We start from the raw sequence: 62,269 nt of genomic DNA, 5'->3' as shown, positions 1-62,269 counted from the left end.
TATGTATATTGTTTAAATTCGAAACATAGTGCTGGAATCACTAGAATTTTATTAGATAACTATGGTGAAATGAAAGAAATGATTATCAAAAAATAATATGAAAATAACTCCTACAAGAAAATCAATATTTGTGAACAATCATGGGTAGAATGTTGAGTGTTAGATATCACTCACACCACCCTTTGGCAGGTCGCAGGCCCTGTGATTGGCCAGACTCCCATGTTCTTCTCAGCCTGTGTTGATATGATACCATGAGGTAGTACTTTACGAAAATGGCGCTATATTAAGTATCAATAAAAAAAATTGATTGAATTAAAAGAACTCATCAAATGACCCTCATGTTTAAAACCGGATTGATGACTGTTGTTGTTTTAATACTGACCTCTAGCGATGGCTAACCTTATGCAATCAAGTGTTTTTTGTTTTATGTTTAGAAACTTGTATTTTCCTAATTATATCCGAGATGACCTGCAGGCGGTGGTGTCAAAGGTGAATATATACGTATATATTTATACATATATGTACATATAAAAAAATAATATATATATACATATATATATATATATATATATATATATATATATATATATATATATACATGTATATATATATATATATATATATATATATATATATATATATATATATATATATATATATATATATATATATATATATATATATATATATATATATATATATATATATATATATATATATATATATATATATATATAAATATATTTATATATATATATATATATATATATAAATATATATAAATAAATATATATATATATATATATATATATATATATATATATATATATATATATATATATATATATATATATATATATATATATATATATATATATATATATATATATATATATATATATATATATATATATATATATATGGTAATATTAGTGGGTGTATAATAATTGAATAAACAATATGTTGCTTTGTAATTAAAGAAACGACAATAAAAGATTATTCTTAATTAATCTTTTATAAATTACATTTACTATGACAGTTCAACAATATTTTTCTATCTATCTGATTCTCTTGTTTTTCCCAGTGCGACGCATGGCGACATCTTGTGGTAGATTTGCGCGATCTGCTTTATCGACTGTCACAATATTGAAAGTCGGTACTATTTGTAGGTACTTAATTAAATCTATGGGTACCTAGGTATTTTATTACATATATATATATATATATATATATATATATATATATATATATATATATACATCATATAAAATTGCATCAGCCCTCCGCTACAGGTACAAGTCCAGGGTAATATTGAATAAATATTAAAGTGGTAAAATGATAAAATACTGTTGGAATACATACGACCCACTCACCAATACTTTTGGGACAGTATGTCCCAATTATTATTTTACAGTAATCAATAAATAATATAATCATTTATTCAAATATTTGTTTTTCCTCTCAAACTAAATTACCAATTAATATTTTGTGCTGTAAATATTACATGAATTATCAAAATAAATAAAAAATCATATCGAAAGGGTTTTGCTTTTTGTCAACACATGTATCAAATGAAGACAATTTTGCGGCTATTTGGATAATGAATATCTCGGTAACGGAAAGAGATCGAGCAAAATCTGTGATTGTGTATGATAGAGGCCAGTTATAAGAATGCTTTGAGCAGTGTTAAGCCAAACAGCCCCAACTTGAGTTACGGCTAGTTGCCTTTACACATTAGTACAGTAAAAACGCGTTTTTATTATTTAGTTGTTTATTTTTCAATGCACACATGACAAGCTACAATATACAATACAGTCACTATACAATACACAGGGTGGCGCAAAAATATCATAAGATGCAATGATTTATGCAAATGATGTCGTACGTCAATTATATTTGATATTTGTGAACTAGACGGCTGCAGTATGCAAGCATATTCAGGGTGGTGCAAAATTAATTTAGTTAAAGTTAGGTGGGGGAGGCAACGAAGGAGACAATGGTATGCGCATGTGAGGAGAATGGAACCATCCAGACTCCCCCACATTGCACTGCACGGCCAACCCCAAGGCAGACCACCAAAGAGATGGATTGACAGGTGGGAATCGACATCGCAGGAGGCTAATCCCTCTTAAAAACAGTCCAAGAAGATAAAGAAGAAGAAGCAGAATTAATCATCAAATTTTGTTTTTTAAATGAAAATTTCTTACTTACTTACTTATTATAACCCTTATCCGCACCCAATGGTGCATAGGGCACTGCATCGAATTGACGCAGTGTTTCTTGATCATTATTTACATGAAGGCAAGGTGATCACTCTTGGGCCTCCGTCCGGTCCAGGGTAATATTAAATAAATATTTCAGTGTAAAAATCAAAAAATATTTATTTTCCCCCTACTGGGAATCGAACCCGGGATCTCCAGCACGGTAGATAAACACGCTGACCATTACACCACGAGGACGGACGGAAAATTTCTAGATAAATTTAGTAAAAATTGAGTAATGGAAATAGTTATTTGGATTTATACAAAAATATTGCCTAGTGAAAAAGATGATATCCTTCAAGTGGCTGCCGCCAGTTTTGATACACACGTAGGCGTGTAGCTACAAGCTACTGCTACTGCCAAGTTGGCACCACTGAAAAATACGAATTCGCCACGGAGATTCCCGAACGAATTCAACAAAAGCGGCCAACCGAAGAGAAGAGAGCGAGATTCGCCTGCATCGTTTGGTTCTAAAGGACGTGTAACATTTAAATTCAAAGTTTCATTAATTAATTAGATTAAATTATAATAGTTAATATCAATAGTAATTGAAGTGTAAGAACTTATATAAATAAACGATCTGTAAGTAAGAATTCTTTAAATATCCTTTTCTGGCTTCCCGTTTTAATAACACACACACACACACGAGGTGACCAAACACACTTGTGCCCGTTTTATTAATCTGTCTGCAATACTGCAGCTGTCTAGTTCACAAGGTCAAATATGATTGGCGTACGAGCAGTGATGGGATTCAACATCTTCAAGAACCGGTTCGCCCTTTAGGTACATCCCCTACCCCCCTTATAAGGAAAAACAGTTTTTACATTCATTTATGTATTTGTTTTTTATTCTGCACATAAACAGAACATTCACATAACAACTGAGAATGCTTTTATTGAAATTATATTCAATTCTTGCAATTATAATAGTAGGTACAGATTTTAAAGTGAATTGAAAGTAATGTAACAATGTTGTAGAACAGGCCTAGCCAACTCAAATTGTAACTCAAGCCGCATCGATGACCTAAAATTATTCAATTTGGACCGCATTACAGACATTAATAAAATAAAAAATATATATAACAATGAATTTCATTGTTCTTCTTCTCATTTCTGAGGGTTGTGACACCATTTCATTTCATACAAAAATAGATCGCTTCGATCGTTTCTATCCACCATTTTACCGCATTCATAGTTTGAATTACGCTACATATTTGATTTAATTTGTCTGTTTTCTTTTACTTTTTTCTCAAAATTCTCAATTTTGTTACATTTGACGACAATATTCCTATGTATGGGATACAGACTATCAAAAGTTTGTGTGATGGATACAGCAGAAGAGGTCTGAAGATCTTTGGGTTCTATTCACCTTTGAATTTTTTTGATTAATACATTTATTTACATCTAAAACTTGTATTCTTAAAATTTCAACCTACCAATGGTTATGCAGATTGGGAGGACGGTATTTTTACTCGACCGTATGTCCTTGTGTATTGACTTCTTTATCCCGCGTTCATAGTTTATTTCAATAGGTCCCTTTAAAATATATATATATATATATATATATATATATATATATATATATATATATATATATATATATATATATATATATATATATATATAATATATATATATATATATATATATATATATATATATATATATATATATATATATATATATATATATATATATATATATATATATATATATATATATATATATATATATATATATATATATATACACCGCAGGACAAAAAAATTTACGAGTTTACCTGCTACCGCACGGGTTGACTTTACTTTACTCTTTTTCTAAGAAATCCTTTTTCGATACCTCTTTCTTTTGTTCGATAAATTAAAGACACTATGTGTCACCTTTCTACAATATTTATATTTAAAAATGTCTCAAACAGTCTTGTTTTACCCGCGTTTGAGTGAACATAACACAACAATCATGAAAAGTGTAAAGAAAATGTCGATTGCGATAAAATCCAAAATAATCACATTGTCGCAACAAAACATATCTAATTGTGAAATATCTTGTTGAGTTGGGTATTCAGAAGGTGCAGTAAGGTTTTTATTAAAAATATTCCAAGAAACTGGATCCATAGAACTGAAAAAAGGAAGCGGACGGGGGCGCGTGACATCTGCCCGAGATGATCGCTTAATAAAAAAAATTGTTATGCGCGATCGATTTTTAACGGCATCTGAAATACACGCAGAGGTGCAGTCTACCAGCACATCAACATTTTCAGTAAAAACAGTGTCCAGGCGGCTGTTGGAGCATGGTTTCCAAGCACGAAGACCCGCAAAGAAACCATTACTGACGAACAAAATGAAGAAGGCTAGACTGGATTGGGCGAAGGAGCACCAGAATTGGACCTTGGAGGATTGGCAAAATGTTATTTTCTCCGATGAATCAAAATTCAACCTTTTCGGTCCAGACGGCATAAAGATAGTTCGACGAAAACCTGGGGAAAGATATCATCCGTCGTGCGTCACTCGAACCGTTAAACATTCACCCTACGTCATGATTTGGGGGTGCATGACAGCGTACGGTTTGGGACCTCTAAATTTTGTACAGGGTACGATGAATGCCATCCAGTACAAAAAAGTGTTGAAAAACCATCTTATTCCAACAATCGAGGACATTACGCAGTATACCACGGACCCGATTTTTCAGGACGATTCTGCGCCGTGCCATAGAGCCCGCACTGTGAGTACAAATATTTATTTTTTTAATGCATTTTGTGACCACTTGATAAATAATTTATTGTTTTTTTTACAGATCAATGAATTCAAGGATAAAATTGGCTTAAAATCGATGACGTGGCCCGGGAATAGTCCTGATTTAAACCCGATAGAAAATTTATGGGCTATTATGAAGAAAAAAGTCGGAAAAAAAATCAAAAAACATTTAGGAATTAAAAAGAAACTTGGTTCAAGTTTGGGAAGAAGAAATAACTTCAGAAATTTTAGATTCGCTTTACGCTTCGTTAAATAATAGAATTTTACATGTTATAAAAAATAAAGGTGAATTCACTAAGTATTAAATATTTTTAAATGTTATAAATATGTTTTAATGTAAAATACCTAAATTTAAAATAAAGCGATTAGAACCTACTTCTTGTCTAATAATAATAAAATGTCTTTTATTATTTCATCACAAACACTCGACCATAAATGAACCGTTATGGGTCTCTAAGGTTCGGGTAATCTGATACCTGATATATAATGGCAATTTCCAAGTACAATTCATGAGTAGGATCTTTTATTTTAACCTTGAAGTAACGAGTAGTCATCACATATGTCAAACAATACAAAAAAAAAACTAATTATTAATCAAGAATAATTCATCATGTGTCAATTATAGTTTTTTTGAGGACTCGTAATTTTTTTTGTCCTGGGGTGTATATATATATATATATATATATATATATATATAAAATATATATATATATATATATATATATATATATATATATATATATATATATATATATATATATATATATATATATATATATATATATATATATATATATATATATATATATATATATATATATATATATATATATATATATATATATATATATATGTATATAACGTGGTAATATTTTCTTTCGTAAATTAAGTGTAAATAATATGTAAAGTGGGTGTATAATAATAAAATAAACAATGTGTTGCTTTGTAATTAAAGAAACGACGGTAAAAGTTTATTGTTAATTAATCTTTACAATAATTTTCTATCTGTCTGATTCTGACAGTTAACAATATTATATTTTTTTCTATCTGACGTCTTTTGTTTTATTCAGTGCGACGCGATCTGGTGGTAGAACTGTTTTATGTAGGTACTATTTGTAAGTACTTAATAAAATGTATAGGTAGGTACCTATATATATATATATATATATATATATATATATATATATATATATATATATATATATATATATATATATATATATATATATATATATATATATATATATATATATATATATATATATATATATATATATATATATATATATATATATATATATATATATATATATATATATATACATATTTATATATATATATATATATATATATATATATATATATATATATATATATATATATATATATGTATATATATATATATATATATATATATATATATATATATATATATATATATATATATATATATATATATATATATATATATATATATATATATATATATATATATATTTATATATATAAAGTGTGTACTCTCATAATTTAGCTGACCAGATGAAACAAGAGTGCGCCCAACCAGCCCTTCAGGTAGAACACGTTGGTGAAGACAGAGTAGGTGCTGGACATGCACTGGGGCTGACTTAGGTTCAGGTTGAAGGGGCCAGAGCTGACCACCCCGCGCAGGTACCAGCGACTGGCGTTGGCGTAGTCTATCAGCGGAAACACCAGTCCGCCACCACTATCCCCGTGGCAGACTCCAGCCCCTAGAACAAAAATGTCCAATGTTAGATGTCAATTACCTGAGTTTGTCGCACGATCAGGTATGCCAAATACTTGAAAGTGGTCAGGTTAGGAGTTGTATCTATCGGCGGGTATGTATGAGGAGATACATGAACGTGGAAGAAGCGAAGAATGTTTGCAAAAACAGAGTAGTGTGGCGTTCAATTCTCTCTGAATACCGCTGCGGGGAAGCGGCATGATGGTTTGTTAGTTAGTTAGTTTGTTAACAACATTTTGAGTGTGCCCAAATACTTATTCACAAAATCTGGATTATCTCCAATTACAGGAGTTATTTTCATATTATTATATAATAAAATAAATATAAGTGATATAATTATAATATTTACGTACTTGTTATAATACTATATTGTGAAAAGCAAAAAAAAAAATATTCTTAAATAAAATTAAATTAAAAAATAAATTCTAAATATCTCGAAAAAATATTAAATACCTTCGATGAATCCGGCACATATCTTGTCCAGAGTGAGGTATCTCTTGAAGTCGTATCGATTCAATTCCTGGACGCACTCTTCCCAGTCATGGACCGGCATGGAGAGAGTTCTCAACCGGCCTGCCGGATTGCCCCGCTCGGTCACTCCCCAACCGGCTACCTGGGCTCAAAAGGCAACATTCTCAAAAGTAACGTTTAGGAAATAAAAAAACATTTAGGAGTTTTTAAATCAGGTTCAGGTTCAGTGCTGCAGAACAGCGTTTATTATTTAATATTTAATATAATTTTGTACTTAAGTTATACATATATATATATATATATATATATATATATATATATATATATATATATATATATATATATATATATATATATATATATAAATATAAATATATATATATATATATATAAATATATATATAAATATATATATATATATATATATGTATATATATATATATATATATATATATATATATATATATATATATATATATATATATATATATATATATATATATATATATATATATATATATATATATATATATATATAAATATTTTTTTTTTATTTTTTTTTTATTGGACACTGTCTAGCCTCACTAGGTATTTGGAGATACCAGTTCTGAGGTAGGCAGGGTATGCTTATTCTTTTTATAATACAGCTTTATATATTTTTAATGATAATATAAAAGTGGTAAGACTGAAATAATATGAAATAATAATTGTAAAATGAAATCATGCTAAAATCTGGCGTACTAATAACAAAAAATTCGTCCGCCTCCATAGTGTAATGGTCAGTACGCTCGGCTACCGTACTGGAAGTCCCGGGTTCGACTCCCAGTTGGGTCAAATAAATATAAGTGATTTTTTTACTATTATATTTATTTATTCAATATTACCGTGGACTGGTACCGGAAGCGGAGGGCTGATCACCTTTCCTTCATGTGTTAACGATCAAGATAACACTGCGTTTATATGATGCAGTGCCCTATGCACCATTGGGGTGCGGATACGGGTTTGAATGAATAATAAAAAAGTGGTTAAAACAAAGTTGTTCAATTTTATAAAGTTTATACTCAAAAGTATTAAACTATGTCAAATAATACTAGAATAATTACAGAAAAATATTGAAGTGTAAAAATCAAAATAATTCTACTAAAACCTTTGTCCGCCTCCATAGTGTAATGGTCAGCACGCTCGGCTACCGTTCTGGAGGTCCCAGGTTCGATTCCCAAGGGGGGTAAAATAAATATAAGTGATTTTTTTCACTGTCATATTTATTCAATATTACCCTGGACTGGTACCTGAAGCGGAGGGCTGATCACCTTTCCTTCATGTGTAAACGATCAAGATAACACTGCGTTGCGATCAAGATAAGATGACGCAGTGCCCTATGCAACATTGGGGTGCGGATAAGGGTTTTATTATTATTAAAACCTTTCTCTATTCAGCCGATACGTATAATGAAAATGTAAAAACCAACTGGAATAGAATCATTTACATAAATAAAACATCACATAAAATAACCAAAATATTCCCTAGTGTATTTTGTATATTAAATAAAATAAAGATAAATAAAATAAAATAAAGATAACACTGCATTATATATAAATGCAGTGTTATCTTGATAGTTAACACACAAAGGAAAGGTGATCAGCCCTCCACTTCGGGTACCAGTCCAGGGTAATATTGAATAAACATTAGAGTGAAAAAATCACATATTTATTTGACCCCCCCCCCTGGGAATCGAACCCGGGACCTCCAGAACGGTAGCCGATCGTGCTGACCATTGCACTACAGAGGCAGACATGGTCACTTGACTTATCACGGAAAAACTCAATGCGGGCACATTATTGTAATTTGCAACTTTTGTATTTTCTATTTTTGTACTCACGAAAACTCTACCGGCTAAAATACATAATAAAAAAGAGATTACCTTTCCTACGCTGTTTTTCTGCAGATGGAATGTATTAAGATTATTATCCATCAGATCCAAGCAAACAGGGCTGATGGAGTCAGTAAAGGTGAATGGCTTCTTCAAAACCAGCAAAGCTAAGTCACTTTGATGGTGTTGATCATCACCCCCATAGAGTCTGTCAATAAAGATCTTTAAAACCTAAAAACATATTAATTGTTTAGTTCCCGAACGCTATATGGCTATCGTACAGTTCGAGAACGCTCTATAGCTGTTGCGTTTATCACTGGAATTGTATAGTTCGAGAAAACTCCATAGCTGTTGCGTTTATCACTGGAATTGTATAGTTCGAGAAAACTCCATAGCTGTTGCGTTTATCACTGGAATTGTATAGTTCGAGAACGCTCTGTAGCTTTTGCAGTGTCTAAACACTGGAATTGTATAGTTCAAGAATGCTCTATAGCTTTTGCATTAGACACTGGAATCGTACAGTTCGAGAACGCTCTATAGCTGTTGCGTTTATCACTGCAATTGTATAGTTCGAGAACACTCTATAGCTGTTGCGTTTAAAAATGGAATTGTACATATAGTTGGAGAATGCTCTATAGCTGGAATCGTATAGTTTGAGAACGCTCTATAGCTGTTGCGTTTATCACTGGAATTGTATAGTTCGAGAACGTTCTACAGCTGTTGCGTTTAAAAATTGAAATTGTATAGTTCAAGAACGCTCTATGGCTCGCTACCTTTGTAAGCGAGTAAAAGGTGTTTTTTTTAGAGGTTTGGTTTTTAAACTGGTAGCATTGTTTCTACAGACTGTCAATTTAACAGTTGACAGTTGATTTGTAGTCAATACGTTTTGCCATTTTACCATGAACATAGACTGAAAGACAATTATGCGCGTCGTAGGTTCAGTGAATGGGCCGAAAACAATATTCAGCTTGATCCTCTTTTTCAATGCTAAATTTTGTTCACCGATGAGGCACATTTTTGGTTAAATGGCTATGTCAATAAGCAGAATTGCCGAATTCGGAGTGGAGAAAACACGGAAGCCTTGTCCAGACGCCCTTACATCCATTAAAAGTCACTTTTTGGTGTGGTTTATAGGCAGATGGAATCATTAGCACATATATTTTCAAAGACGATTCCACCTAGAATGTTACAGTCAATGAAAAGCGCTACGGAACCATGATTACTGACTTCTTTGTACCTCAGTTGAATGGCATTGCTGTGACAGAGCTGTGGTTTCAACAATATGGTGCAACACGCCACACAGCGGGTGCCACCATCAATTTATTGCAGAAAATTTGAATACCTCCAAAAAAACACGATATATGCATTTTGTTTATTATAAATACATCACAACATATTACAATCTTTTAGGTCAATTTGAACATAAAAATAAATTTTTAAATTACCTCAGATTTCTGTGCCTTTGCCTCGGTGGAGTACCATGACCTATAAAACTTTCCAGCGGCTACGCGATAGTTAGTTTCATTTATTATAATATTCTTTGCAGGGTCGTAAAAACAATGTGCGGCTGAAATAAAATTTGATTCGGTGATTAGAAATAATAATATATGTATAAATATATGTCTTTGCACTATTCCATGTCTGTCTACTGTGCTGGTCGGGGTTGTGCGCGTCTGTGTACCGGCCAACGTCGGGTCGGAATCGAATCTAGCTGACTAACTGAACTAAATACTAACCCCTTCCACTGGCCTACACCGGGGCACTTCTAGACAATTTGGTGACGGATTTACAAACTTGTATTTATTTAGATTGGCAGTGACCGGAAATTACAGTAAAATCGGGATACAATTTTATGTTATTTCATATTTTCAATAAATTACGCTACTTAGTTAAAAAAAATTGCGTTGCAAGAGCAGATCTGTCAGGAAGCCTAGATGCTTCTGTATCAGATCTGGGCATGCGGTGGGACAGCTTTCAATAGAAATATTTACAACATTTTGAGTGTGTCCAAATACTTGTTCACAAAATCTGGATTATCTCCAATTACAGGGGTTATTTTCATATTATTTTTATACATCTCATCAAAGATGAAGAACACACTCAAAATGTTGTAAATAAATTATCTGGTCAAATTATAAGCTTAATAATAAAAATGAAAATGGTATTTTCTGGCGTTTCTCATGTGTGTGATTATAATCCAGGATTCGGATCTCACATACTAATATAAGAGTTTCTACTTAGTAAAAAGCTTCTTTACATCTCACCAATAGATGTCTCTAGTGAAGTTCTAGTGATTCATGAACAAGGTTTCTAAATTGGTTCATATATATAGAACTTCCAAGAATTTGAGTAGTGTGGTTGTCAATAATGGGTAGAATTGGTGAATGTTACACGTGTGTAAAGCGATCACTTAAACCAGCCTATGACGGTCGTAAGCCCCGTAAATGCCCAGACTTCCATATTCTTCATCTTTGATGAGATGTCAAAAAATAATAGAAATATTGTTGACACTCTAGTTGACCTTTCCGGTAGTATGGACATAAATGAACGTCGAAGTCCGTCGGTCAGTTAGTATGATGTAAATTAAATAGCAATGATATCTGTGGACATTTCTATGTAAATTTATCATAATTTAAAAATATTCAGAAGAAGTTTGTGACATTATTTAATAATTGGAAGATATTGCTTTTTAGCAGTAAGCCAAATGTGCTTATTTCTTTTCTGTACCGTAGAACGGGGCTACTTGACTATGGTCCACCCTCCTTCATGTTTGTATAACACAAATGGTAATGTAGTGGTAATAATAGAGGGGACGATGGAGGGAATAAATGCCAGAGGACGCCCACGCCGCCAATACCCAAGCGACTTATACAAAGACATGGGCTGCTCCACGTATGAGGAGCTGAAAAGGACTTCCGAAAATAGGCAAGAATGGCGAAAGAGATGTCATCTGTTGCTACAGACCAATCCGCAGGATTGAGACCAGAGAGAGAGAGAGAAACCAACATCGTGACAAAAATCTATTGTGTGTTGTGCGGAGAAATGGAATGTGTTCTCTCCTGAGAAGATCAAATATATTCTTCTTCTTCTTCATTTTGATGGCTTTTCACCCATCTTGGGTGTTATAGCCAGTGTAGAGTTATTTTTTATTTACCCTTTTTACATTTGATTTTCAAATGTTAGTATTCCTGTTGAAGACCCTCGACGGAGTCATCAATTATAACAGCATCATCTGCGTACTCTAGGTCGCAGAGTTTCCGGGAGGGGGAGATGGATATACCTCGGTCAGATGGTAATGACTTTCCAAGAATGAAATCCATGAGGATGATGAAGAGAAACGGCGCAAGGACGCAGCCTTGTCTGACTCCGGTAGAGACCCCAAACCAATCCGTGACAACATAGTCAACTCTCATACGGCATTCACTATTGAGGTGAAGGGACTTAATTAGCTCCACCAATTTCGCAGGCACCCCATAAGCTTCCAGTACTTTCCAGTACTCTTTTACAAGGCATCAGGTTCGCGCCGCCCTGGACGACCACTGCTGACAACTTCGGGACGCGGATCTGACTTGGGAGGATGCAAGGGAGCTGGCAGCCGACAGAAAAGCCTGGAGACAGTTTGTGGACTCCATATGCTCCACCTAGGGAGCGGATATGGTTTATTAGTATTCCTGTTAGTGGGGTTAGTTTTATTAGTAATGTTAGTTTGTTAAGTGAGTTATTTTAGTGAGGTATCATACACCTTTACAAATTTATACAATTGATTTTAAGATATTTACAAATTGTTTTATATACAAGTGTGTTAGGGGAGGTTAATAAGGTTAGGATGTAAGTGGGAAATGGAACGTTTATGCCGGAGAAGTCTGAAAGGAAGCTCGGGTAGCCGTCATTCAACGGGCACCCAAAGAACATGCGATCTAGATTCAATTCAATTCAATTCAATTTCAATTCAATTCAATTCAATTTAGTCAATAAAAAAATAATATATACATAACAAACAATATTCAAGGCGTATATATTAAAAGTAAAAGTAAGCAAGAAGACTTAAAGGTGTAGAAGAATCCCGCTTCGGAAAACTCCTTCGGACACATGGAACAGATCAATATCCAATGTGATATTGTTCAACATAGCGGTAGCTCTTCCTACAGGCATAACCATCGGCAGGTTGGTCCTGTGTATAGGAATGTGAAACAATCTATGCCGACGCTGTCTTAGGTAACTATCGGGAACATACAGACCAATGTCCTGGATAATTTCAGGATTATCGATCATACCGCGCAACAATGGATAAAAATGCGTAATTAAATACACATTCCTTCTAGTATCTAAACTATTGTAGCCAAGCATACCCTGGAGAAACTGGGTTGGGTAGATCCGAGGATAATAGCCGTACTCTCCCATGTAGAGATACCTCAAAAACTTCTTTTGGACTTTCTCTACCATAAGAGAGTACTTAAGCTCGTGTATCCCCCAGATCATGGAGCCACTCTCGAGTCTACTTCGCACCAAGGAGTTATAAAGAGTTCTCAGCACGCGGGTATTTTGGAAAACAAATCCTAGCATTTTCAATGCATTACCACTGACTACCTCTATGTGATCGTGAAATGTTAGATCCTCCTCTTCAAGACGACATTCACACAAGGCAGTATCCCGGAGCAAATATATTGTGAAACCTCACTTACACTTACCGGAAATGACAATATGAGAATATATAATGCTCCCTCCACAGATTTGCTCCATGGTGTTATTGATTTTCTGATAAATCCCGACATGCCACGGGAAAGTGTTCACCTTTTCAATGGACCCGTTGACAATGTATCGAAGAGCAAAAGACTTCTCGAAGCCACAAACTGAAACAGGAAAAAACTCCTCCCAGCTAAACGGCACACAAATCATCTATAGAACCGCAAGACCAATAGAGCAGAAACTAATCAAACTTTCAACATTTCGCGTGTGTCCGAATCCTTGTTCACAAATCTGGGATAATCCATAAGGATCCACTTTTTTTACAGTTTGACATCTCAACATAGATGAAGATGTTAAAATAAGATTTAAAAATGCAAAAGTAGGTGCCTTGTGGCGAAACCCAGATTTGTGAATAAAGATTTGGACACACTTAAACTGTTGTGAATATTGTTACTGGTCAAATTATAAACATAATTTATATTTTTTTATGAAAATCATGTTTTCAGGCGTCTTTGAAACGTTTACATGGACCTCTGCTACTTGAAACATACTCAAATCAACCATAGATACTGCCGTGAACTCACACATGATGCGACATACATTATTTATACACCGGACTTCCTTGTTCCTTTACACCACTCGCATTCATTACCTGGTTTGCACCTGGTTCTCGACACGCTCCAATGACCGTCATCGCACTCTTGCGCGACCAGCACTGCCTCTGGGACGTGTCCCCTCTTGCACACCGGATGGACCACGGAGCCATGAGCCATGTATGTTTGACACCGGATTTTCTTCTTCCTCGAAGGTGGAAAGCATTCGAAATTGGTCGTATAAGACCGATGTAACTGGCATCGCTCTGAAAAGACAGAATGTCACAAACATGTGTCAGTTTTAGAACACCTCTTCACACTCCATGATGCTAGATTTATGTTTTCTGTACCCTCCAGAGCTGACGAGGCAACTGACATTAGCGGAAAAGCACATATCGCTCACTCCTTTCGAGAACGTCATAAATCAAAGATCTTGATTTTTCAGGAGAGCGTTTTTAAAGTTTAAAAATATAATACAATGTATTAAAAATAAATATCAAGCCACTTAATGAACTTTTTACTGTGCAACAGATACAGATCTATGTTTATATAAAAATATTTGTTTTTACATTTTATTAATTATATGTATTGTGGCTCTTTAGGCATAGCCAGTGTTGAGCCGAAACACTTATATGTTATGTAATACAACATTTTGAGTGTGTTCACCAATAGATGTCTCTAGTGAAGTTCTAGTGATTCAAGTACAAGACTTCTAAATTGGTTCATATATTTAGAACTTCCAAGAATTTGAGTAGTGTGGTTGTCAATAATGGGTAGAATTGGTGAATGTTACACGTGTGTAAAGGGATCACTTTAACCAGCCTATGACTGTCGTCAGCCCCGTAAATGCCCAGACTACCATATTCTTCTTCATCTTTCAATAAAAAATAATATTTCATATCGTTCTTTACATTCTCAGATATCAATATTAAAAAAAACTTAAATAAAACTTACTTTTGCAAGTTGGCAAGGAGCTCCACGTGTCGTTGGCGTCGCAGTAGGAGAGACCCGATGCCAGAAGGTCATATTTGGTCTGGCAGGAGAACTTCAGTAGGGTACTGGCAGGAACTACTCGTCCCGGGATGGGCGTCCCGCTGTTCCCCACAATCGCGTACCCTCCGTTAGCCGGGAATTCGGGAAGACGACAGCTACAACAAACAAGATTAACGCATTTCCATAAAGTATTTTTTCAGTTAATCTATTTTGGATCCCCGACTGGGTTTAATTTTAAATATATCGGGCAGCTGGTTAATTTGAGTTACAGTGGAACCTCTCAAAACAAGCACCTCTCTTAATGAGTAATTCGCATTATGAGCAAAAAAAACTGAAAAGGTTGCCCCCTTAACGAGCGATATTTCGCATAACGAGTTACAGAGGCAAGTCCCTTTTTCGCGACATTCACTTGTGAACCGGGATATCCGCGCCGGTACTCGAGGTGGATAACAACGATATTGAGAAAGATCGTGTAAGAGCACAGTCAAAAAGTAGACCAGTAGAGCTTATGGAGTTGCATCTTGTTAATAGAAGAAGAGGAAGTAGCAATAATCTTCTAGGACAGTGAGAGAAATGCCGAAAGCATGGGAAACTGTTGCATGGTACATTACGAAGCATCATCCTGGTAAAGAGGTGAGTATTCATGCTATAAATGTATTCAATGATAATGCTATGATACATTTTTGTCAAATTTTTATGTTGGGTGTAATAAAAATATAAACATTCCCTGCATACACCCCTGCCTTGCTCCTCGGGCGGGTGCTTGGGGTCATACATTCAAGTGGTTGGCTATTGCGCCGTAACACTAGGATAAATTAATTAAGATGTGAATGATTTACACATATCGCTCACTCCTTTGAAGAACGTAATTAATTGAAAATCGTCAATTTTCAGCTGTGCATATTTTCAGAATGCCCAGAAAATGTATTATTGTATATCCCAGCAAAAGCGGCATATTTTTAACATAATATTTACCCGCTACAGGGCGGAAAGTGTTGTTTTTGCATTTTGAAGAAAAGGTATTGTTTAATTATTTTTTTTAAATATACTACCTAAATATTTTTCAAATGGAGAAAAAACCTTCAGGTTTTACCTAAAGAGATCTGTTGCACAGCAAAAAGTTCAATAAGTGGCTTGATATTTATTTTAAATACATTTTATTATATTCTTAAACTTAAAAACTCTCCTTTCAAAAATCTCCTGAAAAATCAAGTTTTTTGATATATGAATTTGTTGAAAGGAGTGAGCGATATATTAACAGTGCACCATCTTACCTTACATTCATGGCTAATGGAGAGGTCCCAGCATCTGAAAAATATTCATTTACTCATATTTATTACAAGCAATATCTTCCAAACAACAGACTATACATACTAGTCAAGGTTTGTGCCTCATACTGTCGTTTGTAAGTGGGCGGATAGTGCTTGCTAAATTGCACTTGTGTTAAAAATTTATTTTTATTTTGAATGTGTACAATCTTATTATTACATTTTATAGACATCTAATGTATGATATCTGTGAAAACAGTCACCGATGCAAAGGCCGGGCTTTCGCGTCCTATGTCGAATGACATTTGACATAGGACTCACCGGAATAAAGTCGATGTCGAATGACATTCGACATAGGACTCACCGGAATAAAGTCGATGTCGAATGACATTTGACATAGGACTCACCGGAATAAAGTCGATGTCGAATGACATTTGACATAGGACTCACCGGAATAAAGTCGATGTCGAATGACATTTGACATAGGACTCACCGGAATAAAGTCGATGTCGAATGATATTTGAAATAGGACTCACCGGAATAAAGTCGATGTCGAATGACATTTGACATAGGACTCACCGGAATAAAGTCGACGTCGAATGACATTCGACATAGGACGGGAAAGGGTTAACATATTATGGTTAATGCGAAATGTGAGCCTACTTAACTGAGCACAGGCAATCAAAATTTGTAGCAATTGTGTTATTTTCACAAAACTAGACTTTTTTCTGCAGCACACCAACTAATCACCACAGTACACCTGTGTGCCGCGGCACACACTTTGTGGAACAATGATCTAGTGTGGCCAACCAGGAACAATGCATACCTGGAGAGCAGACTGGTGCACTACTGTTCCACGTCCCGTCCACACAGGTCAGCGTTTTCAGGGCGAGCGGGGAAGAATAGCCGTCTCGGCAGTGAGGGTTCATCTTGGAGCCGTGCGGCATGTGATCGCTGCAGACTGTTTGGGTCCCCGAAGGCAAATAACACTCCAAGTCCACTGTTGGGGAATCCACCTTGGAACATCGCCCTGAAACGTCAAAAACACAAGAAGAATCCGTGTAATCTCTAACGTGTAAAGGCAACTAGCCGTAACTCAAGATGCGGCTATTTGGCGTAACACGGCTCAAAGCATTCTTATAACTGGCCTCTATCATATACAATCACAGATTTTGCTCTATCTCTTTCCATTACCTAGATATTCATTATCCAAATAGCCGCAAAATTGTATTAATTTTATTAATTGATTCGGCAGTCACTTTGTGGTAAAATCAATCCACTTTTTATTTGAGTTTTACTTATTAAATACCAACATTTCTTAAAATCTACTGTGACACGTGTTTCGATGCATTCCGCTTCATTTTCAAACACCGTATGGAAGCTAATTCTAAATTTTACGGTGTTTAAAAATGATGCGGAATGCATCGAAACACGTGTCACAGTAGATTTCAAGAAATAACAGTAACTTAGTAAAACTTGTATTAATTTGATATATATGTGTTGGCAAAAAGCATCACTTTATTTTAACTTTAAACCCTGTATCTCAAAACTACCGTTTTTAACTTGCGGCTATTTGCCTTGGCACATTAGATCTCAATACAGATGTAGAGAAGTATGGGAGTCAGGATGTTTACAGGGCTTAGCCAGTAACCCGCTTACGACGTTGTTTTAGATGGGATTGCATTTATTATTTACCTTGCTTATTATGTGCAAGGTTTATAGATCACTAAGTGGATTTTTGTTTCTTCTAACTGAATACAGATATTTTATTTAAATCTGTGTTGCGTACAGGAGGAATAATCTAGTGTGGGCCAATCAGAAACTTGTCAGCATTTGCTCATTACTGGGAGGAAACCACGTTGCACTCCTCAGGAGAAGGCGGACTGCTGACTGTCATCAGCTGACCTTCCGTTCCACTAGAAGAGGGGTCTGCATTTTGTGTCCCAGCTTGGTTGATGGCATCAATGCACTTCGCTATTTTTATCATGTATGATACCAAAACCAAAACACGCTTATGACTACACTGCGAAGGCTTACTTACTCTGGCAAACCGGCTTGGTGGACCATTGTCCGCTTTGCAGGCAGGTGGAGGTTTTGACGGAGATGTCGTACGGAGCCTCGCAGGTGAAATAGAAAGTCGTAGACTCGTCTACTTTGGTGACAGGAATCGCGATCGAGGAAGGTATTTCGAAGGACCCATGGGCTGGCGCCGTTGGCAGGTCGCACTGAGAAGGTGAAGAAGCAAGTCCAAACATCTTCTTGAGTGCCACCAAGGACGCATTTAAAGCGGCTTTGTCCGCATTCAATCTAGACAGATCTGAACCAAGGCCGGAGCTCACCGTTCTGTCAATGCGGAACAACTCGGAATTAGGAAACTGATGTCAAAATACAAACTGACTAGTTGTGGGATGTTGACGAATCCAAAATTATGCTCTTGCAAAGAAATGTATAATATCATATATATAACAATCTCAATTATCATTATTTTATCCCAGCTTGACAAAGAGGTGGGTGCAATGCTTTTTAAAAATTCATTTAATGTAGTTACAAATAATGTTACAATTTATTTCATTTGCTAGACATTTCTACTTTTAACATATCTTAATACAAGTTACGCTGTTCCTCTCTCATAAAGAGACAAAGCTCTTGTGCTTGTAGAGGCACTTCCTTTCATTCCAAATCAGGAAAGAATACAGCGAGATAAGCACTATCCATCAAATCAAGGGTCAAACGATATCTCTCTCTCTGGTCTCAATCCTGCGGATTTTTCTTTTTTTCAAACCCTTTTCCGCACCCCGATGATGCATAGGGCACTGCATCATATAATGCAGTGTTTTCTTGATCGTTAACACATGAAGGAAAAGTGATCAGCCCTCCGCTTCAGGTACCAGTCCAGGGTAATATGGAATAAATGATAGATTGAAAAAATCACTTATATTTATTTGGCCCCCCGGGGAATCGAACCCAGGACCTCCAGAATAGTAGCCGAGTGTGCTGACCATTACACTACGGAAGCGGAGGTGGACCTGCGGATTGGTCTGCAGCAACAGATGACATCTCTTTCGACATTCTTGCTTATTTTCCGAAGTCCTCTTCAGCTCCTCGTACGTGGAGCAGCCCATGTCTCGGTATAAGTCGCTTAGGTATTCGCGGCGTGGGCGTCCTCTGGCGTTTATTCCTTCGAATAATATATATATAAATATATTAAAAACGATATATGTGGCGTATACATATGAAAATAGGAGCAGAGGAAAATTGGCATGATGGATATAACACTGTGTCGATACGACATAGTACCCTATGCATAACGTGACCATTTATTTTTGTCCCCAAAACGGGACATCTACCAATTTTTACGTAAAAGTATGTATATTCAAGAAAACATGTATTTTTTCATAGTTTTTATGTATTAATAAAAGGAAAAAGAATGTTGATAAAGAAAATAAGAGGAATAAATAGTATAAATATGAGAAAATTATGTTGTTCAGGCTATCTGAAAACGGGACGGTCCCGTTCAAAACGGGACGTAAGGTCACTTTACACATGACTCACCAGCCACCTGCTGTAGCCATATGCACCGAAATCAAGCTAGGATTTGTTCAGCAAAGTTATATGAGACGGCTATACTACAAACTATCGTCGATTTTTTGCACTTTTGAAAAAAAATTGTTACCGTGTGTTGCTTTTTTTTTTGAAAACGGGACATTTCGACGTCCCGAAACTATATTTGGGGACAGCGGGACAGGCTATCTAAAAACGGGACGGTCCCGTTCAAAACGGGACGTATGGTCACTTTACCTATGCACCATTGGGTGCGGATAAGGGTGAGAGAAAGAAGTAATTACCCTTGGTCGAGATCTATAAACACAACTTTGGGTGTAGAATTTTCAGTGTGATTCGTTCCATCTGAAAAGAAATGAGAGAAATGCAAGTAAAATAACATTTAGGATTTTTACGGAGCGTGTGGAAGTTTTTGGCGAGAGAATTTTAATGTTTTTGAATTAAAATAAACCCTGATGAAGACAAGGTTCTTGTCGAAACCGGTAGGTAAAATTGTATTAATAAAAAAGTGTTTAGTTTTTAGTTTCTGCTTAATAAAAAAGCTTCTTTACATCTCACCAACAGATGTCTCTAGTGAAGTTCTAGTGATTCATGAACAAGGTTTCTAAATTGGTTCATATATATAGAACTTCCAAGAATTTGAGTAGTGTGGTTGTCAATAATGGGTAGAATTGGTGAATGTTACACGTGTGTAAAGTGATCACTTAAACCAGCCTATGACGGTCGTAAGCCCCGTAAATGCCCAGACTTCAATATTCTTCTTCATCTTTGATGAGATGTCAAAAAATAAATAAAAAAGTGGTTAAAACTGAGTTATTTAATTTTATAAAGTTTATAAAATGTACCACAAAGTATCTGCGGTAAACATTCAAGAAAAGGAATGCAAGTATTTAAAAACAAAAATAGTAAATCTGTTGCTCAAATATGACTGACGAAATTGTGAATATAAAAGACGGATATTACAGGGCTCGGGTATCGGTAATAATAACTCGTAATAAAGATGCAATCGGTTTATTCAACAGATCGCTATGACAGTCCAAGGAAAAGTGTGTGCAGTCTCCTTTGTGCCATTTCACAAGGATCGAGTCTTATAACATAAACATTCACCGCGTACACCCCTGCCCTGCCCCTAGCGGGCGCACAGGGATATAGTTCAAGTTGTTAGAATCATTGCACCATATCAAAAATATAAATAAATATATGTATATATATATATATATATATATATATATATATATATATATATATATATATATATATATATATATATATATATATATATATATATATATATATATATATATATATATATATATATATATATATATATATATATATATATATATATATATATATATATATATATATATATATATATATATATATATATATATATATATATATATATATATATATATATATATATATATATATATATATATATATATATATATGTATATATAAATATATATAAAGTAAATATAGGTAAAGCAGATCGCGCAAATCTACCACCAGATGTCGCCATGCGTCGCACTGAATGAACAAAAGACTTCAGATGGCAAAATATATTATATTGGGTGATCTGTCATATTGTATGTAATTTATAAAATATTAATTAAGAATGAACTTTTACTGTCGTTTCTTTAATTACAAAGCAACACATTGTTTATTTTATTATTATACACCCACTATTTTACAAATATGAATATTACCCACTACTCAAATTCTCAAATATATATATATATATATATATATATATATATATATATATATATATATATATAAATAAAGATATATAATCCTGGATTATAACCACATACATGAGAAACGCAAGAAAATATCCTTTTCATTTTTTTATTTTAGCTTAGGAGTTATTTATCATATTATTTATAATTTGATAATAACTCCTACAATTGGAGATAATCCAGATTTGTGAACAAGTATTCGGACACATTCAAAGTGTTGATAAAAGCATGTTTTATTTTAGTAAGTATTTAGGAGTTGTTTTCCATATTTTTTTTCATAAGCCCCATAAATCCGAGAAGGTGAAGCTCCTACCACTTTGGCAGTGAGCTGTAATACAGAGGGAAGTCATAATAGACCTAATATGTTCGCAGTGACATAAGGGATGCAAGATCCCTTGACCCCAAAAAAAAGCCCCATAAATGCCCAGACTTGTATATTCATCTTCATCTATGGGAGGAAGCCAGGAAAAAGAAGATGTAAAAGAAGTTGTGATGCCTCACCCCACTGGCAGGCTGGCACGGGCCTGTCCCACTGGCCGTCGCGACACACCAAGTCCTGCAGAGATCCCAGCGGGTAGTGGGCCTTCTTGCAGGACACGCGAACCACGCTCCCGTGAGCCACTTCCGGGTCGCACGGGATCCACTCTCCGGCTCGCGAGGAGCACGCCAAGTCCACGGACGGAAAGGACTTCACGGGACACATCCCTGCAAGAACAACAAGCAGTCAGTCCAAGTGGACCTGCAAGTTAACAAGGCTGCAGTCATCTCAGGATGCCTGAAAAATTATACACGGAAAAATCCTGTGCTGAAGATCGGCAGCGAAATTAACCCTTTCCGGTCCATAAAAAAAATTAAAAAATTCTACTAGGTCCACAATAGATTAACAGCATTACAAGGTAAACCAATACATCCAAGTTTTTTTATAAATAAAACTACACTTGTGTTAAAAAATTATTTTTATTTTGAATGTATGCAATCTTGTCTCTTAATATTATATTTTTACACTAAATACGAGTGAGAAAAAAATATGTTTGCTTGTATTTTAACACTAAACTGAGGAAGAAAAAATGTCGAATGACATTCGACATAGGACCGGAAAGGGTTAAGATTTACAAAACTTGTGCCCGACCCATCATGACATATGGGATCGAAAGTAGAGCGGACACCGTTGGCACAAAAAACGCACTTAGAGTGTCAGAAATGAAGACTCCAAGAAGCATGTCTGGCAAGAGTCTACGAGGCAGAATAAGAAACGCCAGGATAAGGGAGATATGCGAGATGGAAGATGTCGTTGGGCGGGGAAGGCAACGAAGGAGACAATGGTATGCGCATGTGAGGAGAATGGAACTACCCAGACTCCCCCACATCGCACTGTACGGCCAACCCCAAGGTGTACGATTTCCTGGCAGACCACCAAAGAGACAGCTGGGAATCGACCTCGCTGGAGGCTAGTCCCTCTTAAAATCAGGCCACAAAGCCAACACCGAGAAGAAGAAGAAGAGGTAGATTTGTGTATCAAATGTTAAATCAAACACTGATTTTTTAAGTCTATTAACCTTTTAAACTCGTTAGGCTCCGCCACGGCGACACAATAAATATTAATTGCACTCGTTAGACGCCGCAGCGGCGCCATAAACAATAATAATAAACCATATCCGCTCCCTAGGTGGAGCATATGGAGTCCACAAACTGTCTCCAGGCTTTTCTGCCGGCTGCCAGCTCCCTTGCATCCTCCCAAGTCAGATCCGCGTCCCGAAGTTCTGACGAGAACTGCCGACGAATTGTCAGCAGTGGTCGTCTTGGGCGGCGCGAACCTGATGCCTTGTAAAAGAGGCAAGCTTGATTAAGGCTCTCAGGAGGCATGCGGAGTACATGGCCGAGCCAACTGAATCGCCTTTTCTTGAATAAACAATAGGTACCTATTTTATTATTTACAACTCCCTGGGGGACACTAACAGGCACTTTATTGTTAACATCCAGTTGTGTACGGTACCTGCTACTGAGTGTTTGTATATTTTGCAGGTTTTAAGTTTTACACTAATAAATACGCAATTTATTTGAGTATTTTTTATGCGTCATATAAATGCATCAAGAAGAAAGTAGTGAAGATGATTTTAGTTTTGATTGTGATAGTGACAGTACTGGCCATATTTCAATACAATGTGATAGTAGTTATAGTGAAAGTGAATTTATCAGACGTAGTAGAAAAAAATTGCGTGTTTTGGACACAAGCAGCAGTTCTGGTGCATCCGATGTAGATACACAAGAGAAAGATGTACTAGACGAGGATTGGGTGGATATGGCCGAAGAAGACGACTTGTTGGAGACAATAGAGTTTGATATTGGCTCACACAACCAAGTCCACAGATTCTTGAATCTAAAACTGAACCTGTCCAATTTTTTAAATTATTTTTTACTGATGAACTAGCCAATGAAATTGTTAAGGAAAAGAATGCATATGCTAGGACAAAATTAGATGTCACGGAATTATCCTCACGTTCCATCTGGCAGAATAGGAAAAGGTGGAAGTGTCATAACAAAAGGCAAACGAAATATTGTATTAGAATATACACAATCAATGGGTGGAGTTGATAGGGCTGATCAATTTGCTTCTTCATATTGTTTTCTTAGAAAATCTCTAAAATGGTGGCGCAAACTTTTTTTTAGGGCTTGGAAATATGTTCCGTAAATTCGTACATCTTATACAAGTCGATAAAAACGAAGAAAAATGAAAAACCACTAAACCTTTGGTCGATCAACTAGTGGGTGAATATAAAGAGCCTCGAAGTAGGCCATCTACTTCAGCTGCTTCAGAGACCAGGCTCAACGGAAAACTACATATTTTAAGAAACGGTCCTAAGCGGGACTGTGTGGTCTGCTCTAAAAGGGCAGTAAAAAGTGGGAGACGGGAGACGGGAGACGGGAGAGCAGCAACTATTGCGACACATGTCCTGGAAACCCGAGGATGCTTTTGGGCGATTGTTTCGAAAAATATCATACTTTGAGAAATTACAAAAACTAAAATTTGCCTTTTTTTACATAATTTATAATTTTCTGTTAGAAATACACATTTGAAAAAAATAATACAAAATTTTATTTCCAACCTTTCCAAAATATATATATTTTTTTAATTTTCTACAAATACCTAAGTTTTTTTCTCATATTTTTGCTTAAAAAATCTCGAGTTGTGTGAAACCGATTTAGGGGAGAACCACCATGAAGAGAACGGCCTATGAAGAGAACAGTTGCATTTCCAAGGAAAGTAATAAACCTAGCGACACCCCGCACCCCATCACGTGATCACAGTGGTGTGATAACATCACGCGTTAAATTGGCGGGAATTTGATTGATTTTGCTTTGGACAGTGGAAGAAAGAGGTTTTCGGACGTGGTAAAAAAATAAACTCTGCTAACTGCTTCATCTGCTGACTTTTTAAAAGTAAGCGTGGAGTCAAAAGGGTTTTTACCCGTAGTTTAACTTAATTATATAGTTTTTATGAGGTAAGGTTATATTGAATACTTTTAAATCCATCTCGATAATTTCAATGTTTTTTCTAAAATAAGTCATAATTCCATGAAGAGACACGCCGCAGTCCCATGAAGAGAACGTTCTCTTCATAGGCTTAGTCTTCTCTTCTTCGGTTTTTATGAGTGTTTTGTTTATGAAATGATATATCTATCACATATAATGTACCCAATCATACATTGCCGAAAATAAATCGTTAGACGGACGACGAATTAAAAAATGCAATAGATGCTGTCGTCGTACAAAAGAAAAGCATTCGCAGTGTAGCTAAGGTGACAGGTATAGCAACAACATTATTGTGGAAAGTTATTAAACGATCAAAGCAGGCTCAAGAAGCCGGGAAAATTTTGAATATAAACGCAATATAGGTAATCGTAAAAATTTTAATTTATAATTATAAGCTTAATAATAAAAATGAAAATGGTATTTTCTGGCGTTTCTCATGTGTGTGATTATAATCCGGGATTCGGATCTCACATACTAATATAAGAGTTTCTGCTTAATAAAAAGCTTCTTTACATCTCACCAATAGATGTCTCTAGTGAAGTTTTAGTGATTCATGAACAAGGTTTCTAAATTGGTTCATATGTATAGAACTTCCAAGAATTTGAGTAGTGTGGTTGTCAATAATGGGTAGAATTGGTGAATGTTACACGTGTGTAAAGTGATCACTTAAACTAGCCTATGACGGTCGTAAGCCCCGTAAATGCCCAGACTTCCATATTCTTCTTCATCTTTGATGAGATGTCAAAAAATAATAACATGTTTTTATTAATTTTCATTTATAAATTTTACTGATATGTAGTCGTATTTTCATTAAGTTGTATTTTATTTCCAGAACGTGTCAAATTAAGTAAAGATAAACAAATATAATTCCACATTATGATTAACTAGTGTGCTTGTTCTCTTCATGGGAACCAGTGTTCTCTTCATAGTACACTATCCTTTGAAGTGAACGTTTTCCATTTTTTGTAAAATTGTCCGTAACATAGAATCTAAAAGAAGAATTCAAAATTCACTTTAGGAATTATAGAAGGAATGAATACTCTACAAAACTTCATACTTTGTTTTTGAAACAGTGTATTGATTTTGTATTTACAGCAATTTAATAAAAAATGCTCTCTTCATGGTGGTTGTCCCCTACATATTTTTTACGAGTTCAAAGGGTTAAGTTGTATTTTTTTCTTTAAAAAAACTTGAGCACTTGATATTTAAGTCATGTGTTGGAGTCAAATAACACTAACCTATTAAAATATTATCAACGTTTGCCTTAAGCTATAAAAACATTACTGGCCTCACCATACCGTGTCAATGGATTCTTCCTCTCCCAGAAAATGAATATAAGTATACGTACCAGTGGCGGTACTTCCCTAGAAGCCCAAAAGCCCGGCTTGCCTAACAACTCCAAATAAAAATGACTAAATCTAGACCAAATGATTAAAAATACATAATTAATGTATGACTATTTTTAAATTATCGCGCGTTTACATGATTATTAAACACTATGCATGCCATTATATTGTGATGGTACTTATTGGTGATGGTTAATATCTGAAGAAGATATTTTATTATAGTGAACATTTTCTTTATTTCAAGGTGATGGCTATACCTTACAAAAGTTACATGTTAGCATATTTTTACAATGATTACAATACATTGTTTATATTTATAATACTTTCTGGGTGCTTACTATACTGGGAATGATATGAGGTGAAGAAATTATAGGTACATCATGTATTCACGAATGTGAAAAATAATGGGCTTGCCTTGCTGGTAAACCCTAGGCACGCCACTGATACGTACCTACATGCCCCACTAACTATTGTTGTCTCCCGTAAATTATTACTGCACATGTTAAAACTATTACCTCAGTAATAGCATAGCTAAATAAGGACCATCAGTCCACTCAATCTTCACATTCCTTTGAAAATGCCATAACTAGGCGAAAAAATTGTCACATTGATTTTCATGTGTTTTTTCAACAATAAAATACATTTAATAAATAAAATATAATTTTATATTTTATATTTTAGTTATTATACAGACCTGAATGATGGAAGTTTAACTTCTGAAACATGTAGTCTATAATAAAACTCAAGTGGTAAAAAACGAAGAGTTTTCTTTAATCATTGTAATAAAATACAACTTAGTAGACTGGAAAAATCAGTGTTTAATTTAACATTTAATACATCAATTAAAATGGAGTTCTAAAAATTAAATACCAAATCTATAAAAAAAAACAAACGGTATTTTACAAGTATTAAAAGCTGTCCCACCGCATTCCCAGATCTGATACAGAAGCATCTAGACTTTCTAAAAGACCTTATCTTGCAAAAACAGAGTGAAGAGGTGAAGAATGTTTGCAAAGACAGAGTTGTGTGGCGTTCTATTGTCTCTGCCTACCCCTGCGAAGAAGCGGTGTGATGGTTAGTGTTAATTGATATAACCAAACCGCCCCAACCCCGCCTCAAGAAGAAGAGTCATATAATTTAGGGTACATTAATAACTGCTGATTATCTTTCATTATGATGCAGTGCTCTATGCACCATCGGGTGCTCATGAGGGGGTTTTAATAACTACAAATGTTTACAACATTTTGAGTGTGTCCAAATACTTGTTCACAAAATCTGGATTATCTCCAATTACAGGAGTTATTTTCTTTTTTTTTTTTTTTTAAATAAAAAAAAAAATTAAAAAAATAAAAATAATATGAAAATAACTCCTGTAATTGGAGATAATCCAGATTTTGTGAACAAGTATTTGGATACACTCAAAATGTTGTAAATAAATTATCTGGTCAAATTATAAGCTTAATAATAAAAATGAAAATGGTATTTTCTGGCGTTTCTCATGTGTGTGATTATAATCCAGGATTCGGATCTCACATACTAATATAAGAGTTTCTGCTTAGTAAAAAGCTTCTTTACATCTCACCAATAGATGTCTCTAGTGAAGTTCTAGTGATTCATGAACAAGGTTTCTAAATTGGTTCATATATATAGAACTTCCAAGAATTTAAGTAGTGTGGTTGTCAATAATGGGTAGAATTGGTGAATGTTACACGTGTGTAAAGTGATCACTTAAACCAGCCTATGACGGTCGTAAGCCCCGTAAATGCCCAGACTTCCATATTCTTCTTCATCTTTGATGAGATGTCAAAAAATAATATAACTACAAATGTACTTGATAGGACTTACTTGACTTCCCTACAAGATGGACCCCAAGAATTTTACGATGGCGACCTTGGGAGAACAAAAGAGGTGTAGGAAGACCCCAAAAGGGATGGTCCGACGACATAGTCGCTGTGGGGGATAGCTGGCTGCAAGCAGCAACCGACCGGAGGAAATGGAAAGAAGGGGAAGAGGTCTATATATAGCAGTGGAGATCAGAGGGCTCATGAAGAAGAAAAATAAGTACTTACTTCTTATGCAGACCGGAGAACTGTCCCAAGTTCCATTCGGTTGACAGAATGCGACTGCAAACGGCCACACGACAAAAGGCTCATTGCAATAGTAGTTCAGGAAAGTGGACACAAGAACCAAATCTCCCGGTATAGCCGCGGTGTAGTTAGAATAATATATTTTGTATGCTCCGTTCCACGGGAATTCGGGCAGGATGCAATAGATGTAGCTATTTACGGTCTGAGCGCTGTTCTTCGCTTCTGCATCTCTATAAGATAATGTGCGTTACATCACCACATTACAAATGTAAACAAGATATAGGGGATGCAAACCATGCGTTCTTTCAGGCAAAGAAAACTTTCTAAATAACTTAACACAGGCAGGAATCCAACTCCCAGTCAAGTATCCACCCTCATTTCTGAACCTTATTCTAGAATTGCGGTCATCATTTCTAAAATGATACACCTAAACGTATTTAAACTATGAAATTTTGCATTTAATATTTTTGACTTCTCAACCCCAAGTCTGGGCATTTACGGGGCTTACGACCATCATAGGCTGATTTAAGAGATCACTTTATACACGCGTAACATTCACCAATTCTACCCATCAACCACACTAGTCAAATTCTTGGAAGTTATGTATGTATATATATATATATATATATATATATATATATATATATATATATATATATATATATATATATATATATATATATATATATATATATATATATATATATATATATATATATATATATATATATATATATATATATATATATATATACACAGTGGGTAGCCAAATTATTAGGGACACTTGTCCTTTTTTGTAATTTTCAAGTTCAAATCAATTTTTTGATCAAATAAATTCGTAAATTTTTCTTGTGTATTTTTGTTATTTATTATTTTTAGGTGTGTTGAGATGGTTTGGACATGTGGAGCGTATGAGTGAAGAAAGAACGGTTAAACAAATTTATGGGGCGAATGTAGTTGGAAAAAGAAGCAGAGGACGACCGAGGAAAACTTGGCACAATCAGGTATGTCAAATACTTGAAAGCGGCCGGGTCAGGAGTCGTAATAATCGTCGGGTATGTATGAGGAGATGCGTGAATGTAGAAGAGGCAAAGAATGTTTGCAAAGACAGAGTGGTGTGGCGTTCGATTCTCTCTGCCTACCCCTGCGGGGAAGCGGTGTGATGGTTAGTTAGTTAGTTAATTATTTGCTCACATAATCACTATTACATATCGCTCACTCCTTTCAAGAACGTCATAAATAAAAAATCGTCAATTTTCAGTTGTGCGTGTTTTCGGAATGCCCAGAAAATGTACTTTATCCCAGCAAAAGAGGCATATTTTTAACTTAATATTTACCCGCTACAGGGCAGAAAGTGTTGTTTTTGCATTTTGAAGAAAAAGTATTGTTTAATAATTTTTTTAAATATACTAAATATTTTTCAAATGGAGAAAAAACCTTCAAGTTTTACCTAAAAAGATCTGTTGCGCAACATAAAGTTCAGTAAGTGGCTTGATATTTATTTTTAATAAATTGTATTATATTTTTAAACTTTAAAAACGTTCTCCTGAAAAATCAAGTATTTTGATTTATGACGTTCTTGAAAGGAGTGGGCGATATATCACTATTACTATTACAGCATGCAAACAATACCACCCTTCACCACCATATCACCATTTACACACTTAAAACTACACAAAATGTTTAACGCATGCGATTTTTGGTCGACCTGAAGACCAACATAGACCAACACTATAGTTTTCAGCACAGACATGCGTTACGAGCCGAGGTTAAACATGCACTAAGGTTAAATGTATTAATCAAAACAGCTTATATACTCGTAGGATGAAAGGAGTGGGCGGGGTTTGAATTGGATTCGTCGATGAATTAGATTCGTCATTACCCACAGTATCCATACAGTAATAATGGCTAGGTAATGCTGGAGGTCCTGGGCTCGATTGCCAAGAGGGTTGAAATAATTATTAGTGATTTTTTAGTCTAATATTTATTCATTGTGACCCTGGACTGGTACCTGAAGCGGAGGGCCTTTCGTTCGTGTGTTAATGATAAGATAACACTGCGTATATATGATGCAGTGCCCTAAGCACCATCGGGTGCGGATGAGAGTTGAAGAAGAAGTGAAGTACTGGTAAAAACGTTAACTCGAAAATATGCAATTTTGACAATCATGCAGTTCTACAAAGTTTTCACCATTCTTTAAACTGGCAAAATATACTTGGTAGTTTGAAGTGTCATATATAATAATAAAAATAAAACCCTTTTCCGCACCCTAATGGTGCATAGGGCACTATGTCATATAAACGCAGTGTTATCTTGATCGTTAACACATGAAGGAAAGGTGATCAGCCTTCCGCTTCAGGTACCACCAGTCCAGGGTAATATTAAATCAATATTACAGTGAAAAATCACTAATATTTGTTTTACCCCCCCTGGGAATCGAACCCGGGACCTCCAGAACGGTAGCCGAGCGTTTTGACCATTACACTACGGAGGCGGACGTCATATATATGTGGTTCTAAAAGTAAATTCAACTTTAAGTTTAAAAGCGGGTGTTTTATTCAGGCTAGAAGCTTTAAATAACGGATTATTCAAACAGGGATTTTAGAGTTCACGTTTTTTGCCAGTATACCCACGATATATAGTGTTTACGATATTTAAGAGAAGATGAAGTTTTTACTTAATCATTGTTTTCCAAATATTCACTGCCAATTTTGATACAATTTCGGTATTGTAGGTTCTGCATAAAAAATCGTCATCAGATTTTTTCTTTATCACTCCATTTAGATACCAAAATTCCTCGCTTGATTCACTGGTAAATTTTGTCACTACACCGCTGCCTTCCATATTTTCACATCGTTCCGTTCCTAAAATTCACATTTTATTACTTATTATCAGATGAATGTGTGAGAAAACGATGTAATAGGTTGGGGAAAAGGGGTCTTTATTTTTCTAAAGGTCCGAATCCTGAATTAACATACATTAGTCACATACACGAGAAACGCCAGAAGAACTCCTTTTCATTTTTATTATTTTTGCATATAATTTGACCAAAAAATAATGATAATATGAAAAATAAGTCCTATAATTATAGGAGACAATCCACATTTGACTTTGACTTTGTGAGGAATGAAGAGATAAGGCGTAGGACGCAGCAAATCTTGGTCACAACTGTCGTCAAGAAAAGGCGATTCAGTTGGCTTGGCCATGTACTCCGCATGCCTCCCGAGAGCCGCCATCAAGCTGCCTCTTTTACAAGGCATCAGGTTCGCGCCGCCCAGGACGACCACTGCTGACAATTCGTCGGCAGTTCTCGTCAGAACTTCGGGACGCGGATCTGACTTGGGAGGATGCAAGGGAGCTGGCAGCCGACAGAAAAGCCTGGAGACAGTTTGTGGACTCCATATGCTCCACCTATCGGAGCGGATTTCGTTATTATTATTAATCCAGATTTGTGAACGAGTACTAGGACACACTCAAAATGTTGTTAATAAAAGTTGTACTTACTGTTTGTGTATTTCACGCAAAAAGACTTTGTTGGATCTTCAGGTATTCCATCTAGCGTGCATTCTCTTGCACCATTCGGAATTACAGTAACCCGACTTGCCTTAAATCATAAAATTATTAATTTAAAAAAAATTGTATATCGTAGTCGTACAGGAGAAAGAGACTTTGGAAGACCCGGGTGAGAGTGTGGTATTGTGCGGGATGCCAGAATAGGATATTTAAAAGAAATGCTTACTTACAGTTTGTTTATTGATATAAATTCTTACACTTTAATTACTACTGATATTAACTATTATAATTTATCTAATTGATTATGGAACTTTGTATTAAATATGAAGCTAAAATATACGTCCTTCAGCAATCAAACGATACAGCGAATCTCGGTCTCCGCGTTTCGGTTGGCCGCTTTTGTTGAATCCGCTCGGGAATCTCCGTGGCGAATTCGTATTTCAGTGTGGTCAACTTGACAACACCAAATGGCGTGGCCAGACGCCTACAAGACCAAGTAACAAAACGTAATGGTCGAACTTTTGTCCGCCTCCGTAGTGTAATGGTCAGCACTCTCGGCTACCGTTCTGGAGGTCCCGGGTTCGATTCCCAAGGGGGGTAAAATAAATATAAGTGATTTTTTCACTGTAATATTTATTCAATATTACCATAGACTGGTACCTGAAGCGGAGGGCTGATCACCTTTCCTTCATGTGTAAACGATCAAGATAACACTGCGTTAATATGACACAGTGCCTTATGCACCATTGGGGTGCGGATAAGGGTTTATATTATATATAACAAAACGTAAAATGTTCAGGAGGGCCATTTAAGTCACTTTAATCGGCAAGAAAATAAACATCAATTCATTTTTGACAAGTCAATATATTATTCTTGCAAGTTTAAAATCGTTCGGGATTTTTTCAGGGCAATATTAAGCTAGATGGATATTATTTTTTAACATCTCATCAAGGATGAAGAAGAATATGGAAGTATGGGCATTTACGGGGCTGACGGCCGTCATAGGCTGGTTTAAATGATCGCTTTACAACCGTGTAACATTCACCAATTCTACCCATTATTGACAATCACACTACTCAAATTCTTGGAAGTTCTATAAGTATATATGAACCAATTTAGAAACCTTGTTCTTGAATCACTAGAACTTCACTAGAGACATGTATTGGTGAGATGTAAATATAATATTCTTCTTCATCTTTGATGAGATGTTAAAAAATAATATGAAAATAACTCCTGTAATTGGAGATAATCCAGATTTTGTGAACAAGTATTTGAACACACTCAAGATGTTGTAAGCTAGTAAGATATCAAATAGTCAATGATTACGTTTTTAAAACAAATGCACTTGGTCACTTTCTCCTGTATGACTACGATATGTCTGAGATATTACTCATCATTAGAATCCTAACTGTCCATCAAACCTCCTCCCTTAGTTTTTCCCTCCACCTCCTTCCCTAAACTACATTTTTCCTTTGCCCTCCTTATTATCATCTTTTGTAATTTGTGTTTTTAAATGTGAATTTATAATTGATCTTTTTCTTCTTCATCATCTTGTAGCCTGTTTTTAAGAGGGATTAGCCTCATGCGATGTCGATTCCCAGCTTTCGACCCTTCTCTTTGGTAGTCTGCTCGGGAGTCGTCTACCATGGGGTTGGCCGTACAGTGCGATGTGGGGAAGTCTGGATGGTTCCATTCTCCTCACATGCGTATACCATTGTCTCCTTCGTTGCCTTCCCCACCTAACGACATCTTCAATCTCGCATATTTCCCTGATCCTGGCGTTTCTCATTCTATCTCGAAGACTCTTGCCTGATATGCTTCTTAGAATCTTCATTTCTGACAGTAATTAATGTTTTTTTTTTTAAATGTTCAAGTACTAACTACCCTCTGATTGCAAACAGCTATATATGATATCAAACATTTTAATCAATATCACTAGTCTGTTTTTGGTCGGTTGGAAGACATTGCTTTTTAGCAATAAGCCCGCCAATGCACTGAATTGTTTTCTGTACATGATGTTTAACTCTTACCACTCTGTAGGCCAGACATTCCGGCCCTATGATTCTAGTAGGCAGTTCCGTAGGCCGCAATGTCTGGCCGGGCGCAGGTATAACTTTAATCACTGATTTCTCTATCACCCAAGTATATTCATCCAAAAAATATTTCAGATAAATACACTCAATCTCAATTCACATGGTCATTCGAATTACCAGACAGAGTGTCCCAAAATTAGGGGGGCCAAAATATTTATTTTAATGGTAGAAAAACGTCACATTTTTTTGATCAGAGTAGCTGAAAAATCTTTAAATCTTTAAACTATCATAAAACATTTTTCTTCTTACCCTTCCAACCCCCCTGAGAGTTTCAGAGTCCTGGTCCTCCTCGTATCGCGCTTTCGGACCAATACATACTGGTCCAGTGTTGTTGTTGAATTTAATGGGTCGTGCCAACACAACAAAGTCTGCACTGCGGGTGTGTTGGGGATTTAAAGAATAAATCGTTTTTAAGACAGAAGACATCTTTGAAACCTATAAAATAAGAATTATAAATAAATCAGGGTATTATTTCTTGTATTGTTGGGTGATATATCCAAAATTTAACACGGTTATTGGATTGAATTCTACTTTTATCTACATATATATGATAATATGCATGTGACATGTTTCCCCTTAATAAGACATTATCTAGAGTACATAAATATAAATATAAATATATATAAATATTTATATAAATATATATATATATATATATATATATATATATATATATATATATATATATATATATATATATATATATATATATATATATATATATATATATGTATATATATATATATATATATATATATATATATATATATATATATATATGTATATATATATATATATATATATATATATATATATATGTATATATATATATATATATTTATATATTTATATTATATATATATATATATATGTATATATATATATATATATATATATATATATATATATATATATATATATATATATATATATATATATATATATATTTATATATATATATATATATATATATATATATATATATATATATATATATATATATATATATATATAAATATATATATATATTTATATATATATATATATATTTATATAAATACTTATATATATATATATATATATATATATATATATATATATATATATATATATATATATATATATATATATATATATATTTATATATATATATTTTTATATATATATATATATATATATATATATATATATATATATATATATATATATATAAATATATATATATATATATATATATATATATATATATATATATATATATATATATATATATATATATATATATATATATATATTTATATATATATATATATATATATATATATATATATATATATATATATATATATATATATATATATATATATATATATATATATATATATATATATATATATATATATATATATATATATATTTATATATATATATATATATATTTATATAAATACTTATATATATATATATATATATATATATATATATATATATATATATATATATATATATATATATATATATATATATATATATATATATATATATATATATATATATATATATACATACATATTAAATATATAATTACGTATATTGTATATATATATTATATATATAATATATATATATATATATATATATATATATATATATATATATATATATATATATATATATATATATATATATATATATATATATATATATATATGTATATATATACGTATATTTGTAGATAAAAGTAGAATTCAATCCAATAACCGTGTTTAATTTTGGATATTTTACCCAACAATTTAATATGGAATTCTACCAACTATCTGCAGTTACAATAAATAAATTTTTTCTTGACGTCTTAACATAGATGAAGAAGAATATGGAAGTCTGGACGACCGCCATAGGCTGGTTTAAGCAATTACTTTACACAAGTGTAACATTCACCAATTCTTCGATTCCATGATTGACAACCACACTACACAAATTCTTGGAAGTTCCAATTTCGAAACATTGTACTTGAATCACTAGAATTTTCACTAGAAACATCTATTGGTAAGATGAAGAATTTTTTTGATTGAGCAAAAACTCTTTTATTTGTATGTGAGGTCCGAATCCTGGATTATAATCACATACATCGCTCACTCCTTTCAAGAACGTCATAAATAAAAAAACTTGATTTTTCACGAGAACGTTTTTAAAGTTTAAAAATATTATACAATGTATTAAAAATATATATCAAGCCACTTATTGAACTTTTTACTGTGCAACAAATCTTTTTAGGAAAAATCTGAAGATTTTTACGGCATTTCAAAAATATTTAGTATATTTAAAAAAATAATTAAACAATGCCTTTTTCTCAAAATGCAAAAACAATACTTTCTGCCCTGTAGAGGGTAAATTTTAAGTTAAAAATATGCCTCTTTTGCTGGGATATAGTACATTTTCTGGGCATTCCGAAAACATGCACAACTGAAAATTGACGATTTTTGATTTATGACGTTCTTGAAAGGAGTGAGCGACATGAGAAACGCCATAAAATATCCTTTTCATTTTATTAGGTCCACAGCCTGAGGACAAGGAGATCTCAACCCGACTAGTAGACTTACTTAGTAGACTCAAAAAATCAGTGCTTGATTCAACATTTAATACATAAATTAAAATGGAGTTCTACAAATTAAACGCCAAATCAATAATTAATGGCTGTACCTCCTGAACGAGGTACTTTTGAAAGAGAAGAATGCAGATCTGAATGTGAAATATTGGTAAACGGAGAGTATGTTTGAGAATATTTGGGTAGTATGTTTTCTAGGGATGGAAAGATTGATAAAGACATTGAAAGGAGAGTGAATGCTGGGAACAAAGTGAATGGTGCACTGAAATCAGTTATAGCAAATAAAAACCTATCAGCGGAAGCTAAACTGGCAGTGCACAACGGAGTCCTGGTTCCAACTCTGATGTTTGGAAGTGAAACATGGAGTTGGCAAAAGAAGGATGAAAGTAGACTGAATGCAGTCGAAATGCGATCTCTCAGAAGAATGTGCCACAAAACGATGTATGATAGATGTACGAATAGTGAAATAAGGGAGGAATGCAAAGCTGAGATAAGCATTATCGATAAAATTAAGAAAGGTGTGTTGAGATGGTTTGGACATGAAGAACGAATGAGTGAGGAAAGAATGGTAAAACAAAATTATGAGGCGAATGTTAGCGGGAAAAGAAGCAGAGGAAGACCGAGAAAAACATGGCACGATCAGGTATGCCAAATACTTGAAAGTGGTCAGGTTAGGAGTCGTAACAATCGGCGGGTATGTATGAGGAGATGCATGAACGTGGAAGAGGCAAAGAATGTTTGCAAGGACAGAGTGGTGTGGCGCTCTATTCTCTCTGCCTACCCCTGCGGGGAAGCGGCGTGGTGGTTAGTTAGTTAGTTAGTTAGTTACCTCCTGAACGGACCGGCTGAGGAAGACTTGCGGAGCCTTGTTGCCAATTAATCCCCAGAAAATCATAATTTGAACTATACAACAATTTATACGGGTCATGGAGCATTTCGAGAATACCTCTTCCGTTTTAAAATTAGACAAAACCCTACTTGTGAATGTGATGAGATGTCACCACAAGATGCCCCTCATTCAGTGTGGGTATGTCCAAATGTTGAAAAAGGAGGATTTAAATTGGAAACAGAATGTGCGAAAGAAGGTATGCAGTTGACAAAAATTGATGAGGCAATAGGACATAATATCTATCAAATTTAGTGGTGTCTTTTTTAGAAAATGTGACAAGACGAATAAGATAAAATAAATGAGCTTTGTGATGAATCTTGATTGATATAACATATTGAATCCATTGTGTCTATTGCATTGTAGTATTTTTTGTTGCAACTAATCGCACTCCCAGTTCCTTTTGAAGGCTGCCATTTTCAGTCTCGTACACTCCCAAGTACTTGAAACTCTCGAATATTATAATACTTTTATGTAATTAATAATTACGGAGAAGTACAAAAATTCTTAGCCCGAATCAATTTTATTTTATGTTGATATTCTGATTTTAAAGGTCGAGTTGTAGTAAATACATATCACCGCGAGGGGAAGGTTAAACATCCCCAGAACTCAAACTAGAACATGAGATTACCACTGGCAGTTGAACGTTTGTTTCACCAATTTTCACTCTGTAGGTTTCCTTCGATTCTTCTCCAGATTCAACAGAGATACAGTTTTTCCCTGAAAACAAATTGCATGTTTTTTAATTACACACGTCACTCGATAAGTCTCCGGTCTGACACATGTATGGCAACACTGATGACAGACCCATATGATTTCTAGTATAGTTGTCGCCAGTTAAGAATGCCAATGCCATAGGGTGGCCACAGTGAAAAAATATAAATATATAAGAATTTATTTTTTAACACTATTTACTCAAAGTTTTGATTTGAACGTTGGCACCAGGATAATAATGCAACAGTGTAATAGACGTCTGATTTTTAGTCTGAGAGTAGCGTTTAATATAAAAAATGTTGAATATCTCAATGTATAAATGTTTCTTCTTCAAACCCTTATCCGCACCTCAATGGTGCATAGGGCACTGCATCAGATAAACGCAGTGTTATCTTGATAGTTAACACATGAAGGAGAGGTGATCAGCCCTCTACTTCAGATACCAGTCCAGAGTAATATTGATTAAATATTAGAGTGTAAAAATCACATATATTTTTTTGACACCCCCCCTCTGGGAATCGAACCCGGGACCTCCAGAAGCCTTCGGGTCACCCTAGCGTGCTGACATAAATGTTAAGTATAAAAAAAAATCGGCAGGGAATACATGTATAATGTCACTTACGATCATGTATATAAAGCACCAATTGGTTAATACAATATCGCCTTACCAGTTATCACCATATACGGGTGTACAATGCTTCCGCTACATTTTACTTTATTATCTTTGACAGCTACAATGGTGACGTGCCAGGGAAACCGCGTGTGCACAGAAGGATCAAACACTCCACAGGCTGAAAATTGACAAATTGAACAAATTATACTAGCAGATTTTTTTAAAGATTTTCCTTCTCATTTTATACATATCGCTCACTCCTTTCAACAACGTCATATATCAAAAAGCTTGATTTTTCAGGAGATCGTTTTTAAAGTTTAAAAACATAATAAAATCTATTAAAAATAAATATCAAGCCACTTTTTGAACTTTTTACTGTGCAACAAATCTTTTTAGGTAAAACCTTAATGTTTTTCTTCATTTGAAAAATATTTAGTACATTTAAAAAAAATAATTAAACAATACTTTTTCTTCAAAATGCAAAAACATCACTTTCTGTCCTGTAGCAGGTAAATATTAATTTAAAAATATATCGCTTTTCCTGGGATAAAGTACATTTTCTGGGCATTCCGAAAACATGCACAACTGAAAATTGACGATTTTTGATAAATGACATTGTTGAATGGAGTGAGCGATATGTTGGCTCTTCGAAATACGTAGATTATCGTCATAAAACAAAATGTACTCCGCATGCCTCCTGAGAGCCTTAATCAAGCTTGCCTCTTTTACAAGGCATCAGGTTCGCGCCGCCCAGGACGACCAGGACGGCAGTTCTCGTCAGAACTTCGGGAGGCGGATCTGACTTGGGAATGCAAGGGAGCTGGAGACAGTTTGTGGACTCCATATGCTCCACCTAGGGAGCGGATTTGGTTTATTATTATCTAGGAGTTATAATACATGTACACGGATGATTTTACTCTCCTAGCCCACTCCGCTCGAGCTCTCCGCTCTCCAGACAACGGCAGATACCTTTTCCAGCACCTTATAATGCTCTCGGCGTGAACAAAATACCACGAAGACCAAAGTAACGTCTCTTAAGACGGGCACCAGATGTGACCCCTTGCTCATCGATGGAACACCGATCGAATACGTACAGGAATTCAGTACCTCGTCATTTTCATCAGTGAGAGGTGTAACATCGATACTAAGATCAATAATCGCGTATTGGCTGCAGCTAGATCTTACCACAAACTACGGAAGAGAGTTTTTTTACTATCATAATCTGGCCATAAGTTGCTTGCAGTCGACTTACTAAGGTTGTCACAATGTCAGCTCTGATGTATGGAGCGGAGACCTGGACTGTATATGCCAGACATCAAAAGCAGCTTGATGTCAATGATGGGCATTCGTTGATATGTATTCATTTTTAAATCAAACACACATTATTTGAGTCTACTTAGTTGTATTTTGTTAAAAAAAAAACAAAATTCTGTTTGCGGTGGGACAGCTTTCAATACTTGTAATATACCGCTTGTTATTTAAATATTTATAGATTTGTCGTTTAATTTGTAGAACTCCGTTTTAATTGATGTATTAAATGTTAAATTAAACACTGATTTTGCCAGTCTACTTAGTTGTATTTCATTTTTAAAATTATTTTAGATTGTGACAGTTGTTTCGCCTAGTTAGGGCATTTTCAAAGGAATGTGAAAATTAAATGAACTGACAAGCCCCGCCTACCTGAGCTTAGCCTTCGCTATAGACACCGAGTAGGACAACAACGCGCAACGCTCTCTCTCCAGAACGAAGGTTCTGGGTAATCAAAAGTGCTGAGACATGTAATCGTATCAACGATTTTTTATTTATTGATTCGGTGTTTAATTTGTAGAACTCCATTTTAATTAATGTATTGATTTTTAAACCAAACACAGATTTTGGAGTCTACTTAGTTGTATTTTACTAAAAAAACACATAAAAATTAATATTGTTACAATTGTTTGGCCTAGTTATGGCTTTTTCAAACGAATGTGAAGATTAAACGGACTGACGGTCCTTATGTAGCTATACAATTCTAAGTAACAGTTTTAACATGTGCGGTGATAATTTATGGGAGACAACAGTAGCTGATGGGGGATGTAGGTACGTACCGTTATATTTATTTTCTGGGAAAGGAAGTCTATTGACATATTGGTAATTAGTGAGAGAATGAATGTTTAAAAGCTGAATACAATTTTATAAAATAAACAACTTTGTTTTTAACCACTTTTTTATGGGTACACTTATTCTCCAACCGGTTTCGATACTCACCTAACTATGAGTATTTTAATGTTTTAGAATAAGTATATGTTAAACCCTGATGATGACAAGGTTCTTGTTGAAACCGGTTGGAGAAAAGGTGTACCAATAAAAAAGTGGTGATGCTTTGTAAAAGAGACAAGCTCGGTGGCGGCTCTCGCCATGTGGAGGACATGGCCTAGCCAACTCAATCGCCTTTTCTTGACGACAGTTATGATAAAGATCTTATAGCAGTAGTAGTAACTTACTCTCTACTTCACAAATGGGTAGAACTTTGTCCCATGCTCCAGCAATGCAGGTCATATTTGGTAATACTCCATTTTTTGAAAAGTTGCCACTAGGCTTCAATCCTTCAGGGCATGAGGGCTGAACCATCGCTAGGTGGGGGAGTTTGGCGGTACATGGTATCCTCAAATTCATGGCGGAAAAACATTTGTAATGGACGTTAAGCGTACGAGGCATATCGCACTGTTCTGAAAAGAAGAATTACATTACATATATTATTTTCTTGACATCTCAATAAAGATGAATAAGAATATTGAAATCTGGGCATTTATGGGGCTTACGACCGTCAAGCATTTGTCAGGAACTACACTGGGATGGCTTGACTCTGGACAATTTCTGTACACGACAGATTTTCCAGTTCTTTGGGCACGTTGAGCGTGGCAATGAGGATAACCTGGAATGACTGGTTGGGGAAAAAAAGGGAAGAGAGGAAGATCCCCACACAATGGAGCGATCGAGTTAAGGTGGTTGGAGCGCTACGTGCAGCGCAGTCAAGGGACAACTGGAGAAGGGTCATTGCTTCGTCAAGGGTCACAACCCTCAGTAATAAGGAGTAAGACGGAAAAAATGTTGATCCAATTTCTACTCACTGATGCACTGCGGCGACGTGGTCCACTTTTCGCCATGGCACACCGAGTACCGGTCGGTGAGGTCGTGGCCTTCCTTGCAGGAATATTGTAGCACAGTACTCTGTTCTGCAAACTGGCCCGGAACGCCGAGCTTTTTTATGTCCGTTAAGTAGTAGTAGTGGTAGACCCCGTGGCTCGGGAAGGGAGGAAGCGTGCAACCGAGCCTTATCTTCAGCACGCTGACGTAATCGCTCGATAGTCCGTCTTGAAGTGCCCCCAAATACGCTTTCCAAATGTCCTGAACTTTATCCGTGAGACCCGATATGCCACTTTCACCTTCGCTGTACAAATAAACACTAAATAAGCACTGATGCAGAAAAGATGCATTGAAGATGTGTGCAAGGATATAAAGGTGGGGACTGACCGGAGCCATTTCATCGTAATGGAACACATTACGATGCGAGCATTCGTATAGTAAGTAAAGTGAGCCGAGCGCTCCATCCATAGTTGGATACTCGCCGCGAGGGACGCGACGTTACGACACCGTCAGTCCCCACCTTAAAGGATGTTTTTTTTGTTTTGTTTTAGAGGTTTTTTAGAGGCAACATTTTTCTTTAGATTGTCTATACGACAGTTGACAGTCAATGCGTTTTGCCATTTCACCATTAATAGACTGAATAGCCATTATGCGCGTCGTAGGTTCGGTGAATAGCCCGAAAACAATATTCAGCTTGATCCTCTTTTCATCGCGAAATTCTGTTTACCGATGAGGCACAATTTTGGTTAAATGGCTATGTCAATAAGCAGAATTGCCATGTTTGGAATGAAGACGATGCCAGCCAGAATGTTACGGTCAATGGAGAGGGCTATAGGACCGTAATCATACTGACCTCTTCTTACCTCAGTTGAATGGCACTGATGTGACAGAGCCATGGTTTCAACAGGATGGCGCAACACGCCACACGGCGGGTGCTACCATTTATTTCAGAAAACATTTGGTGAGTCTTTGGGGGTATGTGAAGTCTAGTGACTAGTGTCTATGCTGATAAACCATTTGGAAATCAACATCCACCGTGTTATTGCTCAATAAAGTTGTCGAAAATTGGACTTCGCGTTTGCGCTACATTCGAGCTGGTCGTGGCTCATATGCCCGAAACCATATTCAAACAATAATGGCATAAAATTACCTATTAAATAAGGCCAATATCTTAAGGTGGAGACTGACCGGAGCATTTCATCGTGACATAACGTCGTAACATCGCTCGCGGCGAGCATCCGAAACTATGGATGGAGCCCTCGGCTCGCTGTACCGACTGCCTGAATGCTCGCATCGTAACGTTAACACGTTACGACCAAATGCTCCAGTCAGTCTCCACCTTTAGACATTAACATTATTTTTATGTGTTTTTTTCCCTTTTTATTTTGTATATATTTTTTAATTTTTTTTAACCCTTATCCGCACCCGATGGTGCATAGGGCACTTCATCATATAAACGCAATCTTATCTTGATCGTTAACGCATGAAGGAAAGGAGATCAGCCCTCCGCTTAAGGTTTATGAATGATAAATGATAATGATAATGATGAATGATGAGTTATAAATGATCAACGATCAATGATAATAATACATGATTAATAATAAATGAAATGATAAAAAAAAAACATAATAACATTGGAAGTTTGTTTTAAGGTATACAAAAGCTCTCTAATATTTATTCAATATTACCCTGGACTGGTACCTGAAGCGGAGGGCTGATCACCTTTCCTTCATGCGTCAACAATCAAGATGACACTGCGTTTATGCACCATTGGGGTGCGGATAAGGGTTTGAAAATATGTTTTTACTAGATTACGATGAGTTCACATTCTGCTGTACCATTCTCCATTCTTACCTCTGTTCTGGGATCACGAGATTCTCCGCATTCACTGCAACAAAAAGACATTTAACTATAAGCTAATATTTATGCTGGATTTTATTTTAATTTTCGTTAAATTAGTATAAAATACAAAAGGATCAGTTTATTTATTGTAACTGTAGACAGTTGGTAGAATTCCATATTAAATTGTTGGGTAATATATCCAAAATTAAACAAGGTTTGTTGGATTGAATTATACATTTATTTAAGTATGTATATGTTAATACGTGAGGCGTTTTGTCTTCTTAGGAGATTATCAAACACTGACCTGTTTATGATGCAAAACTGTCAGTGTTTGATGATGTTCTAAGAAGATGAAACGCGTCACGTGTCAACATATACATAAATAAATGTAGAATTCGATCCAACACACCTTGTTTTATTTTGGATATATTACCCAACGATACTTTTACTTAATGTACAAAATGCAAGTAAAAACTTATGTCCCGTTTTAGGTATGAAAATAAATAAAATATCTAGGTCAGTGGTTTTTACAACATTTTGAGTGTGTCCAAATACTAATAATAATAAAATAAAACCCTTATCCGCACCCCAATGGTGCATAGGGCACTGCGTCATATAAACGCAGTGTTATCTTGATCGTTTACACATGAAGGAAAGGTGATCAGCCATCCGCTTCAGGTACCAGTCCAGGGTAATATTTAATAAATATTACAGTGAAAAAATCACTAATATTTATTTTACCCCCCTGGGAATCGAACCCGGGACCTCCAGAACGGTAGCTGAGCGTGCTGACCATTACACTACGGAGGCGGACGGAGGTGTCCAAATACTAATCTGGATTATCTCCAATTACAGGAGTTATTTTCATATTATTTTTTGAAATCAAAGATGAAGAAGAATATGGAATAATAGGTGACGCATTTCGTCTTCTTAGGACATTATCAAACACTCAGTGTTTGATAATGTCCTAAGAAGACGAAACGCGTCACGTATTTACATATACATAAATAAATGTAGAATAAGACAAAGGTTAGAATAAGTTTAATATAGGATTTTTTTATTTTTTATTTTAAATATATTTACATTTTTATTTATAACATAATACATTTGGATCATTTATACATATGGAGAACTTTTATATTTCGATTCGCTGTGCCTCTCCATAAAAGAGTCTGTGCTCTTGTGCTTGGAAAGGGACTTACACTCGTGGTTTAATGTTATATAATAAAAGATATAATAGTTTTTTTTAAATATTTTTTTTAAAGATTTAAATGTATAGAGCTTTAATTTTTTTCTTAAGGATTTTTATATCATCTATTTTTTTATTTCTTTAGGGAGTTTATTGAAATGTTTGATTGCCAAATATTTGAAGTTTTGCTGAAATTGCTTGGTGTTGCATTTTGGAGTAGAAAAATCGTTTGAGAATCTCGATGATAATTTTTTTGTTAAATTTAAATAGTTGTCACCCTTTAGTATTTGAAAAACTGCGGTTTTTTTATAAATGGATTCTATATTTGGGACTTGAAATTTTTTAAATAATAATTTTGTTGGAAATATGTTTTTTTTTTCAAGATAACTTTAATTATGGTTTTCTGTACTATTTTCACAGAGTTCAGTATGTTGTTGTATGAGCCTCCCCATGCAATAATGCCATACTGTAGTAGTGAGTGTACGATAGCATAATAAACTCTTTTTAGGTTAACTTTAATTTAAGCTAAGTTAAAATAGCAACTAAGATTAGTTTAAGTTAAACTCGTTAACTTGTTCGCCTCCGTAGTGTAATGGTCAGCACGCTCGGCTACCGTTCTGGAGGTCCCTGGTTCGATTCCCTGGGGGGGTCAAATTGATAAGTGTTTTTTCACTGTAATATTTATTCAATATTACCCTGGACTGGTACCTGAAGTGGAGGGCTGATCACCTTTCCTTCATGTGTAAACGATCAAGGTAACTCTGCGTTTAAATGACGCAGTGCCCTATGCACCATTTAGGTGCGGATAAGGGTTTTATTATTTATTATTAAACTCGTTAATGTATTCTTTTTTTTATTAAATTAATTGAAATATATTTTTGTTACGAATTATCTCCTTATTAAATTAATTTAAATATATTCTTTCATCTCCCTACCCCCCTTCCAACATCCCAAGGTATATCAGCTTGATAAAGTGGGCAACGTCAAGGTATTATTTAATTATTTTTTTAAATGTACTAAATATTTTTCAAATGGAGAAAAAACATTCAGGTTTTACCTAAAAAGATCTGTTGCACAGTAAAAAGTTCAAAAAGTGACTTGATATTTATTTTTATTACATTTTATTATATTTTTGAGTGAGCGATATTTAGCTGGTTGGGTTCGGAACGACTGTCCTAGATGTTTTAAATATATAAGTATTATTTTTTGACATCTCAACATAGATGAAGAAGAATATTCTTATGATTATAATCCAGGATTCGGACCTCATATAATGAAACAGTTTCTCTTGAATAAAAAGCTTCTTTCATCTCACCAATAGATCGGCTGTCCAAATTTAAAACACAGTAAGGGACATTTTTTGTAGTAGTTTTTTTTTTGCATTTATGGACTGAATAGACTACTTAGTCCAAAAATGCAAAGAAAAAACCCACTACAAAAAAAAGTCCCTTACTGTGTTTTAAATTTGGACAGCCGAGATGTCTCTAGTGAAATTGTAGTGATTCTTGTTCAATGTTTTAATTATGTATAAGTAAGTATAGATTAATTTCGAAACAAACTGTTTGAATTTCACTGGAGACATCTATGATGAGATGAGAGAAGCTTTTTATTAAGCAGAAACGCTTTCATTTATACACATACGTGAGGTCCGAATCCTGGGTTATATTCACATACTCGAGAAACGCTATTCTTCTTAATCGATGTTAAGGTGTCAAAAAATAATGTGAAAAATAACTCCTATAATTGGAGATAATCCAGATCTGTGAACAAGTATTTGGACACACTCAAAATGTTGCAAATAAATACTACTTACCAATGTTAATAGCAAACGATAACAGAAATAATTGTATAGGAAGCTGTGCACAAGACATCGCCATTTCAATTTTTTTTAAACTTACAATCCCATTTAAAAATTAAGACTTTTATTAGTGACATGCCAAAAAGAACTGTGTGAATATTCTTCAATATCATTAAAAAAATAAACAACGGGTGTCCCAAAAGACTCATTTTAATTATATATTGTTATTGCGTTGCATAAACAAAAATTATAAAACCAACTAACTAACCAAGAAGAGTCGTTGCTTCTGCAAGGGTCACAACCCTCGGCAATGAGGAATAAGACGGAGAAGCAGAAGTAACTCTGATTTAATAAATAAGTTTGATTCTCATTTTCGTTGTATCTTCAAAAAAAATTAATATTGAATAATAGGAGAAATTTTGTTTTATAGACCGGTGTAAAATGTCATTTCTAATATCTGGCCCGGCTGCTGAAAAGGTTGGCCACCCATGGCCTGGAGTATTTGACACACTCGATCATTCCGAGTTTTTCTGGGCCTTCCTCTGCTCCTATTTCCACCTGAATTAGACTAATAAATTCGTTTTTAAGTTCTTTCTCCAATCACGCGTTCCACATATCCAGGCCATCTACACTCACTTATGGTATATTCTGCAAAGGTATGAAAGTATGGCCATTTACGGGGCTTACGATCGTCATAGGCTGGTTAAAGTAAACACTTTACACACGGGTAACATTCACCAACTCTATCCATTATTGACAATTACGCTACCGTAGAACGGTGCTAGTTGGACTTTGATGTGTTACTTGAGCCCAGTACAAAAAAAATTAAATCTGTATTTGGTCTACAATAATGAATGTATGGTGACAATAAGTGTCACCTGTCAGGGAAACAATGAATCATGTCCATACGTTCATTATTGTAGACCAAATACAGATCTAAATAGTTTTTTGTACTGAGCTCAAGTAATACATCAAAGTTCAAGTAGCCCCGTTCTACGGTACCTACTCAAATTTTTGGAACTCGTACATATATCATAAATTTCATGGCGCATCATGTTTTAGTTCAAGGGAGCCATCTCTGGTTGGTTTTAGAAAGTTTACATTTACCAGAGACCCTTTTATTTAAATGTTAACAAGATCCGACCGGATTATTTTTCCTACTGGGAGGCGCATGAAAATGTGATTTTCAATTTTTACGCAGCTAATATTTTTACCATTGGGTGTTTCCAAATTCTTGTTCACCTAAAATTTCATACCCGCTGTGTAGTCTACCTCGGTAATGCAATGCTCAGCACGCTCGGCTACCGTTCTGAAGGTCCCGAGTTCGATCCCTAGGGAGGGGGGTTAATAAATATAAGTGATTTTTTTCACTCTAATATTTATTCAATATTACCCTGGAGGGGTACCTGAAGCAGAGGGCTAATCACCTTTCCAATATCGCTCACTCCTTTCAAGAACATCATAAATCAAAAATCGTCAATTTTCAGTTGTGCCTGTTTTTGGAATGTCCAGAAAATGTACTATATCCCAGCAAAAGAGGCATATTTTTAACTTAATATTTACCCGCTACAGGGCAGAAAGTGCTTTTTGTTTGCATTTAGAAGAAAAGGTATTGTTTAATTATTTTTTTAAATATACTAAATATTTTTCAAATGGAGAAAAAACCTTCAGGTTTTACCTAAAAAGATCCGTTGCACAGTAAAAGTTCAATAAGTGGCTTGATATTTATTTTTAAAACATTTTATTATATTTTTAAACTTTAAAAACGTTCTCCTGAAAAATCTAGTTTTTTGATTCATGATGTTCTTGAAAGGAGTGAGCGATATGTGTTAACGATCAAGATAACACTGCGTTTCATATTATGCAGTGCCATATGCACTATTGGAGTGTGGATAAGGGTTTGAAGAAGAAAATGCTTTCATTAACTACAGTTTACTGCAAACTTCTTGAGAAGCACTATAAATTTTGACACACCGTATGTCATTTTTTGTGCTATTGTTTACGTATGTTTGAACGTATATATGTATGTAGGTATATGATTATGTTTGTATGTATGTGATTAAAATGATAACCCGAACTCGACCTAGAAGACTAATTGGAAAAAATAAGTTATTAAAAAAATCTCTATTTTTATTTCATTTCACAAAATAATTCTTTTTCTTCTTCTAGCGCTTATCCGCACCCAATATTGCATAGGGAATCGTATTGACGCAGTGTTATCTTGGACGTAACTTGCATAAGGCAAAGCGATCACTCCTGTGCTGAGGTCCCGTACTCGATACGCAGGGGAGTCAAAATAAATATAAGTGATTTTCACTCTTTTATTTAGTTTATATCACCCTGGACTAGTACTAGTACTAGGACTAGTCTAGGACTAGTACTAGGACTAGTACAAGAATCGCAGTACTTTTTTCGATGGGAGTTGCATTTATCATTTACCTTGCTTATTAGGTAGAAGTGCATGGGTTAGTCACCTTTCTCTCTTGCAGTTAACAATAAAGATAACGCCACGTCGAAAAAATGCAGTTCTCTATGCAGATTTGGGTAATCATTATTATGCGAAGGATTTGATGGAATCTAAATGATATCATATTTCTTTTAACCCTTACCCGCACCTCAATGGTGCATAGGGCACTGCATTATATAAACACAGTGTAATCTTGAACGTTAAATACAGGAATTAAAGGTGATGAGCCTTCCGCTTCAGGTATCAGTCCAGGGTCATATTAAATAAATATTAGAGTGAAAAATCACTAATATTTATTTTGACCCTATTGGGAATCGAACTCGGGGCCTCCAGCGTGGTAGCCTAGCGCGCTAATCACTACACAATGGAGGCGGACATCATATTTATCATTGTGTTGGAAAATAATTATGTCAGTACAATTACTTGGAAAACGCGTCGTTATAATGCAACGCGATTACGCAACAATGGCAAGTTCTCTCGAATTTTATTCGTGCGAATCTCACAAATCTCAAATATTTCGGCTTTTTAAATCCAAAAGGCAGTGCCATTTGTTTTTGCCATCAGTTTTAGTTTAGATCAATTTCACTTCTAGGTAGGTACGCACACTTTTTTGACAGACATTATTTTTATATGGCAGCCTCGAACGTCTCATGGCAACTCTCTGCCACATCTCAAGTGTCAAAAGTCAAATCCGATCTTGGATCTGTTTCGTATTTACTTTGTGTTTCCGAGGTGAAAGTTAGTGTGATTCCTCTTATTTACAATGGGAAACTCGTCTTCTTCAGACATGGAGGCTAACTTCAGAAAGAATCAGGACTTCATTACGTCCATGAGTCAAATAAAGGTACGAAGATCTTTGTACAGTTCATACATAAAATTAAACTAACTAACTGACTAACTAACCATCACGCCGCTTCCCCGCAGGGGTAGGCAGAGAGAATCGAACGCCACACCACTCTGTCTTTGCAAACATTCCTTGCCTCTTCTACATTCATGCATCTCCTCATACATACCCGACGATTATTACGACTCCTGACCCGGCCGCTTTCAAGTATTTGACATACCTGATTGTGCCAAGTTTTCCTCGGTCGTCCTCTGCTTCTTTTTCCAACTACATTCGCCTCATAAATTTGTTTAACCGTTCTTTCTTCACTCATACGCTCCACGTGTCTAAACCATCTCAACACACCTTTCTTAATTTTATCGATAATGCTTATCGCAGCCTTACATTCTTTCCTTATTTCATCATTCGGACATCTATCAAGCATCGTTTTGCCACACATTCGTCTGAGGGATCGCATTTCGACTGCATTCAGTCTGCTTTCATCCTTCTTTTGCCAACTCCATGCTTCGCTTCCATACATAAGGGTTGGAACCAGAACTCCATTGTGTGCTGCCAGTTTAGCTTCCGCTGATAGATTTTTATTGCTAAAACTGATTTTAGTGCACATAAAATTATGCAGTAATAATTCAATACGTCGGTTATTACAGCTTCCAGTGAATTTGTGGAACTTTTTCTATTCACGTTTTATCTTCTCCAAAATGTGGATGAATAATTTAACCTTTTAAACGCGTTAACTTTGTTCCTAAGAGACGCTCGTGCGCGGCTGTATTTCGCCGTTTTTTAAATGATTACTTTTATCATGTATTTAGTTATGAAACGATTTATTTTCCTAAACAAAAACGTTCAATGGGATTCATTGTGCCTTTTTGGTACTCTATAATACACGTGTGTCATATTATTCTTGAAATATATCGTAATATAAACAAATTAGATCGTAACATAAATAAATCAAAGCACGCATCGTGTGTCACTTTTACCCACTGGCGATGCGTAGCGTCGAGAGTGAGACAGATATAGGGCATGATTATGGCGCGGACTAATTACCGACCGCAAGAAAAATCAGGGATTTGTTCTTTTATTTATCCTTGTGATTTTACAAATTATTAGTCAGATATTTCAACAGATGTCATAAGGCCGAGGATTGACGTATTATTTTATCCAAAGTTCCACACCATGAAAAAATCCCTCCAAGTTGAACTGAGGTTCGAAACTTGGAGCAAAGTGAAAACACAAACGCTTATGTCAGCCGCGTATGGGGCATGTCTTGTTAAAACACATACGCTTATGCGAGCCGCGTGGATCCGGTTAATCGGATTAATTGGTCTGTGCATTTCTGTTCAGAAATTAAATGTCAATTTAAGACCCTATATGCCATGGCCCGTGAACGACTACAGATTTGAAATATGTACAGCATTTGGAAAAAAAACAAATATTTTTATGTATTGAAACTTCATGTACAGAAATAAGTGCATTGGCAAGCTTATTGCTAAAAAGCAATATCTTCAAACCAACCAAAAACAGACTAGTGATAATGGTCAAAAAGTTTGATACCATATATAGCTGTTTGCAATCAGAGGGTAGATAGTGCTTGAACATTTAAAAAAACGTAAATTACAAATTGATGATAATAAGGAAGGCAAAGGAAAAAGGGAGTTTAGGGAAGGAGGTAGAGGGAAAAACTAGGGGAGGAGGTTTGATGGACAGTTAGGATTCTAATGATAGATAATAATAAAAATAAAACCCTTATCCGCACCCCAATGGTGCATAGGGCACTGCGTCATATAAACGCAGTGTTATATTGATCGTTTACACATGAAAGAAAGGTGATCAGCCCTCCGCTTCAGGTACCAGTCCAGGGTAATATTGAATAAATATGACAGTGAAAAAATCACTTATATTTATTTTACCCCCCTTGGGAATCGAACCCGGGACCTCCAGAACGGTAGCCGACCGTGCTGACCATTACACTACGGAGGCGAACAAAATATTCATTTATTTATTTCAAATGATAGATAGTAATATTCATTTATTATTTATTTATTTCAAAACTTATTACATACAAAAGTCATATATACATATAATATTCCCGATGAGTAATTTCTATTTCTCATTTTGGGACATGGGATTAAGGTTAACAATACTGGAACACAAATAATAAAGTAACAAAAAAGATTTTTTTAAATAAACAAAACTAATACTAATACATGGCAAGATATAAAAACAATAAACAGGTATAATACATAGGCATAAAGAGCATATTTAAAAGAATTAAATTAGAAAAACATAAGGTAAGAAGTATATTTAATCTTTCCGGGAGTATAGACGTAAATAACCGTCGGTGCAAATTTTCCTCAAAACAGTATCGACGTTAATGAACTTAAATGACGTTAATGTAATTAGTATAGTAATGACATATCGCTCACTCCTTTCAAGAACGTCATAAATCAAAAAACTTGATTTTTCAGGAGAACGTTTTTAAAGTTTAAAAATATAAGACAATGTATTAAAAATAAATATCAAGCTACTTAATGAACTTTTTACTGTGCAACAGATCTTTTTAGGTAAAACCTGAAGGTTTTTTCTCCATTTGAAAAATATTTAAAATAATAATAAAACCCTTACCCGCACCCCAATGGTGCATAGGGCACTGTGTCATATTAACGCAGTGTTATCTTAATAGTTTACACATGAAGGAAAGGTGATCAGCCCTCCGCTTCAGGTACCAGTCCATGGTAATATTGAATAAATATTACAGTGAAAAAATCACTTTTATTTATTACCCCCCTTGGGAATCGAACCCGGGACCTCCAGAACGGTAGCCGAGCGTGCTGACCATTACACTAATGAGGCGGACAAAAATTTGAAAAATATTTAGTTTAAAAAAAAAATTAAACAATACCTTTTCTTCAAAATGCAAAAACAACATTTTCTGGCCTGTAGCGGGTAAATATTAAGTTAAAAATATGCCCCTTTTGCTGGGATATATTACATTTTCTGGGCATTCCGAAAACACGCACAACTGAAAATTGACGATTTTTTATTTATGACGTTCTTGAAAGGAGTCAGCGATATGTGGATATATGTATCTAACTTTATCATAAAATAAAACCTAGAGATGGCGAGCTTTATTTTTTATAAAGATTATTTTAGCATAATTTCTCTCTTCACAATACAAAGATTTTATTTAAAAAAATACATATTTAATGTAAAAAAAAAACCCACTCCCCAGAGAAAGTCGGACATCAATTATTGTACTCCTGAAAAGGTTAAAATAAACAAATGGGAAAATATAAAAACCATAAGGTAAAAACAAAATAAGAAAATATGACTTATCACTACATACAATATTTCGAGTGTGTCCAAATACTTCTTCACAATCTGGATTATCTCCAATTACAGGAGTTATTTTCATATTATTTTTTGACATCTCATCAAAGATGAAGAAGAATATGGAAGTCTGGGGATTTACGGGGCTTACAACCGTCATAGGCTGGTTTAAATGATCACTTTACACACGTAACATTCACCAATTCTACCCATTATTGACAACCACACCAGAAATAAAGGACGCATCCGGGCAAACGATTATTCCAATTAAATATCCGATCAAACCATAAGCCCTGTAGCTGAACCACTCATGAATTACATGAAATTATAGTAACTTTAAACATAAAGAGTAAATCCACTCACGAGTAGGCATAGGCTAAATAACTAATAATGTTTAAGCCTAAGTCTTCTTCTTCTTCTTCTTTCCATGTTCACTCCCTAGGTGGAGCATATGGCCAACACGAGACGTCTCCAAGTCACTCTGTCACGGGCCATCTCCTTGGCTTCCTCCCAGGTCAGTCCGGCGTCTCGAAGTTCCGCTGAGTATAGTCGGTGAATCCTCGGGGTTGGAAGAAGAGACACGAGGGGTTCTAAGCACATGTCCCAACCATGTCCACCTTCTCCTCTTCAGTACTTCCAGTATGAGGGGCTGTTGAGTTCTTCTCTTCACATCGTCATTCCTGACGAACTTTACACCCAGTATTCGCTTCTGGCACCTATTTTCAAAACTTGCTAGTTTCCTGCTTTGAGCTTTAAAAAGCCTAAGCCTAAGTAGGGCCATGATAAGCGGTGTTGCATAAGGCGCAGCTAGAATTCAGAGTCACTTGGACATTAGGTAATCTTCTTCTTCTGCTTGGTGTAGGCCTTGTGTCATGTTTTCATGTGGGATTTTCATGTCGATTCTAAGCTGTCAATCCATCTCTTTGGTGGTCTGCCTTGTGCAGTGCGATGTGGGGAAGTCTGGATGGTTCCATTCTCCTCACATGCGCATACCATTGTCTCCTTCGTTGCCTTCCCCACCTAACGACATCTTGGATCTCGCATATTTCCCTTAGCCTGGTGTTCCTTATACTATCTCCTCGCCAGATATGCTCCTTAGAGTCTTCATTTCTGACACTCTTAGTATCGTTTTGTTACTGCGCTGTCCGCTAACGTTAGGTAAATACTCAGACTTCCATCAGTCTTCTTCTTCTTCATGAGTCCTCTGACCTCCACTGCTGGATATAGGCCTCTTCCCCTTCTTTCCATTTCCTTCGGTCGGTTGCTGCTTGCAGCCAGTTTCTACCCCCCACAGCGACTATGTCGTCGGACCATCCCTTTTGGGGTCTTCCAACACCTCTTTTGTTCTTCTCCCTAGGCACTCGGAGTTCCATATTCTTCTTCATCTAGATAATGAAGAATAGAATAGATAAGAAACCTTGGTTTATATCATACAGGTGAGGCGAGGTGAGGTACAGGTGAGACTCAGAAACAAATAAACAAGGCTGCAGTCATACTGGATGCCTCAGAAATTCGGTGTGGGGAGAAACAAACAGATGAGAATAGAAAGTCAAATGAAAATATACAAAACAAGTGTTCGACTAATAGCCAGTTATGGGATTGAGGCAAGAGCAGATACTTCCAGAACAAAATCTCGACTTGGAATCTCCGAGATTAAGACTCTCCGATCCATAACCGGAAACACATTGCGAGACCGAGTAAGAAATACCGACATCCGGAGCATGTGTAAGACGGAGGATATCGTGAGGTGGGGACGACAACGAAGGCGATACTGGAATGAACATATAAACAGAATGTCAGAAGACAGACTTCCACGTATCGCCCTTCAAGGTAAACCTGAAGGACGCAGACCCCCAGGCAGACCTCCGAAAAGATGGAAAGACAGCTGGGAGTCGTCATCCCAAGAGCGACATGCGGAGGCACAAACAGATCCCTAGGATCTACAGAAAGAAGAAGAAGAATAAGTTTATATCAGGTTTTGTCAGCCAACCTGTGCCGACCAGGTAACGGGCAGCGGCCGATAGTTTGCGAAGCTCTTCTCACGGCATTCTTGTTGCAGATGGAGCGGCACCTCCAGATGCTGCAGATGCTGAGGGAGCGCGAGTTGTCCATGCAGATTGCGAGGCAGAGAGAAAAAACTAACTGGCTCATCGCTTTCTCTGTCGCAGCCACCATAGGCCTCTTAACTGGGTAACGGTTTTTAATTTTACTACAAGAGTGTATGAATGCCTCAAGGTAATGTGTGTGTTGCTTTTATCGACCGTAGTTGAAGTTGATATGTAACAATTTTGTAGATCTGGTAAGTATCTGAAAATGGGAAAAAAATACATCGCAAGTAGCCGCAATAGCTAGCGTAGCGACACGACCACCGCGTATGACGATCTGCGCACTACTGGCGCAGTAAACACACTACGACTGCGCGTATACGCAAAGTACGGCACGCACGCACATACATTGAGAAACGTTTGGGTATTGATGATTTTATCCCGAATTTTTTCACAAATTACCTATTTCTGTCGTTGCAAATAAATAACTTTATATTATAATACTTTTATGTAATACGTAATTATACTATGAAGGAATACGAAAATCGTGAGCCCGTATCTATCATATTTTATATTGATATTCTCATTGTAAAAGTCTAGTTGTAGTAAATACATATCACTGGGAGGGGAATGTTAATACTTTGAGAGGCCATGTCTATCCTCTCCTTTTGAAGACTGAACGATAGCGAGATATGAAATATCGCCAACTTCATTGTTGTTGCGTTACAGATTCAGGCGGACCAAGAAAGCGTACGTTGTGGCTCCTCTCCTGCCTCTGGCCTTCTGGGTGGGATACAATGTGGACGACGCGTACGGCAACAAGATGCTACGCATAATACGTGAGTACTTACAGTATACTTGAGGTATCTCTACATGAGAGAGTACGGCTATTATCCTTGGCTCTACCCGACCCAGTTTCTCCAGGGTATGCTCGGCTACAACAGTCTAGAGACTAGAAGGAATGTGTATTTGATTACGCATTTTTATCGATTGTTGCGCGGTATGATCGATAACCCTGAAATTATCCGGAACGTTGGTCTGTATGTTCCCGATAGTTACCTAAGACAGCGTCGGCATAGATTGTTTCACATTCCTATACACAGGACCAACCTTCCGATGGTTATGTCTGTAGGAAGAGCTACCGCTATGTTGAACAATATCTCATTGGATATTGATCTGTTCCATGTGTCTTAAGGAGTTTTCCGAAGCGGGATTCTTCTACACCTTTAGCAGTAGTTCTTGCATATTTTAGATTTTAATGTATTTTAATGTACACCCTTTATTTTTTTTAGTTTGTAATGTACATATATGTTAATTGAAAATAAATAAATTGAATTGAAATTGAATTGAATTGTATTACGCATTATTCTTCTCCGTCTTACTCCTCATTACTGAGGGTTGTGACCCTTGTGGAAGCAAAGACTCTTCTCCAGTTATCCCTTGACTGCGCTGCACTGTCCATCGTGTGGGGATCTTCCTCTCCCTCTCTTACCCTCCAGGCTACCGATCACAACCAGTCGTTCCAGGCTATCCTCGTTGCCACGGGCAACGTGTCCAAAGAACTGGAGAATCCGTCGTGTACAGGCGTTAGCCAGAGTCGAGTCATCCAAGTTCCTGGCGAATGGACTCATTGGTGCGTCACAACACATACTTATGCATAGTACACACATGTTACACATAGCAGCGAGATTGAATTATAGGATTTCTTAATTTTTATTTTTATTTTTTTTAAACTACATGTACAGAAAAGATAATGTGTACATTGGCGGGCTTATTGCTAAAAAGCAATATCTTCATACCAACCATAAACAGACTAGTGATATTGGTCAAAACGTTTGATACCATATATAGCTGTTTGCAATCAGAGGATATATAGTACTTGTACATTTAAATAAAACGTAAATTACAAATTGGCGACTATAAGGAAAAAAAATGAAAAAGGGAGTTTAGGGAAGGAGGTAGAGGGAGTAGGTTTGATGGGCAGTTAGGATTCTAATGATAGATAGTAATGTCTCAGACGTTTCGTAAAAGTTATTAGAGAAGGTGTATTTTTTACAAGGAGAGGTAATTCATTCCATAGTCTGGCCGCTTGGACAGAGAAGGAATTACTGAAGAATGATGTGTTATGGCGAGGAATGGAAAGTGTTCTTTCTTGGGAAGAATGAAATGACAGACCACGATCTCACATCTTAGGCTTCACTTTTACCTGAATTACCTGACGTCCAAGCGACTCTGAAATCTAGCTACGGCTTATGCAACACCGCTTATCATGACCCTACTCAGACTTCAAGTTTTATGGCCTATATTATTTTTTGACATCTCATCAAAGGTAAAGAAGAATATGGAAGTCTGAGCATTTACGGGGCAGGCAACCGTCATAGGCTGGTTTAAGTGATCACTTTACACATGTGTAACATTCACCAATTCTACCTATTATTGACAACCGTACTACTCAAATTCTATGAAGTTCTATATATTTGAACCAATTTAGAAACCTTGTTCTTGAATCACTAGCACTTCACTAGAGACATCTATTGGTGATATGTAAGGAAGCTTTTTACTAAGCAGAAACTCTTATAATATTTCGAGATAATCCAGATTTTGTGAACAAGTATTTGGACACACTCAAAATGTTATTTATAGCCTATGCATATTCCTGAGTGGATGAACTCTTTATGTTTCAAGTTACTATAATTTCACGTAATTCATGAGTGAAAATTCTAGGAAAAACACTCGCTACATATTTTGATAATTAATTACCTACAAAAGAAAGTGATTTACTTAAAAAATAATCCATTGTGACTTTTTCTAGCAGTGTATTATTTACTCAAAATTGATTTTCCGTTGGCAGAAGAGGCTGAGAACATCATGATGTTCGAAGAAGTGGTTCTGGAGCCGCCGTGCGGGGTTCCTTCCGCCTCTGCCATCGACCAAGCGCGGCTGGACACTGAGGACATCCGGAGGCTGCACCCCTCTATATAGGCCCCCCCCCCACTCTCCGCCCTCCCAACAGTATTAGCACAAGCGAATGAGTTCCAGAACCGACTGCAACAGGTGCGGGAAGGATCTCTGTCTCTTTCCAGCGCATTGCCTTGTCGCCGCTCCGATTGCTTCTCTCATTGGTGTGAGTGCACAAAAGCTCACACCGATGAGAGAAGCAATCCAAGCTGTTAGTCTTCAAAATGAAGAAATTAAAATTACTACATTTGGTTTTTAACACTTGATTTATATTTATTTTTATCTTAGCGACCAGTTTCGATGGCTACAGTAGCTTCCATCTTCAGGTCTAAGGCATAAATAATTATCTATACTGTAAGTGAGGTGTAAGTGTCCGCCTCCGTAGTATAATGGTCGGCATGCTCGGGTACCATACTGGCGGTCCCGGGTTCGATTCCCAGTGGGGTCAAATAAACATAAGTGATTTTTCACTCTAATATTCATTCAATACTACCCTGGACTGGTACCTGAAGCGGAGCGCTAATCACCCTTCTTTCGTGTATTAACGATCAAGATGACACTGCGTTTATATGATGCAGTACCCTATGCGCCATTGGGTGCGGATAAGGGTTTGAAGAAGAAGAAGTGAGGAGGGACAGATAATTACTTACGCTTTAGTTTATATTTAGATCCGAAGATGGAAGCATTTATAGCTTCCGAAACTAGTCGTTGGAATAAAAATAAATATAATTCAGGTGGTAGAAACATGTGTTTTAATTTAAATTTCATCGTGTCTTATCACAAAGTGAATCCCGAAACAATAAATATAGATTGAAGATGCGATAGCCAATTTTCAGAGTAAAAGCCGCGCTTAATTTATACATTCAACTTTTCAAATAATAGTTATATAAATAAGTGTTATGTAAATAATTTTAGGTTAATTTATCTTGAGGAAAAGTATGTTTAACCTTTTCCGTACTGATCGTCTAAAAACCACACGGGATCGAAGCGGGGTGCCAAAAGACCCCACTCATATTTGTATTGTAATCATATATCGCTCACTCCTTTCAAGAACGTCATAAATCAAAATTCGTCAATTTTCAGTTGCCATGTTTTCGGAATGCCCAGAAAATGTACTTTATCCCAGCTAGAGGCATATTTTTAACTTAATATTTACCCGCTACAGGGCAGAAAGCGTTGTTTTTGCATTTCGAAGAAATGGTATTGTTTTATTATTTTTTTTAAATAAACTTAATATTTTTCAAAGGGAGAAAAAACCTTCAGGTTTATATCTAAAAAGATCTGTTGCACAGTAAAAAGTTCAGTAAGTGGCTTGACATTTATTTTTAATACATTGTATTATATTTTTAAACTTTAAAAACTATCAGAAAAATCTAGTTTTTTATTTATGACGTTCTTGAAAGGAGTGAGCGATATACGAGCTTGTCACTCGTTGCCCATGTGAGTCGTAGATTACATTGTTGCACCAAATTTGCGATATCGCCATATATATAAGCACGTGGAACTCACGATACTGACTGATTGTGGTTTTTCATAAAAAACAATAATTTGAAACATTTGAAATTATTAAGATAAAAAAGGGAAATTTTTCTTTGATATTATTTTTAAGATTACAAAAAATGTGAAGCTGTTATAATATTAAAGTTATGGAATTAACATTCATATATGGGGGATATCGTTCCCACTCTTTGAGCCAGCTAGATTAAGGACACAATTTTACAAAGTTCTATCGTGCTTTTTTTGCTCCTTACCTTTTTACGAAGAATTCGATGCTATTTCTTACGTTATTATGACAATTTAAAATTGTGCTTTATTCTAAGTCTTTTTAAAAAATATATTTTGTTGTTGCTTTGTATATATATACATATATATATATATATATATATATATATATATATATATATATATATATATATATATATATATATATATATATATATATAAACACAATTTTGTGACAATTGTTTCGCATAGTTATGGCATAGTTATGGCATTTTCAAACGAATGTCATTAATTTGAAACATTCATTTGTCAAACATTAATTTGAAAACGCCATAAGCTGGCGGTTTTTTTGTTGACTTTGCGGTTTCTCATATCGTAGTCCTACAGGAGAAAGTGACCAACTAACAAAATGGAAAAAGTTCAGGAGGGCCATTTAAGTCACTTTTGCTCGGGAAGAAAATAAACATCAATGCAGTTAGTCATTTTAAACAAGTCAATATATTATACTTCCAAGTTTAAAATCTTTTGGGATTTTTTTCAGGGCAATACACAGCTAGTAAGATATCAAATAGTCAATGATCACGTTTTTGTAAAAAATGCACTTGGTCTCTTTCTCCTGTATGACTACTATATATATATATATATATATATATATATATATATATATATATATATATATATATATATATATATATATGTTTGATAGATGTTCGAATGATGAAATAAGGAAAGAATGTAAGGCTGAGATAAGCATTATCGATAAAATTAAGAAAGGTGTGTCGAGATGGTTTGGACATGTGGAGCGTATGAGTGAAGAAAGAACGGTTAAACAAATTGATGAGGCGAATGTAGTTGGAAAAAGAAGCAGAGGACGACCGAGGAAAACTTGGCACAATCGGGTATGTCAAATACTTGAAAGCGGCCGGGTCAGGAGTCGTAATAATCGTCGGGTATGTATGAGGAGATGCATGAATGTAGAAGAGGCAAAGAATGTTTGCAAGGACAGAGTGGTGTGGCGTTCGATTCTCTCTGCCTACCCCTGCGGGGAAGCGGCTTGATGGTTAGTTAGTTAGTTTTTTTTTTTATATGAATTCTCTGTTATATAATAAACGTTTATAACTGTGATTTGAACTTGTGTAATTTGAAAGTTGGACTTTTCATAGAAGCAAAAACAACTATTGGCCTTTATATGTACTTGTTTATATTTAAGTTTTGTCTGAAGTTATTTATTTTATAAGTCATATTTAAAAGCATTTATATTTATACAATTTTTTAATAATTTATTTACCGGCAGGTGGTATTTATAGAATTAGGAATAATGAGGATGAAATCAGAGTGAACGCGATCCGTCAGACAAGTGTGTGGAAGAATCTGTTAAAAATGAAGATATTTGAAAGGGATGTCAGGCCAAGTTATTAGGGATGATTAAAAGGTTAAGAGGTTTTTTTCAAATGAACTCAGAGTGAACGAAATGCGATCCCTCAGACGAATGTGTGGAAAATTTTATTAAAAATAAAAATATGGGATATAAGAAAGGGATATTAAGCTAAGTTAAGGATAATCAAAAGTGTAAGAGAATTCTTTGAGGTGGTATGGACATG

General features: G+C 35.3%; 3 protein-coding genes across 3 annotated transcripts; 1 reads left to right on the top strand and 2 right to left on the bottom strand.

Moving 5' to 3' along the window:
* Nucleotides 1-6,523: 6,523 nt before the first annotated feature.
* LOC148309210 (modular serine protease-like) lies at nt 6,524-29,068 on the bottom strand. Its single transcript, XM_088260469.1, has 13 exons — nt 28,909-29,068; nt 22,464-22,667; nt 20,502-20,562; nt 18,698-18,999; nt 17,483-17,686; nt 16,663-16,696; nt 15,350-15,543; nt 14,455-14,661; nt 13,805-13,966; nt 10,562-10,683; nt 9,168-9,347; nt 7,229-7,388; nt 6,524-6,761 (listed from the first exon to the last, which is right to left on the bottom strand). Exons 2-13 carry the CDS (start codon nt 22,663-22,665, stop codon nt 6,541-6,543), a joined length of 2,049 nt encoding a protein of 682 aa, XP_088116595.1. The 5' UTR covers nt 22,666-22,667; nt 28,909-29,068; the 3' UTR covers nt 6,524-6,540.
* Nucleotides 29,069-31,934: 2,866 nt separating this feature from the next.
* On the bottom strand, nt 31,935-47,487 carry LOC148309209 (uncharacterized). The gene is made up of 9 exons (XM_088260472.1): nt 47,321-47,487; nt 44,331-44,364; nt 42,461-42,780; nt 41,834-42,058; nt 39,406-39,528; nt 38,655-38,743; nt 34,782-34,967; nt 32,431-32,530; nt 31,935-32,337 (listed from the first exon to the last, which is right to left on the bottom strand). Exons 1-9 carry the CDS (start codon nt 47,382-47,384, stop codon nt 32,240-32,242), a joined length of 1,239 nt encoding a protein of 412 aa, XP_088116598.1. The 5' UTR covers nt 47,385-47,487; the 3' UTR covers nt 31,935-32,239.
* A 2,940-nt stretch (nt 47,488-50,427) lies between these two features.
* Nucleotides 50,428-60,525, top strand: LOC148309208 (plasminogen receptor (KT)). The gene is made up of 4 exons (XM_088260512.1): nt 50,428-50,616; nt 56,003-56,133; nt 56,718-56,827; nt 58,840-60,525. Exons 1-4 carry the CDS (start codon nt 50,536-50,538, stop codon nt 58,968-58,970), a joined length of 453 nt encoding a protein of 150 aa, XP_088116638.1. The 5' UTR covers nt 50,428-50,535; the 3' UTR covers nt 58,971-60,525.
* The last annotated feature ends 1,744 nt before the right edge of the window (nt 60,526-62,269 follow it).

The sequence above is a fragment of the Brachycentrus maculatus genome, unplaced genomic scaffold (assembly GCF_059751285.1).
Source record: "Brachycentrus maculatus isolate JH-2025_06_01 unplaced genomic scaffold, ASM5975128v1 h1tg000136l, whole genome shotgun sequence".
Lineage (NCBI taxonomy): Eukaryota > Metazoa > Arthropoda > Insecta > Trichoptera > Brachycentridae > Brachycentrus > Brachycentrus maculatus.
Note: the sequence above shows the minus strand (reverse complement) of the source record. Positions and strands in the feature narration are given on the sequence as shown.

What these genes read in the sequence shown, in the direction of transcription:
- LOC148309210 (XM_088260469.1), bottom strand. Translation starts at nt 22,665, where the DNA reads ATGTGTCCCGTGAAGTCCTTTCCGTCCGTGGACTTGGCGTGCTCCTCG. An exon ending in CACCAAGCCGGTTTGCCAGA is followed by an intron (nt 17,687 to 18,697) that starts GTAAGTAAGCCT and finishes TTGACGTTTCAG; the next exon opens with GGCGATGTTCCAAGGTGGAT. An exon ending in ATGTGCCGGATTCATCGAAG is followed by an intron (nt 6,762 to 7,228) that starts GTATTTAATATT and finishes TTTTTGTTCTAG; the next exon opens with GGGCTGGAGTCTGCCACGGG.
- LOC148309209 (XM_088260472.1), bottom strand. Translation starts at nt 47,384, where the DNA reads ATGGCGATGTCTTGTGCACAGCTTCCTATACAATTATTTCTGTTATCG. An exon ending in CTCGTGATCCCAGAACAGAG is followed by an intron (nt 42,781 to 44,330) that starts GTAAGAATGGAG and finishes TTATTTGTACAG; the next exon opens with CGAAGGTGAAAGTGGCATAT. An exon ending in CCCGTATATGGTGATAACTG is followed by an intron (nt 38,744 to 39,405) that starts GTAAGGCGATAT and finishes ATTTGTTTTCAG; the next exon opens with GGAAAAACTGTATCTCTGTT.
- LOC148309208 (XM_088260512.1), top strand. Translation starts at nt 50,536, where the DNA reads ATGGGAAACTCGTCTTCTTCAGACATGGAGGCTAACTTCAGAAAGAAT. An exon ending in CGTCCATGAGTCAAATAAAG is followed by an intron (nt 50,617 to 56,002) that starts GTACGAAGATCT and finishes TTCTTGTTGCAG; the next exon opens with ATGGAGCGGCACCTCCAGAT. An exon ending in CAAGATGCTACGCATAATAC is followed by an intron (nt 56,828 to 58,839) that starts GTGAGTACTTAC and finishes TTCCGTTGGCAG; the next exon opens with AAGAGGCTGAGAACATCATG.